Here is a 71,992-nt window from a genome sequence, read left to right as displayed (position 1 = left end):
TCGCTCAGCAAGCAGTTAAACACGGTGTAGAGTCGGGACTTGGGACCACAGTTTCGATGTCAGACAAAGAGGTTGCGGAGGTGTTTCTCTGGGGCTGAGACGGGATTTATGGGAATGAGCTCTGGCCAAGATTGGCCTTGCACACCCTGGTTTCTCGTATTGTGGCTGCGGCCAGGTGGGAAGGGCGGTGAGGGCGAGGGGGACTAACGCACTCATCTTTCCCCCTGTTCACTCAGCCAGTGCTCACCAAACTCCCCCATGCACGGCACCCCTTGATGGGATGAGAGACATAGCTATGAACTTGGCTGAGCCTGTGGGAACCTCGGGAGAGTGACCAGGCAACAGAGCTGAGACTACGGCGAGGGGTGAGGTCTCTAGGGTGCAGAACTTCACAGCTTCATGCCCCAGGCCTCTCACCCGCCTCCCGGTAATTCTGGTCCTGTCGGACGATGACAGTCCAGGCTGACCAGTGCTTCTAGAGAAGTGCAGGGGCTACCTTAGCCAGGGCAACACCTCCCATTCTAGTCTGGGGGGGGGGGGGGCGGGGGCTTGAACAGTTTCTCAAAGGAAGAGAGGAATTTGGACCAGGAGAATCCCTCAGTCCCCCTGACTGCTCACTTCTGTTCTGGCCACAAAGCCTTTGCCTGGAATGGCAAGGGCACGTGGGCTATCGCCACTATCGCAGCCTCCTCTGCCCCCTGTGCCAGAGCAGAGCTGGCTCACAGTTTGGGGGGGGGCACATGTGCCCCAAGGGCACAGCTAGAGAGGCGCCTGGGCCCATGCAACCAGTCCCAACTAGTCTCGGAGCGCCTCTGCCACCGCCCGGGCCTCCCCCAGAGGCAGTGTGCCCTGCCTGAGCTACCCAGCAGCCAGTGGGGCTCCGCGCCCACCCGGCCTCACCGGGAGGGAGGATATCGAGGAGAACGAAAGCAGGTGTCCACGTCCAGCCGCGCCCTGCCTCTGAGTCGGTCTGCTGTCCACAAGTCTGTTTTGCGCGTGTCTCTGTTCACAGGTCTGTAACCGTTTCTTTGCCCGTCAGTCTTTCTGTGACCCTGTTTTTCCTCCCTCCCTCTCTCTGTGTGTCCCTCTGGCCGTAAGTGATGTGAGGCCGGGCCGGGGCAGTCGCAGCGTGTCCCCTCTCGCCCTCATTGGTTGGCAGCCGCTCCCCGGGGGCAGCCGCTGTCAGTCCCGCCCCCCCCCTCCCGTCCCCCGCCCGGGACCTGAGCGCGCTCAGAGCCGCCTCGGAGCGCAGTCTCCTGCTGAAGACAGGAGCGAAGCAGCCAAAGCGAGTGGGGACAGACTCGCCGCACACCGGGCATCTGAACAGGGACTCGCGGCTGCAGGACCGCCTGCTCCGAGACGCAGCAGCCGCGGCGGCGCCGGAGGACTCCCGCCACCCGCCCTCGGTGCACCTGGCGTCCCGGCGCCGAGCAGGCACCCGAGCTGTGGCCGCACTCCCCGGGCGCCTCCCGCCGCCGCTGCAGCCTGGGGGAGCCCAGAGCCCGGAGCTCAGCAGAGCTGGGGGCCGGAGCCGAGAGCGCGGCTGCAAAACCGCAAGCCGGGTGATTGGGCACCGCGGGTGGCGACGGCAGGACACAGGGAAAGCCCGAGGGTCGCGCACTTGGGGCCGCCCGGCTGCGACCTGCAGGGACGGCCGCTGAGCGCGGAGGCGAGGGAGCGGCGCGGCCCCGGCTGACCTGAAGGCACCGGCTCCCGGTCAGGTGCGCGCAGCAGGGCGGGAGGGGCGCGCCATGGAGGCGCCCGGAGGCGCTGGTCCGCGCGACACCAAGTGAGGCGGCCCGGCCGGGGTCGGCGGCCTCGCGGGTCATGTACGGCGACGTGTTCAACGCCACGGCCGGCCCGGAGGCGGCTGGAGGCGGCGCGCTGGCCCTGGCGGCCACGGTCAAGGCAGAGGGCGCTTTGCCGCTGGAGCTGGCCACGGCGCGCGGCATGCGGGACGGCGCGGCCACAAAGCCCGACCTGCCCACCTACCTGCTGCTCTTCTTCTTGCTGCTGCTGTCTGTGGCGCTCGTCGTCCTCTTCATAGGCTGCCAGCTGCGCCACTCGGCCTTCGCCGCGCTGCCCCACGACCGTTCGCTGCGCGACGCCCGCGCGCCCTGGAAGTCGCGGCCGGTGTAGCTGCGGGGTGAGCCAGAGCCGGCCGGCGCAGTGTCCCGGTCTCACCCCCGGCCGCCGGTAGGAGCGGGGCAGGGCTAGCCCGACGCCGGGGGTCGCTGGCCCCTGGGCACGCCGCGCCCTGATCCAAAGACCCTTTACGACCTCGAGCGGCAAGGCGGGCGTAAAGGGAGTCGGAGGCTTCGCGGGCTGCGTAGGGTCCCGATCCCAGCAGCCGCGGGCTTCCAAGGTTCTGATCCCCTGGAGGAGTCTCCTCCCCCTCCCCGGACAGCGGGTCTAGCCGGGGTGCCTTCCTGGAAGACGGCGCGCCAGCCCAGACGCAGGAGCCTTCCCCACCGCCTGCTGACTCCCTTACTTTGCGCAACGGAGGGGCAGGCATGGCTCGGCGAGAGCGTAACTAGCCAGGGGGGCTGCCTAATCCAGACTCCCTGGCCGGGTGGCTGTCTTCCCGCGGCTGCTACCGCCTCTTCCACCCCTCGCCACCGAGGACCCCAGTCCCCCGAGAATCCGAGAGTGAACCCAGCCGGACTTGCAAATGATGGCCTTTGGGGGCTGCGTCCCCTCGGGGAAGTGAGGGGATGCTGACTTTAAGTAGGTCTCGCTCAGGGCCAAGGGTTCAGTTTTCTTTGTGGGCACGGGAGGGGAAGCTAGTCTAGAGGCACAGGGTCGCACCTGCAGCACCCTGTGGTCGGAGATCCGCGTCCCGCATCTCTAGGGACCACGTTTGTACAATAAAACCTCACCGAATTGGACCCAGTGCTGAGTACGCTCTGGTCATTGGTCGCGCCACTTTGGAAAGAGGGTTAAGGGCAGAGCTAGCGGGCAACACTCAAGCTCAATCTGCCTCCTACTTCGCCGTGAGCCAGATCAGTTTTAATGATACTTTCTCCTCTCTAGCTTTTACTCGGGGTCAATCAGGTAGTTGCTCTGTGAAGTGTTTTCTCAGAGCCCCTCTCAAAAAAAAAAAAGGAATTGCTGCCTTATCTGCAGAAAAAAATCCCTGTAAAGGCTCCATGGAGACCTTCTCCACAGGGCAGTTGCTTCCACCTGGCCCTCTCTTTTGCTCTCAGAGCCTTTTGGACCTGAACCCTTCTAAGAGCCAGTTGTAGACCAGCACCATGTGGTGATGGAAGGGCCTAAGGGTCCAGCAATGGGATCAGCTGCTCACGGCTTCTTCCCACAGTAGGCAGGGGCCAGCGCTGGAGAACATGGGGTTGGGGGGGGGGGGGTGGTGCAAGGAGCAGTGGATGAATAGAGCCAGCTGTGAGGAGCTGATTAGAAAGACCCTGAGAGGGAATTGAAAGATTTGTGATAACCTTGGCCATTTTCAAAGTTAACCTAATTCTAGGGAGTCTACTTTATGGGGGTTTAAAATAGTTTCAGGAGGTACCTGGCTCAGTAGGGGCACTAGAGCTTAGAGAATGTTTCACTAAAAATAGATTTGGTAGGTTATCTGATTCAGTAGGGCTAAACCATTGGGGGGGGGGGTCACTCGGGTTTTGAGAACCTGAAGAACGCTAGGATGTTGCATCAGGCAAAATGCAGACAGGCACACAATTCCGCACACCGTTTGTGACTGATGTCTAAGGACCCAAGCTGGGGGGGATGAGGGGGTAGGGGAGATTTGCGAGGGCCAGAGTCCTAGGCCAGTGAGCGCCCAAGATTCCCTCCTGGCCCCTATCCAGGAAGCAGGACACACGAGCTGTAGACAGGGTCTCACCTGGATTAACCACGTCTTGGAATGCTAACCCCAACCACCCCCTGATGGTGTTAATTCTGTGAAAACCTCACAGAACATTTTAGTGAGGTCTTTGGAAATGTAGCCAAACCTCTCCAGCCTACAGTAATGGTAACCCGGCTAATCTGCATGACCCTTGGTTGCAGAGAAGATTAAATGGAATAAATGTAAGGAAATATGAGGGCCCCTGACTGGCATCCTGAAGTGGTGCCCAGCTGATAAGAGGAACCCCTTTTTTAGCTGTGATGTGGGGGACTGGGAGGGGGAGGAGACTGTAAAGAGACAGAGTACTCCTTCTCCACATCTCCCAATGGGTACATCTAAAGGCAGTATGCAAAGTAGTCAGAGCACAAGCTCTGGAGTCTGAGCGGCTTGAAATCCCAGCTCCTCTGTTCGCTGGCCCTGGGACTCCACGCACATCATTTAATCCATTTCGGCCTGTTTCCTCATGTGTGAAATGGGTGCTCTTTCACCTAGCTCTGCAGGGTTGAAAATGAAATGTGCTAACAAACGTGAACACGCCAGCTAGCATCCAGACGTTAGCTCGTCCTCTGAGCCTCAGGCTTGAGGCGGCAGTGCCGAAAGATGAAGCTGAACCCAAAACAGGATGTGCTCTCACTAGGGCTCACTGTCTACTGTGACCACACCAGTGCAAAGGCTGGTCCCTGCAAGGGAAAATAGGAGTGGATGACTGGCTTAGAGGCTGCCTAAGCTTCCCGGGCCAGCATCGGCTACAGTCAGAGAGATCCCACGAGGCGCTTGGGATCCCTTGATACAATACAGGCCCAAGGCCTCCAGAGGTTAAAGCTGAGAAGTGCTAACGAAGACGGAGACAGCTGGCAAAGTATCTCTGTCTGCTGCCTTGCACTGGTTTCGCCACCTAAATCAATGGCCTGGCCACTTCAACTACACAGGCACTTTTTTTTTTAATGTTTATTTATTTTTGAGAGAGAGAGAGAGAGAGAGAGAGCACAATTAGGGGAGGGGCAGAGAGACAGGGAGACTCAGAACCTGAGACAGGCTCCAGGCTCTGAGCTGTCAGCAGAGGCCCACGCGGGGCTCAAACCCACAGATTGAGCCCCACAGAGTTCACGACCCGAGCCAAAGTCAGGCACTTGATGGACTGAGCCACCCAGGCGCCCCTACACAGATACTTTTGAAATAAACTCTTAGGTAACTGGGCCTATGTAGAGATCGAATCTAGAAACCAGGCAGGGTTGGTGAGAGGGACTGGACTGGGGCTCTGCTTTTGCCAGCACTGTGACCCTGAATAATTTCATTCGCTTCTCTAGGCTAGAGATAGACTGGTTGAGCAGTAATGGGCCTAGCCCCACATTCTCCCCTGGAAAGCAGGGATGTGGCTGAGTTCATGTCTGCCCTCTATTGATACGCAGGGTTAAGTGCACTACAATGCGGCAATTGGACATTTAGATGGATAGCAGGGCGGTAAGTCTGTATGCACACATCCTTCTGCCCTTTGCTCTTCCATCAGTCCCGTGAAGTCTTGGAGCCACCTCTGGAGAGCTGGACCTGGCAGGCTAGAAATATGAACGGACCCATGGCATAGGCATTTGGGCCGCTCTGCCCATAACCAGCCACTGGGAGCAGACAAGAGGGCTGAGCACAGGTTTCTGATGGGGGCTTAGGGGGCGGTAGGGTGGAAATTAGGGAAGGTGCCTGCAGATGCCAGGGACCAGGGAGAAGCAGCATAGGGCAGTGACTAAGAGCTTTAGCCCTGGCATTAGGTAACCTGACCGTGGCCATCCATGCTACGCCTGGATCGTGTTTCTGGATTTCCGGGAGCCTCGCTTTCCTCACCTGTAAGATGGAGATAATAACAGGACCTGCCGCACAGGATTTTCAACATCGCGTGAGACATCCCGAGGTCATGTTTGACATGCAGGAAGTGCTCTGAAGGCGAGCTGTTCTGATCATTAACCAGGATGACCATTTCAGAAGTGTTCGCAGCAGCACTAACAGCAACTGCTCTTCCTCGGTGACTTGAAGTTCTTCAAATGGGACATGCTATTGCCAGCTGGTAAAGGAGCCTGCCCCTTTCCAGCAGGTGTGCCCAGAGCCAGAAGGCAGCTGTCCCTGGTCTTCTCTCTCTCTGCACATTCTCACTAAACTAGCTCCTCCACTCTGATGGCTTCAGGTGCTTTTCAAATGACTCGATCCAGACCTGTCCCTGAGCCCCTTCGATTATCTTCATTTGGACAGCTCACAGGGAACCTCAAGCTCTGAGACTCGTCATCTTTCTATAAACATTAGATCTTCCTTCAGTCTTCTCCATCTCAGCAAATTGCACCAGCACCTGGCTGCCCAAAGCGAAAGCCACAGTGGTCCTTCTTGACCCCAAACTCTTCATCTTCCCACATGCAGTCTACCACCTTCCGCAAACCAGCCCACTCCATCTATCCCCTCCATCTCCACCATCGCCACCCAAATTTGAAGCCCAACGTTCATTTTTTTCCTCTCTCTCCGATCAGAGCAACATCTGAGCCCAATGTCTGCCTCGGGCCCCAGCTTATACTCCAGTGGCTTCTCTTTGCCCTCAGGATTTGCCACAAAGCCCTAATCTTGGCCTACAAGACCCAGCACCATCTGCCCGTCCCCCCACCCCCCCTGCCCAACCACTGCAGCCTCATTTCCTCATACTCTTTTGTACTTTTAACCCCTAGGGTCTCCCTGCCTGAGCTATTTGTCTCCCCTCCCTCATCTGGCAAATGCCTTCTTATCCTCCAGGAGTAACTTAAACATCTCTCCTTCAAAAGGACTTGCCTGAGTTCTCAGAGAAGATCAGTTCCCTTCATTCATAGGCCCCAGCCAGCTCCCTTATCAGTCAGCTCCCTTATCATAGCTAGTAAATAACTGTGTAATTTGGAGCCTAATGCCTCTCTCCCTGCTACCAACTAAGTTGTATGAGGTCAGGGACAACATCCACCGTGTTCACTGCTGCCTTCCCAATGCCTAGCATAGTGTTAAACACAAAACGGACGATGAGTCTTTGTTGAATGAATTACAGTGGAAAGACAGAGCTAGCAGGTAAATTTGCCTGTGGGCTCTTCACCTGAACCCTTTGCCTTTCATTTTCAGCCTTAAACTAAACTTGTACGAGATACAATATTGAGTTGAACTCTCCTTATTGATTGGCCCTTCAAGTGGCCAGTTTCCTGGAGGTGGTAATCCACAAAATTGTGAGCAACTGACATCTCCTGTCTCCATCTATGTAACACCACAGTTATTACTGGGTCTCCCGCAGAGACTAAAGAACATGCAATTTAAGTTTGTACCCTTAGCTATTTCTACTTGAATCACTCCTTTGCCTGCAGGGAAGCGGAGAGCTACTTTGTAGGATCATTCATGCTTTCTGGATTGTCTTGACTAAGAATCAATTAAATCGCTGCTTCACACATTGAGTTCCTCACCTCTTCGTGAACTTTATCAAAGATTTCCTTCGCAATGAGACCGTCCCCGGATCCTTGATCTGAAACCTGAGCTACCTTGCCCAACCCTAGATGTTTCAAAGCTCCCTTTCCTCCATTTTCTCCTTAGAACTTCCCACTGCTCTATATATTTCATTGTTCTTGTTTTATGTCTCCATCGACCAGAATGAAGATCCTTGAAGGAAAGAACTTTGGTTTTATTCAGTTTACCCTACACCTGACATCTAATGTTACTCAAATGAATGAGCAAACCACCTGGTGAAATGCTCAAAGCCAGAACAAAAATAGAGACATTAAAAAAAAAAAAATAGGAGCAGTCTTTTTCGTAAAGTCTCCTTCATTCTTCGTTTCTGCTTCTTCTCCACCTTCCAAACTGATCCGATAACCCTAACCAGATAGGGGTCAAAAACACTCAACTATGTTATAGCTTTGCCTCCCATGCAACAGCGGACTCTCTTGCCACAGCTCTACCGCACTGCCTGGCGTAAAGCTCGACTTGTAGTAAGCACTCGGGGAGGATCTGGTGAGAGTAAGTGAATGAGCAAGCAGTATGTACCGTCTGAACTGTCATAACAAAGGACAATCCCCACCCCTAAGTTTTTCACGTAACTTTCCAGGAGAACAATTGTGTCATCCTCACCCCTTGGCTTCCGTGTCCATCTCAAGGTGGCTTCTCTAGCTCCTGCCACCATATCTGCATCCTAGCCATTGGGAACGGGAAAGGGCCAAGGAGAACATTCCCCTTGGGAGCACGGCACTGAATGGCACCCATTTCTGCACCTATCCTTAGTCACGTGACCATCAGCTAGCTGAAAGGGAGGCTGGGAAGTGTGGTTTGCAGTTGGACACAGTGCTCCATAATTGAGGATGGGGAGGATGGGTATTGGTTAACTTCCGGAAGTTTATTAAAGAGACAATAAAAGGAAAATACCTTTGTTTTCGTATGAAGATCTTTGCAGTCTGCAGATCTTTACGTATACCATTTAAACGTAACTAGCTGGTTTGTATTCACCATCTTCCCCCTCACTGCTCTACTTTGGCTGAAGCCAACTCTGTAAAATTTAAAGAATTTCATGTGAAGAAAATGCAATTGGGGAGTGTTTATCATTAATCTTACTAACGGATGATGGGACAGCCCTTTGAACTCCTCTGTGCTTTTTTACTGCCTACAATCCCACATACACCCTTCAGCAAAATTAATCTTGTATTCGGAAGTACAAATATGGTCACTATGCGCTGTCTCTCAAAGGTGTTACTTGTGGTACCCGACCCAAATGCAGTTAAAGGCCTGTCCCTCATGCACAACAACTGGGGGTGCTATTATGAGATCTAAACGAGGGTGCTAAAATCAAGCTACAGGGTTCGTAACACTGCCACCCTCACAAGCCACGAAACATAAAAGCACTTCTTGGTTATTTCTCTGGTCAAACACATCAAGTAAACTGTGCCCTTCGACTTTCTGTGGGAAATACTAAGTGCCAACAGGGTAAAGCTCCAATAACAGCGTTAGTTTTGTAGTTTCTCTAACCAACGATTCCGGGAACCTGTTAACTTTGGGGCAAAGATCTCAAAGTTCAAGGAGAAAGAAGAGATATTGGTCTTAAAATTTCTGAGTCTCCAATGAGGCCTGCAAATAAGAGATCTGATATTTAGGGGCGCCTGGGTGGCTCGGTTAATAGTTTGACTTAAGCTCAGGTCATGATCTCCCAGTTTTTGAGTCTGAGCCCCCATGAGGCTCTCTGCTGTCAGCACAGAGCCCATTTCAGATCCTCTGTCCCCTTCTCTCTGCCCCTCCCCCACTTGGGTGTTCTCTTTCTCTCCCCGCCCTCAAAAATAAATAAAACACTTAAAAATGTTTAATTACAATTAAAATACTTAGTGCTGAGCTATAAACCATTCAACTGAGATCACATTACATAATTGAAAAGATGAATTCTACTATGAGAAATCATAGCTTACGCTGTATTCTCATTCATTCCACAAATACTGGAGGCTTAGAATTTGTCAAGAACTGCCCTAACAGTGGGGACACAGGCCTGGCCTCAGACAGCTTCTATTTCCATGAGATGAGACAGTCTCTAAACAGGGTAAAGAGATAAAATCGGCAGTATGTTAGATGGTGACAAATGCAATGAATGAAAAACTTGTTCTTTCTCCCAAACTCCCAAGGTCTTATCTTCCTTCTTTCTGACAGGCTGTTTCGAATCCCAATTGGCCTGGTCAGCTCAGCAATCTCATTAAAATACCTGGATAGCTAGGCTTGATGTTGTACGTTTTGCAAAAAGTCTGCCATTCAACAAAAGAAGACAGTGAAGAGAGGACAATATTCTCTCGGGCATATCAACTCCAAGAAACACTCTCGAACCAACTTCTGAGAATTCTTTCAAAAAAGGAAGTACAGCTCTGTTCACAATCAGCTCAATTTTTGCCAAAGAAAGGAGAAGACGAAATGGAGGGCGTCTACCCCAACAGGTTAGAAGGGTACACGTGCTACAACACGTATATGTGTACCAATTAGCTACTGGTTTGTGGTTTTTTTAGTTTATCCTTTTCTATACTGTTAAAACCCTCGGCATGGGGCACAGACAAAAATAGTATTTAAAATGAAGTAACATTTGAGGCGCCTGGGTGGCTCAGTTGGTTAGGCGTCCGACTTCAGCTCAGGTCATTATCTCACGGTCAGGGAGTTCAAGCCCTGCATTGCATTCCGTGCTGACAGCTCAGAGCCTGGAGCCTGCTTCGGATTCTGTGTCTCCCTCTCTCTCTGCCCCTCCCCCACCCCCCCCCCCCCCCCCGCTCACACCCTCTCTCTCTCAAAAATAAACATTAAAAATTTTTTAAAAATAAAATGAAATAAAATAAAATGAAGAAACATTAGGTGAGATTTTTATTGGATAGGGAAAGGGGTAAGAGATAAAAACAAAAGTATGAGGAGCTTTCAAAACAGATCCCCGAATATCCAAAAACTGGCTCAGGAACCGCCTCTCACAGAAATTTTACACACATCCAGGTGACACCATACAGATAATGAGCCTTGGCCACCAACCTGCATGCCCCCTCCACCTCCCGTCCCACATACCCTAATACGGAGATGGTTACAAAAGCGACCAACAACTCTCCCTTTTGATACCTTCCCTGTAGTCCCACCCTCCTTTCTTTAAACTACAACCACAGAGTGACTTAGATCAAGGGAACACACCACCTTTTAAAACAATCAAATCTTTATTAATAATAGGCTTACCAATTCAACAAATATACAGCAGTAGTTAACATGTTAAATTGAGGAACTTTAAACAAAAATGCTTCCTTCTTTGAACCATATGTACTCCAGAGCTCTAAGTACTTTCTTATAAGCTTGCCCTAGCCTACTGACAGCCTCCTTATAAATATGTATAAAATCGGAACTGCATCGCAACGGCTGTAAATGTGGAACAGCATTAGCTATTGAGTGTCATATCTGAAAGAAAAATGAAGCAGTTGTCACGGCTGATCCCCTCATCACCTTAACTGTTTGGGCTGCAGCAATTTGAAAACTAATTATCTTAAATCAGAGAGAAGCCAACACCTCTCACTGTTCAGTGAAAGCGTATGCCAGAACAAATGCTTTTGAAAATGCTTTAAAAAAATGTTTCCAACACAGCCACTGAAGTCACTACTAAATACCTTATACTTAAAGTAAAAGGGCATAGGGAACTGATTTGCAGAAATGGATTCTTTTGATGAAGGCTTTTCTCCAAAAAGAAAAATAAGAGCTTTTGGATTTACTCTTTAGGGTTGAAATATTTAGTGTGAGTTTTTCTCCTGTTCTAGTGGGGAGCACAAAGATTTACACCATCCTCTTCTAATTGAATGAGGTTGCACTTCTATATACAACACAGTGGTGGTAAAAGCATGTACTCGGTGGGGCTAATAAAACCTGTGATTTAAAAAAAAATTTTTTTAAAGGAGAAAATAATAACAAAGTCACCTGGCAAGGTGGCTAATCAAGGGTTGATCTACTCAAGTCAAGCAGCATCAGAAATAATTCCCGTCAATTAAAGAAGAAATACAAGAGATAACAAGAATAAAAATATGAGTTCTTATGTGCCAGGCACTGCTCTAAGTACTTTATTTGTATTTTCTTTAATCTTTCCCAAAATACTATACAGTAGACTTTCACTTTACAGATCAGGAAACTGAGGTACAGAGTGGTTAATCAACTTGCCTAAAGGCACAAAGCGAACAGAACTATGAGGCCCAGGACTCCCACGGAGGCAGGCAGAACCTACAGCTACTACTCTACCTCCCAATCATGCAGTCAAGACCGCTCATTTACAGATAGATCTACAGAAGGGAAATTAGCGGTTAAATGAAAATACCCCAGACTCTAGATCTAAATACCTTTTCAAAATCCAACTAAACTACACTAAGCTAAACAAAGAAAAACACATCAACTCTCTTACAAACAGAATGAAGAAACACTACATTCTGAGCCAATCTCCCACCGAGGAAGGAGGCATGGTATATCCATTTCCTATTGTTAGCGCACACAAACAGGTAACACAGCCAGTCACAGCGACTGGTCAACTCACCCTTTTTACAAGTCCATTCAGTCAAAGACGTTAGGTCAAAAGAAAGTACCGAAAGAAACCCCCTTCCCCCCCAACACACACACACACACAAAAAGACCCAACAGACACATAAGCAGGTTTTGAGATTTATTAAAATAAAGTATTAGCAAACAATATGCAAAAACAAAGTTCTTAAGAGTTATGGCTTTGAAAAAGCACAGTATAGTAAAACCTAATACATTTTTATAAGTATCAAAAAGGTAACAGAATTGAAGCATATTGCTAGAATTTCATTTTCTACCACAGAAACAGAAGCAGAACAAGAAGCGGACCTATACTGCAGCCACTGGTTTGGTCTTTATCATCTGCATATGAGTATCTTTTTAAGAGAAGATGGGCAGGTACACACATACATCCAGTTCTCATGATTACAATCCGATCCAATTTTAAAATAAGTGATCCTTAAAATGCACTTTTAACCAAACAGATTAAGAAGACAATAGCTTGCCCAACTATTATCTTCAAGAGTCCCTACATATAAAATACTTCATGAATAAATCAAAGCAACATTATCTCCAATGATATTAGAAAGGAATATCTGACTCTAAAAATGTCTTCTTTATACAGAAAGTAGGATTGTTTGGCCTCACTGTAGTTTTATTATAGTTAATACCAGCTAGTATCAAGAAGGCACTACTTATTAATGGGGGGCAAGAATCTACCTGTACACAAAATTCTGAACTTTTTAATAACAGTATCTTCAAATAAATCCTTAGAGGACAATGGTTTATAATGATTGCTAACAATTTCAAGAATTGAATTATTTGGATGAAAACCATGCACACCTTTTTCACTCTGCCATGAATGACAGAAGAAACCTACTCTATGGCTGGATGTTTTCACCCAAACATCCCATCATTTGTTTAACAGCAATTGCTACCAGCAAATATTGTATCACACGCTCTTACTTTAAAAAAAATTGCTATGTAAAATACCTCTCATTGGTTTTTACAAACCATCCAATTTTAGGGTAACACTTCAGTTGTAACACAGTTGTATTTTAGAAGTTAAGTTTCTACTGTGAATAATCCAATAAAACAAAGGCTTGATAAACACTGTTACCTCTCATAATTAGGAAATGCTGAACTATAACCCAGTGAATTCCAAAGAACTGTCCAAGCTTCTGTCCAGCAGGCAAGTCTTTATGCAGAAGAAATGCCTTGAATTCTCACTTTCCATACATGCATCTTCTGTGAGAAGAAAACCTCTCCCAAATCCCATCTCTATCAAAGAGGAAAATGCTGCTGCTCTGGAGGAAATGGGTCTCAAATAAGAGCCTGCCCCCCAGAAAGCTGCCCTAGTTAGTATCTCGAGAGACCACCCACAAACCAATGTATAGGAAAACTACCTCCCAGAAAAATCACCAAACATGCCTGAAACCACCATGCTAACTACTATCTTAGAAGATCCTTGCTTATCTAGCTGATGGGTATGAAGAGAACACATATTTATATTCCTACCTGAGAGAGTGAACAAGGATTTAAGTAATACAACAAAGAAGGGCTCTGATCCTCTTAAAGGTTAACAGATCCAAAACTGAAGTCATCGTCGGAAGCTCAATTATCAAGTCTTCCTTCTTCAGTAAGTATAAAAGACATTAACACAGTTTAAGTGGGGAAGTGATAACGATTCAAAGGAACACTGAGCAAACAACCATAAAGAGAATAAAGAAATGGATCCAAGCTGGCATATCAGATGTTTTCTAGAACAGAAATAGAGTACTTGGACAGGTACCATCAGACTTTCTGGAGGTTCTCTGATACTGGCAGGAGTTCATATTCTCTACAAATCTTCTCCTTCAACAGAACACTGTGACAGAACTGTTTCCCACAGGTTCCCTGTGAGCCCCAGTTCTCATCTTGACAAGAGATTTCAGATGGGACCACGTCTTGATCATTTTACATCTTAAAAGGATATCTTACTCTCAAATGTTATGAAAAGTATCAAGTAGCTACATCCTCTTTCTATACTATTAGGTATAGCTCACTGAACTACCTAGGAATCTTACTGTGGATTTCAACTAAGAAACCCAGCCAATTCTATTACCATAGGTTCCTTACATAATAATAAAATGTGAAAAATGATTTATATTCTGATGTATATACTTGACATTTTGATTGATGTCTTAATCTCTAAAGAAAAAGTGTTAGCTTCAGAAGATCAATAACATGCCTAATAGTTTACATTCTAAAATATAAGCCAGGCAATACCAAACAGACCATAATACTTCATTATACAAACACGCTGGTCCAAATGCAACTCTTAAATTGTTTTTCCAAATATCTTTTTCTTGGGTTAATTCATTACTCAGAAGAATTTTCATTCTATTTCTCTTTTTGCATTTACCAACCTGGTTGTAATTTTATTATTCCCAGGCTCTACTCTTTTCAGCTTGCAAGTATTAATATGAAATGTCTGATTGTTCTACTGGTGATATTTTCATAAATTTGACCATGAAACATTCCAAAGTCTAAATAAAAATTTTAAACTGTAATTTTCTGAAATGGTTTCTTTCAGAAGTGTCTTCATTGGTCAGAATTTTAGTTTTTAAAATCTCACTGGCAATTTTTACTTCCCATCCATAGATTTTGGACACACCCGGGAATTACAGAAGCAACTGCATAAAATTTTCAGTTAAAATCCAGGGGTATATAGTTAATGTCTTTTAGTTAAGACCACAGGCCTCTACTCTTCCATGGAACTCTGAACGGTCAATAGCTTCAGTAATGACCTTCATGAGACACAACTCCTTAAGGAAAAGACAGAAAAGACCAATCGCATAAAATCTCAACAACTCTAAAGACCATAACATGAATAAAAACAATTTTTAATTAAATCAACTGAAAACATCAATAAAACAATTCAACAGTTTCCACCAGTTCAAGTCCATGGAAGTTGATTACACGTATCCATCATTCAACCTGGGTGGTTTCTTCCTACACATTTGTTCCAAAGATTATGCCATAAGCCTGGTAAGTAAAAGAACGACGTAAATAGCTAGGTTCTAACACTAGGCAAATAATTCTCTTTCATGTGGCTGACACAAGTGTGGAAGATTAAGAATGCAGGTCACGTAAAACTTACTTATGTTGAAGGCTCAGGTGACTGTCAGAAAGTCTCCTTTGACCCAGCAAAGGACTGTGAGCTGAAACATATATGGCACTTCATCTGACAGAACTAAAGCCATCCACTGGCTGCACTTCGTAAAAGCAATAAATAATGTCACAGAAAAAAGGAACTGTATTCTCCTTTCCTCAAAAAATGCAGAAAGGGCAAAGGAGAGAAAGTCAAACCAAACTAGCACTTTAAATAGAAGACTGACATGGCTCCATATACTTTCAAAAGGCACCAGAAAATAGCTTTCTCTGAGAGGTAAATTAGGTCACTTTTTTTCAAAATACATCTTTGTTCTCATGCCATAACCAAGTGTCCATTTGGCTGCTCTCTAGAAAGAGAGGTTAAAAGTCCTTCCTTCAAGCATGACTGAACGAACAGGTATTTTAGAGTTTTCGTGTCTTTCCTCTCCGAGGACTAGTGTTCTGGGACATTAGCATCCATGGAAGTGCTAATAAATGGGAAAAAACAGCATTCGTGGGAACTGAGAGAATAGTCTGCATTCTCTGATACGTGACTACTTCAAAATCAACTATCTCAACAACCACTGCTTACTCGTTTAAGTACCAGACCAGCAGCCCCAACCCAGGGTCAGACCGAAGAGGTTCTTACGGGCTACCGCACACAGGTCCTTTCCTTACTAGGGGCAATTGACACCAGTAACAGCAATGGGAGGAGTCTGTGACTTTCCAACACGAGTGACACCCAGAGAGTGGTAGGTAATTAGAAAGGCACCTTACATTGGAACTACAGAATAACAGTCTTATAAACTAGGTCGAAAATACAAAAAAGGTAGAAAAAGTCTAACTTCCTACAACTGTAATCTATAAACCGCAGTGTTTGTTAATACAAAAGGGGTACCAAGTAAGTAAGGATGAGCATCGAAGTCCAAGTCACTTGAGTGTGTTACACAAAAGGTTACACTAAAAACTGTCACCCATCAAAGTGCAAAACAGAAGATTAATGCATGTCAAAGTTAGAGTTCTTGCAACAGTGGCCAAAAGTAGCCAAGCTGAACAAGGCCGCGCATGCACTAGCTATAAAGTAGTACTCGGGACAGACTCGGAGTAAATGACATACATATACTGGAGATCTGGTGTTTACAATAATTTTTCTTAAAAAAAGGAAATGTTTTACAAAAGATATACTGAATGAAGCCACAACAGACTGACAAACACTTAGCTGTAGTAAATGTACATTTTATGACATCATCTAGAAAACTATCACTTTGCTTTTACTGAACACTACTTGTGAGAGCAGTGCATAGTGTTCCTTCAAATAGAAGATTTTTTTTTTATAGTTTCTTTTCAGCTCCTACCACATGCTTTCAGAAAACAACGAACTACACTTTCTTAACACTGGTAGGACAAAGAAACTGGAAAAAGTACATTTCCTGTAGGGTTAAAAGGAGAAGGGAAGAATTTTCACCACATACTTTCTTTTTCTATTATAATTTTTCATCACGTGACGCATTATATTTTTCCAAGAAACTGAACAAGTAACAGGTTGTTGGGACAATAAGGCAAAATTATGTTCCAGTTTAAGATCAACGCCAAACCTGTGAATTTGGGGTACAATACTTCTACTTTACATTTTTCACAACACTTTTGAGAGTTAATCACATGAACACGAATAACAAACAAATGTAGATTCGTCACAAAATACAAATGTATTGGTCACAATTATATAGAAAAAAAAAAAGCTGTAATATCTGTTTTCCATGTAAGCTCACAGTATCTGTACTGAAAAGTTTCCCTAAAATTAAAACGAGTCCACGAATAATATAATTGAAAAGACTACTTCTGCACTATGAGACGGAAGATATGGGGTTCAGAGGGGAACCCATCTGAGTAAGGACTTTATCCAGCCACTGAAGAGGCCCATGAAGATGAATCTCAATCCAACACGGGGTGCTGGTAACATCCTGCCGGTGATATTCTGCTCCCCAGCCCTAAGAAAATGAAAAGATATCACAGCAAAGCCCTCTTTAAACTGTAAACCAGTCTAAACCAATTTTAACATACTAACAAAAAGATACTTTAACAATAGAGATCACCAAACCAATCTTAGGATTCACCATGGAATTCAAAGCAACAGAGTTGCAGAACTTTTGGAAAGAGATAGGAGTCCCTTAATAGAAATCCTTGGAACAAGATAGGTTTTAGAATTCTTTTTTTTTTTAGTTTAGAAAGTTAATACAGTACAATATCTCATAATTAAAACATAAGTATTTCTGCAGTGAGATACATTCCCAATGAGATAAACAAAACTTACAGTCTCATGTACATTCACATCAGATTTTGTTAGGAAAAAGCTTTTAGTTTTTAGGTTTGGGGGTTTTTTTTGTTTTTTTTTTAACTATCAGTTAAGGAAGGCACTGTAGATCTCATCAATGCATGCAAATGTAATTAATGTAGCTGGGATGAAGGAAGCTGGAATATTTTAACCTAAAACTCTAGATAAAGATTAAAATATATTTTTTCACTTTTATTTGCCTGGATTTACCAAATCCTCTGCTTTACTGCTTAAAGTAGTGCTGGCATGGATAAATTAGGCTTAGGGGTGGTGGAGTAGAAATTAAATATACAAAAGTTAGGTTTCTATGGAGAGGGGCATGCCTTCGGGACTGCTGATAAAGTGATGCATAAAACAGACCTATAGCAAAACAGTAAGGAAACACTGGACTATTCTTCTGAATGTCAAAAAAAAAAGTCCACATGCAGCATTTCACAGATGCTCTTCTTTGGCTAAATCCGTAAGGACCAAGTGGATGTAGTACAGGATGCTTAAATGTATCAACTAAAACTCTTCCCTAATTTTACTCATGAACCATCATCTTTGGAATGCCAATGAAATCAGGCCAAGAGCAAATGATAAATTTGAAACATTCAACTTTGCAAATCCTTAATAACAGAGGTTAAATACCTGGAAGATAATATTAGTATTCTGAAGAATTTTTTAAGTCACTCCAGTGGGATCTAATAACAACTCAAATTGCAGAGGTTAAGGAACTTGAAAAGCAATTTTAATGTGAAATGCTTTCTAGCAATTTAGTCTTTAATTGAAATTCTTTATAAATTCAGCCCCTATTCATATCAAAATCATTGTCAGTACTATGCATTTTATAATGTCTGGATTATAAAATTACTACTTAGACCTATTGAGTGGTTAAAGCCTTAAATTCAACAACATCATTTAAAAACCTATTAAGTCAAGTCAAAAGTAAATCCCACCTTGCATTTTAAGAATTACTTTTTAGAATCATAACCTATAGAAATATGAACTACATATTTACAGTGACTCAAATTAAGCTACAGCTTACAACCCACTCACCTTGACAAAACTCATTCGAATGGTACACATTTTGGTGAGCTCATACACCGCCTCAAACCCATGGTTGACAGACTGAGCCAGAAGCTGAGCAAACTCTTGATTGTTAAAAATTTTGAGGCTGCAACTGCTGGGAATCTTACAGACAGTGGTAGGATGAAAGCCGTGATGAAAGTTGCAGTTCCTACTCTGTACAAATATGCTGCTGTCACTGAGGCACTCCGCATACACCTCGCCACCAACGTAGTACAGATGAACACCTTAAAAAGACGAGCATTCCAAGACTCACCTTAATAAATCAGTATAATGAAATCAAAGACGCTGTATGGGGTGCAACCAAGAACACCCACTAATCCACAGCAACCGCGCAAAGTCTGGAGGTAGAAGCTACCACTAGAGGGCCTATGGTGCCGAAGATAAGGAAGAGGTTAATGTCTGCCTGAATTCTACAGTGGTCCTCAAGTAACCAAGACTTAACCCTCAGGCTGGCAGATTATTACGTTCATCAGTTCTTAGGTTGTCTTCTCTTTGCCAACAATCACTTGTTAGCTCTATGAGAGAAAGCGAAGGCAAAAAGACAAAAAAGGCACCTATGATGAGTCCTTTCAAAGGAAAGCTGGCGCTCTTAACTATCATAGAGTCAGTTGGCAGAGTGTTTTGCACTCTTTTTACTAATGGAGGGTACAGCAGCATTCAAAGACCCTAAATCCTCTCTGCTGTCAGCACAGAACCCCCCTGGGATCCTCTGTCCCACCTCGGGATCCTCTGTCCCCCCTCGGGATCCTCTGTCCCCCTTCTCTCTCGGCCCCCCCTTGTTCGTTCTCTCCCTTTCAAAATAAATATATAAACTTAAAAAAAAAAAAAAAAAAGAGACCCTAAACCACATATGTAATTTCAGTTCACAGGAAGGGGTTCTAAACAGATTTATTTCACTTCCCCTAAAAAGAATGGTTTTTCTATTTAAAAAATATATATGTAAATAATATATAAATGTAATTTCAATATTAAAACTTCAAATTATGTAGTTAAGGTTTAGGTTATTTCCAACTTTTCACTACCCAAACAGTGCTAATAAGACCATCTTTATAACACATACCCCGTACACATTTGAGTCACAGACTTGTATCAGGCTGTGATACGAAAAGCTGTGTTTTGTTTCTGAGCAAATAAAAATGGCACACAGAAGAAGGGATCCTAGAACTGGGTACTAGAAAAAAAGGGAAAACAGATGCCAGAACTAAGAATTCACCAAGTAGATTTCTCTTAAATTACCCTACTGTAGTGCGAAAATCAATGCATAGAAGTGAGGCATTTCACCTACAAAATTGCACCAAGATGGCAAGAGTCAAAAAAGAATGGAAACTTTCTTTTCAACTTATTTTTGGCCATAGTATTTTGCTGAATCTCTTCTACAAGAAATCACTTTACAACGATAATTATGTACATCTTCTCCTAACTTGGACTAAGACTTTCTCAAGTCAAAGAAGCCAAAAACAGCCAGTGGTAAAAACTACACTTCTTAGGAGACAGGTAATACACTCCACCTGGGATAGGTTTCCTTCCTGGCCACTTGATGCATGGGACTCTGCCCTTTCACTGAGGTGTGGAAAGTTCCTTGTTTGTTGTGGCAACTGTCTTGCAGGATGAAATATAAATAAAACCTTGTTACCTGAATTTAAAAGGCAGGAGGAATAGTGGTGAAGCCACTGAAAACTTGTATCATTCAAATTGGATTCCCTACCTGTAACCCAGCTCCTCCAACATAAGAGAAATTCTTACAAGGCACTTCAACTCAAAATACTCCACAAATACCTCAATTAATAAATTCTACTCTTCCACCAGCACTCCTATATTTCACAAATATTTGCTGTGTATTTACTATGAGCCAGGCACTGCTGAAAATACTGCTATGAACAATGCGTATTTCTGTAAAGCTTACATTCCAATCAGGAAGATACTCAAAAAATAAACACAGAAATAATATAATTTCAGATCCTAAGTACTAAGAAGTAAAACTAAGCAGGATAAGGAAAAGAGGACTGATTAGGTCTTAATACATTCACCAGCAGAACTGGAGAGCAGCACCCATGCTCTAGGCTCATCTTCTGCACCAGCACCTTCCATGATACATGGTAAACGGCAAGTACAGCAAAGGACTCATTTCAACTGAACGCAGGGAAATGACAAAATTACCTTTTCCAATATGTCGCCTAGTGTTTTCAATTGTTGAATTACGATTAACGTTTGACAACAGCCCCAAGCAGAATCTACTTTTGTTATTTGAAGGGTCTGTGAATCCATCCACTAACACGCTAGTAGAAGATGCATGAAAAGCCTCCCCAACACGATTGTTTAATTCATAGTACACAATTGAACACCAATGTTTGGGCTCCTCATAGGCAACAGGCTGAACATCTGTAAACAAACCAGACAAAAATACAAAAAACAGAACATTTAATGAGTGAATTAGAAACCCCAGATTCTTTGTTTCCCTTTAACCAAACCCAAGCACTCTATGAAAAATACTTTCAGATATTCCACTTAAATCTCATTGTTCCTCCCTGACTTTGAGTCTGTATCAAAAAAAAAAAAAAAAAATGCCTTGAATATGATGATTTGAAAAATTATCAAATACAAATACAAGGATAGGCAACATCACATTTATTTTTTTTCTTTAAAATTTTTATTACTGATGTATAGTTGACATACAACATCACTTTAGTTCCAGGCATACAATGCAGTGATTAGATAATCCCTATACATTACTCACCGCTCACCACAATACGAGCAGTTACCACCAGTCACCACACAACATTATACAACACATGTGTAAAATCATATGGTATTTGTCTTTGTGACAAATTTGTATTTGTGACTTATGTCACTTAGCAGAGTAGCCAGCCTCTAGATCCATCTATGTTGATGCAAAATGGCAAGATCTCATTTTTATGGCTGAGTAATATTCCACTGTGTATAAATCTCCTTTATCTACTTATGTACCAATGGACACTTAGGTTGCTCCCATATCTTGGCTATTGTAAATAATGCTGCAACAAACACAGAGGTGCAGATATCTTTTCAAATTAGTGTTTTCAAAAAAAAAATAGTGTTTTCACTTTCTTTGGATAAATAACCAGAAGTGGAATTACTAGAAAATACAGTGTTTCTATTTTTAAATTTTTGAGGAATCTGCGTATTGTTTTCCACAGTAGCTGCCCCAATCTACACTCCCACAAATAGTGTACCAGGTTCTCTTTTCTCCACATCCTCGTCAATCCTTATTTCTTGTCTTTTTGATACTAGCTGCTCAGCCTGGTGTGGGGTGGTGTCTCACTGTGATTTGATTTGCATTTCCCTGATGATTAATGACACTGAGCATCTTTTCGTATGTCTGTTGCCATCTTTATGCCTTCTTTGGAAAAATGTCTATTCAGATCCTCTGTCCATACATGCAAAAGACATATCTGGTACAGGACTATTATCCAAAATATACAAAGAACTCTTAAAATCCAACAAGAAAATAAATAACCCAATTAAAAAAATGGATTAAATACATAAACAGCCACCTCATTCAAAGAAGACAGACACATAACAAATAAGCATATGAAAAGAGGCCCCACATTGTATGCCATCAGTAAATACAAATTAAAATAGCAGTAAAATACCACTATAGATGGCAGTGACATTATAGGGACATATAGGGACATTAGAATGGCCAAAATCCAAAAGAGGGCCAACACCAAATGCTGGTGAGTATGTGGAGCCGTAAGAATTCTGATTCACTGCTAGTGGGAACGTAAAATGGTACAGCCACTTTGGAAGACAGTTTGGCAGTTTCTTACAAAACTTAACATACTCTTACCATATAACCATATACCAGCAAACACGCTCAGTATCTACCCAAAGGAGCTAAAAATTTATTCCATATAAAAACCTACGCAGAGATGTGTACAGCAGCCTTATTCATATTTGCCAAAACTTAAAAGCAAGCAAGATGTCCTTCAATAGGTGAGTGGAAAACAAACTCTGGTACATCCAGATGACAGAATATTATTCAGCTCAACAGAGACATGAGCTATCAAACCATGAAAAGAGATGAAACTTAAATGCATGTTACTCTGTGAAAGAAACCAATGTGATGAGGCTGCATACTATATGATTCTAATTAGATGACATTTTGGAAAAGGCAAAACTATGGAGACAGAAAAATTACCAGGAGTCAGAGGGAATGAGGGATGAATGAGGGATGAATGAGGGATGAGCAGGCAAAGCATAGAGGATTTTTAGGGCCGTGAAACTATTCTGTATACCACAGGTATACTTCCATATACTTCGCTACTACATTCATTTGTTACAATCCACAAAACACACACCAAAAACGGCCTCTAATGTAAATTATCAATTTGGGATGATAATGATGGTAAAGGCAGGTTCATCGATTGTAAGAAATGGACCACTCCAGTGTAGGGTTTTGGTAGCTGGCCAGGCTGTGCATGTGTGGAGGCGGGGGTGGGGGTGGGAGGTGAGAATGACCTGTACTTTTATACTCTTATTTGCTGTGAACCTAAAACTCATATAAAAAATAAAGTCTGTTGAAAACACACACACACACTCACACACACACAACTAAGTGAGCATTAACTTTGGTAAAAGGTGGTATACATACTAATGTTAAAGGCCAGAACTGCCTATGGAAAAAGATTTATACATCAACTATCGGCCAAAATCTTATTGTTGTGAAAGTCAACAATTCCTAATGGATGGAATGGACAGGAGGGACACATGAAACTCTTCTTCCAACGCTCACAGGGTTTCTTTCTTGAGGCTGAAATGAGGAAGATAAGTGATGAACCCTCAAGTTTTCTTTCAAAAAAGACAGACATAAAAAAATGTCCAAAAACCCCTAAGAGTGGCTATGTGGCCGAGGCAGACCATGCAAAAGAATTGGTTAACTTTTATAAACTCAGCACTGGTTATTCAACTGCAAAGAATTCACATAAGCAGGACCAGAGAAAAATAAACCAATGTGGACCCATAAAGAGAAGTCCTAAGAGGTCAGAATTTAAAGTTTATACAAAAGATGGAACAGGGAGGGGCCCATAACCAGACGCAGACAAATGAGTTTCAGGCAGTTTTAAGAATAGTATCAGGAAAGCCAGAGCCAAGCAGAAGCTTGCAGAGAAAAAATGCTAAGCACAACTAAAAAGACAATTTTGGTTTGGAAAAAAAGAAGAGAATGAAGAGCTTTGTCTCTGCTCAAGGCAAGGGACACACTGTCAACTGGCAATTCAAGGTGCTACAGTTTAACTCTGAGTTCCCTTCTGTCACCTATCTGTCAAAGAAAACAGAGAGAAAAAACACAAAATAGGACTGAAATGACAGGAAACTTCAGTGAAAAAAGATATCTAAGGAGGGCAAGAAGACTTGAGTGCCAAGTTCCTCTAAAGGGACTAAGCTGTTAGGCCGAGACAAACAGTACAGCAAGGAGTGTCTCACACACAACAGCAGGAAACTGCACTCCGCCCTCTGCACAGTCAGGAGAAAGAGGAAAAGGAAGATGACAGGTGAAGTAAATCCTCTCCATATTTTCAAGGAGGATGAGAACACCATTCACTGGGTATTTCCTGACGCGGTATGCCATGGTCATTACACAGAGCATCTAATCCAATCAACAACTAACAATTCCTGTGCAGACATTCTCTCTGTTTAATTACAAATGGAGAAAGGGAAGCTGAGAGATTTAAAAAGCCATCTTAGGCTGCGAAGTGAATAAGGGGAGGTGCAAGAATTCACATCCAGAAATTCATGTCTGAGACATTTTGATCCAAATGAAGGGAGATTCTATGAATTACAAGAAAATTAGTATGACAAAATTCCTAGATAAATTCTAGACCTTGAAAAAGCAAAGATATTATTCACACATTAACAAAACTACTAGGGAGGCCTGAAATTTAACTATTTTGAGAAATGCGGGGGTCCTGGGAAAACACATGTGACATACACTCATACGGTATCATCACAAACACATGCAAAGTACACAAAAACACCATCCTTTTAAGAAATGTGTAAAATGGCAGTACCTTACTTCTTCTAACTGGTCATATACTAAGGAGTTTAAGGTCTCAAAACACAGTGACTTTAGACAGACAATGAGATACCACTTCACACCCATTAGGATAGCCATTATATAAAAAAACAAAAATGAAACAAAACAAGAAACACGGAAAATAACAAGAGTTGGCAAGAATGTAGAGAAATGAGAACTCTAATGCCTTGCTAGGGGAAATGTAAATGGTACAGCCGCTGTGGAAAAAAAGTTTGGCAGTTCCTCAAAAAGTTAAACAGAATCACCACAAAATCCAGTCATTCTACTCCCAGGGATAGGATCCAAATGAATTAAAAGCAGAGAGTCGAATAAATACCTAGACAACAATATTCATAGTGGCATTATTCACTATTCTACCAAAAGGTAGAAACAACCCAAATGTCCATCAACCGATAAATGGATTAACAAAATGTGGCACAGAAGTGCATATAATAACGTGCATACGAGAGAACACGTTCAGTCTTTAAAGACATGAGATTCTGACACATGCTATAACATGGATAAACCTTGAAAAGATTAGGCTAAGTGAAAGAAGTCAGCCACAAAAAGACAAATATTGTATGATTCCACTTAGATAGGCAAATTCAGAGACAGAAAGTAGAATGGTAGCTACCAAGGAGCTAAGTGGAGGGGGGATGGGCAGTTACTGTTTAATGGGAAGAGTTCTGTTTGAGATGATGGAAAGTTCTGGAAATGGATAGTAGTGATGGTTGCACAACACTGTGCATATATTTAAGGATATCAAATTGCTCACTTTACCAACAGAGCCCTCAAAGTATATGAAGCAAAAACCAACAGGAATGGAAGTAGAAATAAAGGATTCAACAGCAATAGTTGGAGATGCCCCAACCTGCAATCTCACACTCTCAATCACTGATAGAACAATTAGAAAGAAAATAAGCAAGGATACAGAGGACCTGAACAACACTACTAACTTGATGTAACTAAAATCCACAGATCTTAAGACATCCTACGGTATCAAAATAAACAGTTTTTTTCCCACAAACACATGGAATTAGTCTCTAAAATAGACCACTGCTCTGCCAGAAGCTGGCAAACCTTTTCTGCCCGCTAAATCCAGCAAGACACAAGAAGGATTAAATTCCATGACCAAGTGAGATGCAAATATTTTAGATTTTGAAAGCTACAGTCTATCTTTGTCACGTATTCATCTTTAACAACTTTTTTTTTCATTTTTTTTTAATGTTTATTTATTTTTGAGAGAGAGACAGAGTACAAGCTAGGTAGGGGCAGAGAGAGAGGGAGACACAGAATCTGAAGCAGGCTCCAGGCTCTGAGCTGTCAGCACAGAGCCCGACGCAGGGCTTGAACTCACGAACCGTGAGATCATGACCTGAGCCGAAATCGGACGTGTAACCGACTGAGCCATCCAGGCACCTCAACGACTCTTTAATAATCTAAAAACCATTCTTAGGTCCCAGGCTGTACAAAAACATGCATAAAAAAATTCTCAGTAAGTTTTAAAAAGAACGGAACTCATACAATTTAGGTTCAATGCTTTATATTCCCACAATGGAATTAAATTAGGAACCAACAGAAAATACCGAGGAAATCCTGAAATATATGGAAACTGATGAACATGTTGCTAAATAAACAAAGGGTCAAAGTAAGAAATCACAAGGGAAATTTAAAAATATTGTGAACTGAATAAATCCGAAAACAAAACGTATCAGAAGTTATGGGTTTGAACTCCTATGCTAAAAAAGAAACAACTCAAACCAATAACGTAAGATTTCACCTTAAGAAACTATAGAAAGAGGGGCGCCTGGGTGGCGCAGTCGGTTAAGCGTCCGACTTCAGCCAGGTCACGATCTCACGGTCTGTGGGTTCGAGCAGCGCGTCAGGCTCTGGGCTGATGGCTCAGAGCCTGGAGCCTGTTTCTGATTCTGTGTCTCCCTCTCTCTCTGCCCCTCCCCCGTTCATGCTCTGTCTCTCTGTCCCAAAAATAAATAAAAAACGTTGAAAAAAAAATTAAAAAAAAAAAAAAGAAACTATAGAAAGAGAAGCAAACTAAGGCTAGAGTAAGCAGAATAAAGAAAATAAGACAGACTGGACTGGAAATCCGTGAAAAAGAGAAAAGCTGGTTCTTTCAAAAGATCAACAAAATTAACAACCCTTTAGCTAAAAACCAACCAAAAAAAAGAACAAGACGCAAATTACCAAAATCAGAAATGAAGACATCACCACTAACCCCCACAGAAATGAGAAATACTAAAAAGTGTACCACAAAAAACTTTATGTCAACAATTAGACAATCTAGACAAAGTAGACAAACTCCTAGCAAGATACAAATTACCAAAACTGACTCAAACAAACAAACAAACAAACAAAAAACCCAGAGACTCTGAATAGAATGACAGAATCAAGGAAACTGAACAGGAATTAAATTTCCCCACAAAGAAAAGTCCAAGCCCAAATATCTTCACTGGTAAATTCTATCAAATATTTAAAGAAGAAATAATACAAACAAACTCTTCCAAAAATAGGAGGGAACAGTTACCAACTCATTCCATGATGTCATTATTACCCTGATATCAATGCTGAATAAAGACAACCCAACACAACTACATACCACTATCCCTTCCTCATGAATACACAAGTAAAAACACTCAACAAAATATCAGTAAATCTAATCTAGAAATATGTAAAAAAAAAATTATACACCATATGGAAATATCCCAGGAATAAAAGATTGGTTTCGAGTTCATGTAATACACCTTACTGTTAGAAAAAAGAACAAAACCTCATCTGATTATCTCGACAGATGCGGAAAAAGCTTCCAACAAAATCCACCATCCATTCATGGTAAAAATTCTCAGAAAACTAGGAATAGAAGAGACCTAGTAGTTTACGGCCAGAACAGTGGTAAGTACAAGTGGTGAGAGCAGGCATCCTTGTCTTTTTTTTTCTTTTTTAATTTTAGTTAGATAACATGCAGTGCAATATTGATTTCAGAAGAATTCAGTGACTCACCATTTACATACAACACCCAGGGCTCATCACAAGCGCCGTCCTTAATACCTGTCACCCACACAGCCCATCTCCCACTCACCTCCCTCCATCAACCCTGTTTGTTCTCTATCGTTGAGTCTCTTGTGCTTGGTTTTCCTTTTTTCTCCCCCCGCCACCTTCCCGTATGTTCATCTGTTTTGTTTCTTAAATTCCACATGAGTGACCTCATATGATATTTGTCTCTCTCTGCTTATTTCGCTTAGCATAATACATTCTAGCTTCATCCACATTGTTGGAAACGGCAAATTTTCATTCTTTTTGATGGCTAATAGATTCATAAATATATTCATAAACATAAATGTGTGTGTGTGTGTGTGTGTGCCACACACACACACACACCCCACATCTTCAATTGTATGGGGAAAGTAATCTAGTGTTTTACCATTAAAGATGGTGACAGCTGTAGGTTTTCATATATGCCCTCTAATAATACTAATAAGAGAGAGATTAAAAAGCATCCACATTGGATAGGAAAAATATAATGCTGTTTTTTATTTACCTGTTCCTGTATTCATAAGACCCTAAGGAATTCGCATACACACAAAAAAACCCTACTAGAATAAATGTGTTCAGCAAGGTTGCAGGTTGTAAGATGAATATATGAAAATCAATTGTATTTCAATGTATTTAATTAAGAAGAAACCAAATATGAAGTTCTAAAGAAATTCCATTCCCTCAGGAATGCATCTATAAAGAAAAGCAAAAGTAAAACAATACTGAAAACTGGAAGATGTAAATAAATGGGAAGACATATCACATCTGTGCACTGGAAGACGATGGCAAACCTCTCAAACTGATTCAGAGATTCAACGTGATCTCTATCAAAATCCAAGGAAGGAATTTTGGGGAGGCAGAAATTTACACACTGATACCAAAATGATACGGAAATGCAAAGAATGCAGAAGTGCTAAACGATTTTGAAAAAGAAAAAATTCTTCTCACTTTCAAATTTCAAAAAAACACTTCTCGCTTTCAAAATTTACTATGAAGCTTTAGTAAGTATCCTAGACTATGAGGTATAGATATACAAATCAATGAATGAGTTGAGAGTCCTGTAACAAACTCTTACATATATGGTCAAGTGGTTTCTGAAAAACATGCCAAGGCAATTTGTTGGAGAAATCGTAGATACCTTTCAACAAAATAGTGCTATACCCAACTGGATATCTACATGCACAGAGAGGAATTAGGTCTTTACCATACAAAAAGTTTACCTCAAAATGAATCACAGACCTAAATGTAAAAGTTAAGGCTATAAAATTTCTAGAAAAAGATGAAACAGAAACTATTTTCACAACTTTGGGATAGACAAAGATTTTCTAAATGCAGCACCACAAGCATGATCAAGAAAGAAAGAACTGACAAACTGGACTGCGTCAAAATTAAAAACCTGCAACTCCTTCTGCCATCTTGCAGCCTGTGGAGGCCTGCTGGGAACAGGACTCCTAAAATGACAAATATGTCTGAAGGCTGTGGTCCAAGGCCATTTTTGCTGGCTCTAAGCGGGGTCTCCAGGACCAGAGGGAGCACAAAGCTCTTCTTAAAACTGAAAGTGTTCATGCTCGAGATGAAACTGAACTCTACCCTGGAGAGAGATGTGCTGATGTGTACAAGGCATAGGTCACAGTGACTCCTGGTGGCAAAGTGAACGAAACCAGAGTAATCTGGGGAAAAGTAACTCATGCTCATGGAAACAATGGCATGGTTTGTGCCAAATTCCAAAGCAATCTTCCTGCTAAAGCCACTGGTCACAGAATCCATGTGATACCGTACCCCTCAAGGATTCAAACTTACTGAAAAGTAAATAAATAAAGGTATAGAAAAAAAATCAAAAATTTTCATGCCTCAAAAGAAAATCCAAAAACAAGCATTAAGAAAATGCAAAAATAACCCACAGACTGACAGGAAATGCCTCCAAATCATACATCTAACAAAGGAATTCTATCCAGAATATATAAAGAACTCTTACAAGTGAACAGTAAAACAAACAACCCAAATAAAAAATGGGCAAAAGATTTAAGTATTTCATGAAAAAAGATGTATGAATGGCTAATAAGGACATAAAGAATGTTCAACAATCATTACTCATTATGGAAATGCAAATTAAAACAAGGAGACACCACTTCACGTGCACTAAAATCGATAGAGTGGTGATAAAAAGATAAAGAGACTGACAATAACAAGTATCAAGAGCATGTGGAGAAACTGGAACCTCCTATGTTACTGGTAGGAATATGAAACAATACTGCCACTTTGGAGAAATTGGCAGTTTTCTTAAATAGTTAAATTTATCATATTGAGTCAGAAATTCCATTCTTAGGCATTTATCCAAGAAAAATAAAAACAAAGCCCATACAAAGACTTATATGCAAACGTTCCAAACAGTATTGTTCATATGAGCCAAAAACTAGAAATAATTCAAATGTCCATCAACTGATGAATGGATAAAAAAAATGTGGTACATCCGTACCATGGAATATCATTCAGCAATAAAAAGGAACAAACTACTGATACGTGGTTCAACGTGAAAGAACCTTGAAAACATTATGCTAAATCAAAGAAGCCAAGATGCACAAGACTACACATTATGTGATTCAACATACACGAACTGTTCAGAAAAGGTAAATCTATATAGACAGAAAACAGTCTAGAGGGTCTCTGGAGCTGACAAAAGGAACAGGGATAGACTGCAAATAGGCACAGGGGATCTTCTAAAAAGCTTATGAATACGTTCTACAAGCAGATTGTGATGATGGTGCCAAACTTTATGCATATTACTAAAAATCACTGCATCGTATACTTCTAATGGATAAATGTTAGGGTATATAAATTATGCTTCAATAAAGTTGGTTTCTTAAAAGTGCCTAAAAAATTAAAAACAAACAAAATAGCAACAACAACAAAACATGGTATTTTTCTCTTACCTCTGCTGGAGATACTAGGCATAATCTGAGGAATCATGTTATTGCTTGTATCCATGGGCTGGGAATTATCTTGACCCATTTGATCGTCTGGTGGCATATAGGCAGGAGGAGGAGTATCAGCTAAGAAGAAGAAAATGAGCCAAGTTAAAATCCCAAAAGAATAGTTAAAGCCTTCATTCTGCTTACATGTATTCTTCAAGCATTGGGAAGTTCCTAAGATGACCAGCAGAATTTTTAGTCAACATTACAGACAAACAAAAATGTAGGACGCTATCTTAGGGCATGAGAAAATGAGAAAAGACAATACACCCATTAGCTACTGAAAACTGTTACAAGTTCATATGTATTTGGTCCAATCCAAGACAGTAAGATCAGTGCTAAAATTCCCTAAAATAGAATTCAAGATCAAGAATTTTGTCCTTATGTGCTCAGAATTGTATGCTTGGAGAAACTACAACTATTACAAACCAATCTGAAGGATGCAGATTATCCTAGTTTGAGTACATACCCACAGAGACACTTTTATTTTTTATTTTTCTTAAAATGTTTATTTATTTTGAGAGTGTAAGAGAGAGTGTGTGCGAGCAGGGAAGGGCCGGGAGGGGGGGAAGAGAGAGAGAGAGAGAGACAGAGAGACAGAGGAGAGAGAGAGAGGCAGAGAGAGAGGTGCAGAGAGAGAGAGAGAGAGAGAGAGAGAGAGAGAGAGAGAGAGAGAGAATCCCAAGCAGGATCCACGTTCAGCATAGAGCCTGATACGGAGCTCCATCTCACAACTGTGACATCATGACCTGAACTGAATCAAGAGTCAGACACTTACCCAACTCAGCCACCCAAGCACCCCTAGAGAGACACTTTTAAATTATCAAGATCATCACATACTGTGTATTGCTAATGAACACTGGAAAATACAGTGGTCATACAAAATGTACCAACACAAACAGCAGCAAAACACCTAATTCTTTTGCAACATCCTAAAATGGCTGTCATGTCTTACTAAATGACTAGGTAATTCTCTTAGGAAACTGAATGTTAACTAGAAAATCTTTTGAGTTCCAACACTCACAGTTGACAATCATTGCAAAAACTAGTTATATCTTTGTCTCGGTAGCTATAAATACTGAATATAATTTGTCTCTCACCCGAAGGTTTGTACAAAATATATTTTGAGAAAGAACTGCAATCAGACTGAATTTAGAACAAAGTACGAAAATTAGTTTTTAAACAAATACCTAACAGCAAGTTAAACAGCTGACACTTAATTCCTTTTAGAAAGACAAAAAATAAATAACTGCATCAACTGATATTTCACTGCAGTAGAGAAGCCAGAAATAATATACTTCCCTATGGCTCCATCTGCAAGAGTAGGCATTCAAAGTGAGAAAACAATGCGTCCATATGGGACACGCCATTAACAAAATTTGGGAACTTTATAAAATCTACTTATGATCTTTCTCCAGGCAAACCAGTTCATCAGACCTAATTAAAGATAACTGGAGTGCATTTTAACCTTCCAAAGTCTATGATGACGTGACAATCAATAAAGTTAAAAAAGCAAAGACTTCAGAGTCAGAGAAACCTAGGTCTTAAACCTTAGGCAAGGTCCTTAAACTCTTAGAGCGAATATCAACTTCTTTCTCCACCTATAATAACAGGAACACTATCTCACATTGTTGTTCTGAATTAAATGTAATACACTATCTTTCATCATAGTACCAGTTACACAAAAGGCACTCAATAAATGGCACTTCATATCATAAATTACATGAAAATATTTAAGTCAAATATGGCTACTTCCATATTTTGGTAGAACTTTTATTATTTTTTAATGTTTCTTTCAGAGAGAGTGAGAGAGAGAGAGGACAGAGAGAGAGGGAGACACAGAACTCGAAGCAGGATCCAGGCTCTGAGCTGTCAGCACAGAGCCCAATCTGGGGCTCGAACTCATGAACCGCAAGATCACGACCTGAGCCGAAGCTGGTCACTTAACCACCTGAGCCACCCAGGCGCCCCTAGAACTTCTATTTTTAATTCCTGGTAATACAGAATTTAGTTGTTTGATCCAATAAATGATCCAGTGATAATTAAACAACATTTCTATTTTTCCAGATTACCTACTTTACTTCACAGTCATCGAACACAGTCTTTGTCTGTCTTCAGAACGTTGATAACCTATTAGAATACTCTGCCTTTAACGTGTATAGGACCCCCTATGAAACCTTTCAACTTAGCAGCATTTGGCTTCACTCTGAAGTCACAGTGGCAGCCACTCAGTGTAGTTAGTTGTACATATATACTTCTATAATTTCATCCATTCATTTAATAAATATTTACTGAGGGTCTATCATATACCAGGCTCTGATGCAGGCTCTGGGGATGAAGCAGTAAACAAAAGAGGCTAATTACCCCCTTTTCATGGAGTTTGTAGTCAAGATAGGGAGAGGAGGGAAGGGCAGAATATAAGATCATCTATATTATGTTGGACTGTGATACACACTATATACAAAAATCAAGCAGTGAGAGACAGAATGTAGGATGAAAGGAGAAAGTGATTTTTGTTTCATTATTCTTTTTTTAATCTTTTTTAATGTTTTATTCATTTTTGAGACAGAGAGAGACAGAGCATGAGCAGGGGAGGGGCAGAGAGAGAGGGAGACACAGAATCCGAAGCAATTCCAGGCTCCGAGCTGTCAGCACAGAGCCTGACGCGGGGCTCGAACTCAAGAACCATGAGATCATGACCCGAGCCGAAGTCGGACGCTTAACCGACTGAGCCACCAGGTGCCCCTTGTTTCATTATTCTTAAAGGATCATCTCCCCAAAACTGTGTTTGCTTTTTTTAAAAACATTCAATTTATTCAAACTAAAAAAAAACAAAACCAGTTCATCCATTTCTCCTACCCCTTGTCTCTGGCAACTACCAACCTGTTCTTAGTATCTATGATCTTGGTGTTTTGTTATTGTTGTTTTTCAGATTGCACATATAAGAAAAATCTTATGATATTTGTCTTTCCCTAACTTACTTTACTTAGCGTAATAGCCTCAAAGTCCAGCCATGTTGTCATAAATGACAAGATTTCATTCTTTTATGGCTGAATACACCACCAGTTCTTTATCCATTCATCCCTCAGTGGACACACAGATTGCTTTCATGTCTCGACTATCATAAATAATGCTACAATGAACACAGGGGTGCGTGTTTTCAAGCTGGTGTTTTTGTTTCCTGCAGGTAAGTACTGAGAAATGGAATTAACAGATTATCTGGCACTTCTATTTTTAATTTGTTGAGGAAACTCCATACTGTTTCTCACAGTGACTGCACCAATCTGCACCAACAGTGCATGAAGATTCCCTTTCCTCCACATCCTCGCCAACACTTGTTATTTCTAGTCTTTTTGATAGTAGCCACTCTAACAGGTATAAGGTGATAGATGACGCATTTTGGTTTTGTATTTCCCTGAAGATTAATGATGTAGAGCATATGTGGTGGTGGTCACGTACATGTCTTCTCGGGAAGAATGTCTATTCAGGTCCACTGCCCATTTACTAATTGGAATGTTTGTTTCTGTGCTATTGATTTGTAGGAATTCTTTACATATTGTGGAAATTAGTTCCTCATCAGATAGATGATTTGCAAATATTTTCTCTCACTCGGTTGGCTGCCTTTTCATTTTATTAATGGTTTGCTTTGCTGTGCAGAAGCTTTTTTGTTTGATGTCATCCCACTGTTTCTTTTTGCTTTTATTGCCTTTGCTTTTGGTGTCAGTCCAAAAGCCAGCACTAACCACTGTCAAGGAGCTTCCTGCCTATGTTTTCTTCTAGGAGTTTTATGGATTAAGGTCTTAGGTTCAAGTCTTTAATTCACTTTGAGTTAGTTTTTGTGTATCGTATCAGTTAGTGGTCCAGCTTCATTCTTTCGCATGTGGCTGTCCAGTTTTCCCAACATCATTAGTTGAAGAGACTGTCCTTTCCCCACTGTACATTCTTACCTTCTTTGTCGTAAACTAACCCCCCACCTAAGTGTGGGTTTATGTCCAGGCTCTCTCTCCTGCTCCAGTAATCTATGTGTCTGTTTTTATACCAACACCACACTGCTTTAATTATGATATCTTTAAAACTGTATGTTAATTATACTTCAATTTTTCAAAAATTGTTTAAAATATTACTGTAGCTCTTTGAAATCAGGGAGTGTGATGCCTCCAACTTTAGTCATTCTCAAGATTGCATTGGTTATTCTAGGGTCTTTTATGGTTCTATACAAATTCTAAATTTGTTCTATTACTATGAAAAATACAGCAACTCTCCTTTTTAAAAAACATATGGTCCATGGCAAAATAAAATCTAAAACTCTTCTGGATATCAATTACCAAAGGATATAGTCAAAAATAGCTACCTCTTAGCATGCAACAGTTCACCCAGAGGGCCAGTAGTATAAAACAACTGTTGATTCTCGAGGAGTAATTTTTTTGTATCAATAAAATAAATTCTTACCTGGGAGCTGAAATGGACTTCCTGGTCCAGAACTTGCTGGGGAATTGGGATATGTGCTGCTAGCGGGGGAAGGCGGATAAGGGCTATTTGGAGATAAGGGGAAAGGAGTGTTGTTGGGCTGGTGGAAAGAATCTGGAAACGTTGCATTTTGTGGCATGTGCGGCTCGTTGTGGCTCAGGTTTCTAAACTGAACCAAAAGGCTGTGTTGTGGATTGAATTCATTGTGACGAGGCACTAATACTGGAGGTAAGACTGAAAGACAAAAATCAAAAGTCATCTATCAGCAATAACTAAAGCAAACATCCCATACACATTAAAGGGTAGATAGAAAGGATTCAGTACAATTAGAAGCCTATTAAAACAATTCACTTTCAGGAAGGGCTGCTCTGTAAAACCTTGAATGTGTATTTACATAATAACTAAACCAAAAACTCTTTAAGGATTTAGGCCTGTATAAAGAACTCTGGAAAACAGAAAACACAGAGAAGACACCACTCCTGTTCAATAGGAGAGAAGGCATGTTTAAAAACAATAATAATAGAGAGAATTTAATGCAGTGAGAATTCAAAGAGGTGAGCACTTCCAGCTAGCAAGGGATCAAACAACACACTATGGGAAAGACAATACCTGATGGGACCTTACAGAATGAGGGGTGTCAGGGGCAGAGATAGTAGAGGAGGAGATGGGGAGACTCCAAGAGGGAGACAGGAAGGCACAGACAGGTGCCCCAAACACTGAACTAGGAGCTGAGATTAGAGAAAGACGTTGAGGTCAACTATGAAGATGCCTTGAAAGGCTCTATGTTTTCAATTTTGAACATTTCATTTTTCTTAGTTTGAGAGAGAACACATTTTAGGTTCTTCAGTAAAGTTCTCCCTAGTGAAAACAGTCACATTTCCTAGGCAGAAATCTTCCATTCAAAATCAGTTTTCTAAACATAATCATAATGAAAATACATCCAACAAAGCCTAAGTATTTTAAGAGACGTATTTTTAAAGAGATGAACTTTATTCAAACATTCACTTTCTTTAGAGACCCAAATGACCAATCACGTAGAAATGTCTACCTTTCCCTATAGGAAATCAAAACAAACCTCATTTCTTTAAACTCCTACTGGAAGTACCAGTTTATCTCTTTTACAACTTTCCCATATTTGTCAGCGCAATTTTACTTCCAACAATCTCACTTTGACTCTGACATTATTCAGCAGCAATAAAATCAATCTGTTTTTAAGTTAACTAGGTCACAGTAGAGATGTACCTGAGGAATCAGAGGCTATATAAGTCAGCATTTGTACTGTTTTTTTGTCTCTTTTCTTTGTACTGAATCAGTGTTGTAATTACATAGTTAACATCTGATTACAACTGTTTTGCTCGACAGTGTATTACCAACTGCTGTTCCCTCACAGAATGATGGGACAGCTGCCACGGGAGAGCAGGGCATTAGACAGTAAGAATTTCTATGTTTAGCTGGCTAGCAATCTGAAAGACTTAGTGAAATAACTATTTAAGAATTCAATCTAGTAAGGATTCCTTTCCTTCTTTTTTTTAGAGGCAGAGTTAAAATCAGTGACTTCTCTCTATATTATTTTTACACACTACTTATTTAGAAATTAGTTTATTTTCATGCAAAATACATGGATAGTTTAAAAAGAAGCTACAAGAGATAAACACAGCAATTTCTAAGCCTTCTATACTGCTTTCAGAGACAACAAATTTAAACTCTTACCCATTTCTTCTAACATTTACTTTGTGCATTGCTAAATAGTATGCTTATATTGCTCTTATTAATTTGTGAAGACACTGCAGATTTGCTCTTGTGGCAAAGGAAGTAGCTTTCTTCTATCATTCTACCCCACTCCCATTCCCCTTCCCCACAATAAAGTTCCAAAAAAACTTTTGGTTAAATGTACAAATATTCAATCCTGAACCAGATATGTAGTATGATTATATGTTTTCTTGAACAGTGCTTTTAATAAAGCTGATTATTGACCTGTTCCTTCATTTGTTTAATCTTAAGTATGTACCACTGATATTTCCAGGGTCTAAGAGTTTTGTCAAATTCCAGTCAATACTATTTTCCAGATGCTACAAATAAACAATCTACTAACTCATTTCTTCCCCTGGACCCTTCGCCCTTCATTCTTCTACAATCTACACTGGTTGCTATGTTAAGTCTCCTAGAGCTCTCAAGTCTTTAGATGCCCCTTCTCTTTTCCCCTGCTGGATCCCATTTCCTAGATCTCATCCTCTATTAGTTTCCTAAAGAAGGGTAAGAGGAAGGTGAATTTTCAGTCCTTGCATACATGAAAATACCTTGTCTTTTGTTCATCGGCTGACAGATTCCAGAATAAACAACTTTTTCTCTCTTAATTTTGGGGGCACTGCTTCACTGCCTTCCAGAATCCAGAACTGCTTTGAGAAACCTAACAGTCTCACTTCCAGTCCTTTGTATATGTCCTTTCTTTTCTCTGTGGGAGCTTTTAGAATCTTCTTTTTTAACCGTGATATACCAGAATTTCACGTGTGGGTCTTTTTTTTTTTTTTATCTCTGACAGCACCATCACTGCCATTGTTTTTGCATTTTCCAGAGACTTTTTTTTTTTTTTTTTAACCATTCTGGGCTTATATTATCTCCATGTGAAATCCAGACAGCCTCTAAGGTGGCCACCGTGGTTCCCAACTCTCAGTATTCACCCCTGCATAATCCTCTCCCTTTGAGTGTGAGTATTGTATCCGTGACTTGCCGCTAATAGAATGTGGCAAAGGTGACAGGATGTATGTGATGACACAGTATAAGCATGTAATGCCCTTCCATCAAGAAGACCCTCTCTCTCTTCTTGTCTCTGAAGTGGGCTGCCATGAATGTGAGCCACCTATGAAAAAGTGGCAAGCACATGAAGGCAGCCTCTAGTCAACAACCAGCAAGAAGAGCCCAAGAGCCCACAAGGAACTAAACCCTGCCAATAATCACACGAGCTAGGAAGCAGATCCTTCCCCAGCTGAGCCTCACATGAAACCCACGCCCTGACCAACATTTTAAATAGAGTCTTGCAAAGGACCCAAATTAAGCCATGCCTGGACTCCTGGCTCATAGAAACCGAGACAGTAAACGTGTATTAAGCCCCTTAGCTTGTGTTAATTTGTTATACAGCAAAAGATAACAAATGTACCAAACTAGTATCTCAATTTATACAATTCATTCATTAAAACAAAACAAAACACAGAACTTACTGTGCATCATCTACTGAGTGCAAGGTAATACTAGTATTCTAAGCACTGCTGATGCAGTATAGAATGAGACAGAGGAAGTTCCGGCTTACATCAGTCAATAAATAAATGAAAAAGCTAATTCGGCATCAAGTAGTGATGGGGGTATTTGAGCAAGGGCTGAATAAAGTAAGAAAATGTGCCATGAGAAGATGGTAGGGGAGAAGAAGTAGAAGAAATAGGAAAAAAAAAAAAAAAAAAAGTCTAGCTGCAGGGGTAGGGCAAGTCCATGGAAGAGAGGAAGTCTGAAGAGAGGTTATGTAGAAATCTGTTCTAAGTGTGATAAAAGTCTCTTAAGTGTTTTGAGCAGGCACTGACATGATTTGGCATCCTCTAAAGGTCACTCTGGCTGCTGTGCAGAAAACAGAATGGGTTGGAGGGAAAGAAAAGAGGCAGAGAGACCTATCAGGCACTACTTAAGATGAAAGATGAATGTGGTCTACACTAGAAGAGTGGTATGAGAGATGGTAAGAAGTGACATTATCAAGATATATTCTGAAGGCAGGCAAAGAGCATTTGCTCATGGCTCAAATTCAGGACTTCGGAGAGGTAAGTAAAAGACGACGTCAGTAGTGATTACATGAATGCTTGGTGCCATTTGCTTCAATAGGGAAAACTGGAGGAAGAAAGCACTTGGTGAGGGAAAAAATCAAAAGTCCTACTGAGATACAGTAAATAGGATATGTTTATGAGAGGGATCAAGTGGAGGTGTCAAGTGGGCAACTGGATACAAAAGTCTAGAACTCAAAGGAGAAGTTCACTCTGGAGTTCAGCTTTCAGACAGTTTTATGACAAGTGACAGCTAACAGAGCCCAAAGAGGAAAAATATGGATGTAGAAAATGTCTAGGAACTGAGTCATGTGAAAACAGGAAAATAAGCCAATGAAGAGACTAAACAAAAACAGCCAGTGAGGTAGGAGAATGAGAAAAGGGTAGGGTTCCAGAAGCCAAGAAAGAAACAGTTGTGAGCGGGAAGGAAAGAGATCAACCATCAAATGATGTTGAGAAGGAAAGGAAGAGGAGGACTGGGAATAAGCCCTCTATCCAGAAGAAGGCATCACAAGCGATCTTCACAAGTCAAATGGTAGGGAAGAGAGACCAACTAGGGAGGGGTGTCCAGAAAGAAGGGGAGGGCTAAAGTCCTGTGGAGGTAATAAAAATGGAGACTCCTATAAGAGGACTAGGGGAAAGAGTGCAGGAGACTGGGGGTGAGGCGATGTAAATGAGGTCAAGACCAGCATTCTTTCTGAACTTTTATTTTAGGATGGGCAGTATCAGGACATGCTTGTGTGCTGACAGAAATAGTCTAGTAGGGAGGGGAAATATAATGCTGGGGAGAGGGGGGTACCTGGAGGAACAAAGTTCTTGAATACACAAAAAGGAGTGGGATGCAGTACACACACGGAGCTCAGGTTTTAGATAAAATAGAAACATGTCACCCACAGGAAAGGCAGCTATCTCTGCCTGATTCACACACACATGACTGACTGCTTAAGGTGGACATGAATTAGAATTAGCCACTTGGGAGATATATTATCTACATATAAAAAGCTAAATTCAAAAGCCACTATTCCTTCCGAGATTAAAATCTTTAAGAAGGAAACACAAGGCTAATATAGTCTTTTAACTACTAAATCACTGAAATGTAAATCAGCAAGAGACACGTTTGTTCAATTCTTCTTAGAGTAAAACCTACCTGGACTCTCCACTCTCTTATAGTGGTATGGGTTGATACAAACTTCCTTTTGCTTAGATCCAAAAGGAAATTCACAAATATCCAACGGCTTTAGCTCGTGATGACTCTGCAAATCAGGCCAGCGCCAAACACGACAATATATAACATGGGGTAAGCCTTTTCTGTGAGAAACCTGCAGGCGTCCATCTAAAGATCTGGGAATAGTGACACATTTGCTTGGCTGTCCTGGACTGCTCAAGGCTTTCTCCAGTTCTTCCATGGCACCCTTTTTCTTTTTTAACTTTTTCACCAAAGCATCGACTGCCTTTTCTGCCCATTTCTCCTCTTCATCACCTTGCTTCCAGCCCAACAATCGCTTTACTGCTGGACTAGTAAAGGAGAACAAGCTGGCCATTGACGTCATTTGATATAAATCTTCAGAGACCTTCCTGCAACTCAAAGTCAGTGGCTACTCAAAGAACAGCTCACAGATGAAAAGTCATATACAGGTTCTAAGCAGAAGTTCCCATTAAAAAGGGAGGAGTGACATTTATCTTCATAAGTGCCATAAAATTCTTTCATTGGTTCAAGTCCTGAAAGAGAGAGAGGAAAAAGGGTAAGATCCCTAACTTAAATGAACACAATTAACACACATCTAAATCAATATAAGCGAAAGGTATATTGTTTTTAAATGAGAACAGAAAACCATTACAAAGCAAACAAACAAACAAAAACCTAAGTCTAGAGAAAGAAATTTTCTCTAAAGTCCTGTGACCACTCACTTCCTTTCTTCATACGTGAACAAATAATTCACTGGCAATGCCAAACGATAACCAAAAGCAAAAACAGACTGCTTGCTCTACTTCCTATGTATTATCCAAAAAATAGCCTCTAAACGTTTCCTTTCCTCAGGCCAGTAAGCCCCCAAATGCCCTTCAAAACTTTTGATTCTGAAGTACTTCTCTTCACTGAAAGTCATGTCACGTTATGTCAATTTTGAACATGACATGTCCTAATCTGAACAAAAGTCTTCACATAAATCTAGCTTTTCCCTAAGGTCATTATTGTCCATAAAATGTCTCCCAGACTTTTAAGGTTTGGGCAAAAGCCATAGTACTACTTAAGTCCCATTATTAGAAACAAATTTTATCAAATTCTAGCTTAGTTTTTTTCTTAAGAGATAACAAGCCCTCAAATAAATCATAACACACATAATTGTCAGAAAAGTGGGAAGTATCTATTTTTAAAGCTAAGAATGCTGAGCAGATTTAAAGGGAATAAATGCAAAGTTTAACCCAGAAAAGGGCAGTTTATAATTTTATAATGCCCATTGCCTTCTGTGATTATTTTCAGCATATTAAGTTAAAGAACCTGCGCTAGGCAGACCGCCCCTCTGCACCCTTAAGAAGCTCTTGGCAATGATGACAAGAGGAAGTGATGTGCAGTGGCACGGCACTGATAAGAAGAATGGGTATAATTCCCTGTGGTCAATACACAGCCAAGTGCAGACAATGAGTAGCTGGTGAAACAGCACGAGTAATGTTTGGAAAAAGGATGTCAGTAACCAAAGATGCTTCCTTTCTTGTGCCCAACATTGCAAATAATGCCGCAGCTCTGCCTTTGACAAATTCTAGTCAACCCTACTGTCAAGACCATCCTGGATCGGGATACATCTTCCCAGAAAAGAATATGTGCGTTCAGTTAAAACCCAGGTAAATATAAATTAAAACGGAGTTAAATTCAACAAATAATTACTGACTGCTTGTTACGTGCCATGTACAGTGAACTGCCATGATGGTGCTTAAAGAAGTCACTTCAAGTATGGCTTCATCTTAAGAGCCAACATGTACTTACTGAGAACCTACTAAGTGCCAAGCATTGTTCTGGATGCTGATCAACCAGCAGTGGCTATCCAGACTCCTATGAACCAAGGTTAGGACCTGGAACCATGCGGGGAAAGGTGTACAGAAGTAGAGGGAAACTCCTGTGTGGATGAACTTCCCCAGCCCAACACAGGATCATTTTAGCCAGGTAAGCAAAACTGGCTATATTAAACTAAAGAAATAAAACGAGAGACTGAAAGTGTATTTGTCGGTAACAGTTCACAGACTATAAAGTGTTATGTGCTAAACATAAAGAAGGGCTGAGCTCAGGTGTAGCTACCTCAAGGAAATAGGATAAAAGCCATTTGGGCCAGAGAGTAAACGTAAGAAAGTAAACCAAAATATGGTTTGCTTGTCAAGACAAGAGAAATTTCAAAGGCATAGGGGACACAAACAACAAACAAAAATATGTGGGCAGACAAGAATAGAGCATTTGCTAAAATAGAGTAGACAGGTCTGGCTGGATTGAGATCTTTATTGAGTAACAGTGGAACATAATGATGAAGGCTAGACAGGGTAGTGCATGCGTGTAGAAGACAGAATATATGAGCAATGGAGAGGTTAAGCTCAGAAGGGGAAGACAAATGGAGAGAAACTTAAAGACCAGATACCAGATTAGTAGTGAACCACCAGAAAATGCCTAATAAATTTTAACTACTCATCTAATAGCACTATCATCATCATCATCAAGTACTAACCATATTGCATATTTTAAAAAAGGAAAAGTTATTTATGCATGTAAATACAGAACAAAGTCTACAAGGCCACATAATTAATCACTGCATGGAATGGAGGAAAGGAAATAGAAAGGGGTCCAGTGTGATTTGTTTTATATACTTCTGCATTGTTTTAACCTTTTAACAAAGGGAATCTATTGACGCATTACTTGCATGATATTAAAATAAAAACAGTAAACTAAAATTATGGTGAACAGAACTGAGTTACGAGTGCTGGCACTACAAGGAGGTAAAACTAATGCATACTGTGCTACAAGTGAGGGAAGGACAGTGGTTTCCCTTTCAAAGGAAGGATATTAATTAGAAGGGAATCAGAGTTTCTGCCATCCTGGTGAAGTTTTACTTCTCACTATGGGTGATTATATGGAAGAGCTCAGTTGGTGAAAATACAGCTGGTGAGATACTTAAGATGTGTACTGTGCACTCTTCTGTATGATTTAAAAATATTTTCTGGACAGACAAAAAGGATTAAGTGCTTAGTTTCCTTCACATTTTTCTTCCCATCATCAATCAATTCCCCTTCTCAGAGATCATCCTTTTATTTTGTCCTTCATGGCCTTCCAGAGAAAATTAACACACACACACACACACACACACACACACACACACACACACCCCTTCATTGACATGAACTGTGGTATTCTAAAAAGAAAAAAGGTACAGAAAAACATATGAATGATATATCCTCCAGATCTTCCCAGAGCAATATAGAAAGAGCTCCCACATTCTTTCTTTTGTCAGTAACAGTTCACAGACTATAAAGTGTCTACAGAATTCTACACAGAATTCTAATATAAAAGTAACCTTCAAAGTATGTCAAACTCTGTCATACCTCTGCTCAAAAATTATTCTGTGGCTTCCCATCACACTTGGTATCCAAATTCCTTAACATCACTTTAAAGGGCCTACATGAGCTAGCCTTTGGCTTCTCCTCCAAATTCATTTCTTTTTTGTTGTTGTTATTTTTAATTTTTTTTATTTTACACCCAAATTAGTTAGCATACAGTGTAACAATGATTTCAGGAGTCGATTCCTTAGTGACCCTTACCTATTTAGCCCATCCCCCCTCCCACAACCCCTCCAGTTGCAGATTCATTTCTTACCATTGTTCTAGCTAACTTAATCACCCTTGACTTCTTTCCATTTCTCAAGTGTTCCAAGATCATTTCTACCTCAGGGCCTTTGCACTCGATGTTTTCTCCCCTGGAATTCTCCCTGATCTTATTTAACACGCTTACTCTTTCAATTAATTCAGCTACTCAAATGTCACCTCGTGAAAAAGGACTTCCCTGGCCACTTTATCTAAAATAGTATACATCACACTCCCACATCATTCCCTAGTCCCTGATTCTGCTAAATTTTCATGGTATTTATTCTAACCTGACCAAGATAACAATTTTATTACTTTTTAGATATTTTCCCCACTGAAATGTTACTAGGCAGGTAGCTTTATCTTCCTTATCCACCATCATAATCCCCTGGACCTAGAACAGTACCTACTTATTCAGTGAGTGAGCAAGCAAGTAGTGAGTGAATGAGCTAAAGAAAAGCAACTTGGAAAAAAAGACATTCCTTTATAAGAGCAACTATATAAAAGTTAAAACATGGTATTTATGGATATGCACACATATGATAAGAGAATATAAGTATGAATGAAAATGATACATAACCAATCTCAGGACACTGAGTACTGGGTACCACTGGTGAAAGAAGGATGAAGAATGGAAAAGCTTCAGCTGTGTTCTTTTAAAATGAGGTTTAAAAAAAACCTGGCAAGTAACCAGATATGTTATTTTCTCTCCTGTTTTCTATGTTTAAATATGTCATAACTCAAAACATTAACTATTTTTATTATTTTTTTTTAAATTTTTTTTTTCAACGTTTATTTATTTTTGGGACAGAGAGAGACAGAGCATGAACAGGGGAGGGGCAGAGAGAGAGGGAGACACAGAATCGGAAACAGGCTCCAGGCTCCGAGCCATCAGCCCAGAGCCCGACACAGGGCTCGAACTCAAGGACCGCGAGATCGTGACCTGGCTGAAGTCGGACGCTTAACCGACTGCGCCACCCAGACGCCCCAACATTAACTATTTTTAATTTTTAAAAAGTAGTATGATGAAAACTGAAAATGACCAGATTCAGTTCTTTATAAGACAGAAGACCATGAGCAAGTATCATTCTTTCCAAGTCTACTAACTTATCTGTACAAAAAGGTAGATGGTTCCTAAGTCACTGAAATGTTTAAGTAAAAAAATGTGTGCACATATGTGTACACACAGCACACATACAATAAATGCTTTATAAACTCCAAAGTGCTATTTAAACATGAATTATGGTCATTAGTATTCAAAGGAAGAGTCAAGACTTAAAAAAACCTAATGTACCCACCACTGTACCACTATACACACTTTCTGATCCAGCACAAATTCCTGTACTTTTGCCCATCAGTGTCCAAGAGAAATCTCTGTCATCCTTAGTGATAAGCTCAAGTCCACCCCCCTTTGTGAAGAATTCCTTCACCAGCCTATTCTAAAAAGGCTATGGTCATTGAATATTTATCATAAAAACTAATTAATAAGACAGTGACAAGGGGGCTCCTGGGTGGCTGAGTCGGGTGAGCGTCTTGATCTCAAGTTTCGTGAGTTTGAGCCCCGTGTCAGGCTCTGAGCTGAAGGTGAGGACCCTGCCTGTTTGGGATTCTCTCTCTCCCTCTCTATCTGCCTCTCTCCAACTTGCACCCACCCTCTCAAGATCAGTAAGTTTAAAAAAAAAAAAAAGTGACAAGAACTATCTTAACTTCCCAAATGGAGTACAAAATCCTTCCAGGAGGAAGTCTTCAGGACCTGGCACCATTCCGTGCATCGTATCACATACTAAGGGAGTATTTAATGAATGGTCATTGATTTTTCTATCAACTATACCTTGAAATCAAAGATAACTTCAAATAATGATAACCCCATTAGCAGAATCAAGGACACTCAGAAGGTAGTTTAGTTAGTAGAGAAGAACGTGAACTCTATCAGAAAAAAGTCATAACTGGACATATAGGTTAAGCAAGGAAAAGATGAGAAAGAGATTTAAGATTTTCTACAAAGAACTGAAACAGTAATATAAAATAGGTTTTCAACAGAGTGAAAAGAGCAACACATTAACACGGGCATATTAGGGAACATTCACTGGTAGGGAAGAGGAAAAAGTTACCAATGAAGTATTGTTAAAAGGAGGAGATTAAAATTACATACAACAGGACTGCAGAATATCAAACACAAGGCAAAATTTAAAGAGAATATGAACAAAGAAAAGGCCAATGACTGGATATCATTAGTTCAACTTCAGGAGACTGATTTCAGGAAAAAAAAAAAAGGTGTCAGATTCCAAAAACTTAAGACTCAGTATTAGTGTTTTCTTAAAACGAGAAATGGGAAAGGAGTACGGACAAATCATGTATTCAACTCTAAAAATGGAATGACTAAAAATTTCAGAAACCTTTCGTGCTATTCTTTCTAAAAATATTTTGTAACTTTGCAACCTGCAGAAGTGATATGTGCAACTAATTCAAGTACTCATTATCTAAGTCTCACCTTACAAAGTCATCATAAGAATTTACTGGTGTTTAAACAAAAGAACTGATCAGGCATTTCACATAATACCACAATGGCCATTAGATGGTAAAATGGACTCAACATTGTTATCAGAAACAAATTTTTTTTAAAGAAAACAGTGAAATATCACTTCACATTACACATAAATCCCGATGACCCAGCAATTCCATCCCTAGATATATATAACTAACAGAAACAAGTGCTAGCGCCACCAAAAGGCAAATACATGTTCACAACAATTTTATCTGTAATAGTCCCAAATTGGAAATAACCCAAATATCCATCAACAGTGGACTGGGTCAATAAACCATACTAACAAATTCATAAAACAGAATACTGTACAGCAACGACAAAGAGCTAACACATGAAAAACCTGCATAAGTCACACAGATAAAATATTGAAGAAGTCAGATACAAGAGATTACACATTTTATCATTCCTTCTCAGAAAAAGGCAAAACTAACCTACGTCACCAGAGGCAAGAAGGGTTAACTAAGTGGGGACAAGACAGTCTTCTGGGGAGACAGAAATATTCTACATCTTGATGTGGGTGATGATGACATAGATGTACACATATGTAAATGTTCAGTAAGTTATATACCTGAGATTTATAAAATAATCTTTAAAAAAATTTGTTTGTGAACTGATCACTTACAAAATTAGTTCCCATTCACTAACATTTCCCTCACCATAATGGCTTACAAGCCACCAGTGAAAGTACAAAGTTTGCAAAACACTCTAAAATTTTACAAAGTTTATTAAAATAACGGCCAACAATGTAGGGTCGGGGATTTAATTTTACCCTACCATTCCCCACCCCCAAGCAAGTAAGTTAATCTGTTAACTGTTTCACGGATGCTGACGAAGGACATGGGACTCCAGATTCAGAGACAAATGACTTTAACACTCATGGACAGACAGCAAGCAGCATAAGCATCAGATTTGCAGTTCCCTTCGCCTCCAAGAGACCCGCAGGAGTGATGTGATATTGCCAAGATGGATGGTACTTCTGCAGTGGGTTTACACTGATAGGGAACAATGAGCTGAAAGAATTCACCATGTTTACACTTACAGTAAGCAAGTCTATCTTAGTGGAGAGAGACAGCTTCACTGACAAAGGATTAAGAGTGGTCCTCAGTAAAATCAGTATGTATTTTTTATGGATATTTTCACAAAAAACACAAAAAAGCTCTTCATGTTCGTAGCACGCATGACAAACATAAGGGATGCCCTATCATGCTAAATTATCTTGTGAGAAAAATTAAGCCTATCCATCAAACTCGATCCATTCTTTGTTCATCATAAGAATACATGTTTACAACTGTAACTTAATGTTTTTCCCAAGTTTTAATTTTTGAAGATGAAGTCCCAATCAGACTTTTTATTCACAATTTAGTATAAAATACAGATCGAATTTTAAATGGTTTCATTTTAAATGGGTTTCTTTAGAGCCAATTATCGTTAGTTCAGGAAGACCTAAATGTAGCATGAGCTTTTCTTAATGACTTAGTTATCCTTACGAAGCTCTCCGTTGCTGTGCTGTGCTGGAAATTCTCTGTACAAAGCATGGAACATGGGCTGCAATGTTAATGACTGAAGACACAACAGGGCATGAATGATCTTAAGAAGTTACCTACAGAGGTAGACTTTTGTGGGACATTCGGCTTTCTTAAAAAGAATATAGCTATTTCAAGGAATCCAACAGCTTCCTTTCTACAAAATCAATTGCTAAAGCAAAAACATTAATATTCCTTTGATGATGATGATGATAATAATAATAAAAAACCACTAACATTTATCGAACACTATGTTAACACTGTTCAGGACCTTACTCTGAGAGACAAAAAAATCATTAAAATCTCGCAACAGCCATATCAGGTAAATTCCACTATTCTCATTTTACAGATGAGAGAACAAGGAAAGAGAAATTAAAAGTAACTTGCTTATTTATATAGATTAGAAATAGAGCCAAGAATTGAAACTTGGCAGGCCGGCTCCAGAACTCACACTCCTGAACACTGTACACATGGTACCCTAAAAAGAAAAGTCTCCTACCAAAGAATATTCTTTGCTTAAAGACCTTCTCTACTGTTCTCCCTATCTCTGACTTCTCCAAAATACTCAAAGTGTTGTTATCACAACATTATATAGTTTCAGAGACCAAGGATAATCCTGTTCAATATGCTCACTTTCAAAGTGATTCTTTATACCACTTAACATACTTCATTAACCTCTTTATCTACTTCAACCCATTCTTCTCTCAATTGAACAAAATGAGTCAATATGTATGAAAGACTAGTGTTTATTACTATTATAATAAAATTATAAAAATAAAATTTATATTTTATTAAAATTTAATTAAAAATTTATATTCATTATGGTAGCCTTACTCCAAAGCCTTTTTATCTCATTTGGACACTTTTGCCACACTAATCACTAGAACACATAATTTTAACAGCCTAAATCTCACTCATTCACTTCATTAATATTTAACATTTAGGTTTCTAAATAAAACTGTTTTACTGGGATCAAAATTGCTGTACTGTACCCGTATGATAAATTTTCTCCTGTAAACTATTCTGTAAAATCTATCAGATTCGAGACAATACCTTGATCCTCACAAATAAAACTATCACAGTGCTTTGGATACAGCAATAGATTTATTTTACTATCTTAAGTCCTTGGTTATGAAAAGAATTTCTCACTACATACACAAAAAACAAAATAAATTTTTTTTCAACGTTTATTTATTTTTTTTGGGACAGAGAAAGACAGAGCATGAACGGGGGAGGGGTAGAGAGAGAGGGAGACACAGAATCGGAAACAGGCTCCAGGCTCTAAGCCATCAGCCCAGAGCCTGACGCGGGGCTCGAACTCACAGACCGTGAGATCGTGACCTGGCTGAAGTCGGACGCTTAACCGACTGCGCCACCCAGGCGCCCCGCAAAAAACAAAATAAGATATTATACTTTTTTCTAGTATGCATATATTAGCATCTGTAATATGAACCCCAAGTAAACATTCAATCCTTTGAAAATCAGGGTATGACTAGGTTTTCTAGTAATCAAAATGCAGAATTTTGAATCTATTCATGAAAAGTTGGTTCAATTTTTCACACCTCTTTTGCTTTTCACGAAGTAAAATGAATTCACAAACACTGAGAACACCAATTTTCAGCTCCGTCAGCTGTGTGCATAACCATCCATAATACCTTCCTACAGTATCTCTAAACTTATCCTAGTAATAGAGGAAAGTCCCCAAAGCTATACTGAATAACTTCAGTCTTCAGAGGTTACATATTGCTGGGCAATTAATCTGGTTCTCTGTGCTCCCATTCCACAATGCCTTCAGAGTCTACTGAGGCACAGACAGACATAACCAGTGCTAATCTTGATCTCAGACTCACGGTCTTATTTATACAACACACATTCACTGAGAGCACCTAAAAAGGGCAAACCACTAAGCAAGAAACTAAAAGGCTAAAAAAAAAAGATAAATCAAGTCCAGACTAAAACTTTAAAGAATTACAAATTGATAAGCTATGAAAATATGCCCATACCTCCGTGCAATACACAATGGAGAATGGCAGAGGCCCTAAGGGTGTAGAAGGTGCTACAATAAATTAAGGGGATGGCCCTTTGGGGACAGGGGAAGGGAGACAAGAACCACCAAGTAGCTTTATCAGAGGCATAAAAATAATTGTGAGTAAAGACACAAAATCTGAGTTTTCATCCACCAGGATGAGAAAATGATTCAGTTTGCTAGAAATGAGGTGGTAGAACTAAAGAACTGGCTAGAAATATACAATAAAATAAGGCTAATCTACACACAGATAACAATATACGCTTTGTAACACATAAAAACACCAGATCTAAAAAGTCTAATAAACTTGGGTTCAAATTCTGGATTTAACATTTACACCTAAACCTCTATTCTTCCCTATTTTGTATAATAAATATCAGTTCTGAGAATTAAATGAGATACCCACTTAACTCAGTGCCTGGCATGGCACATTCTCAGTGACGGAGAACTGCAGTTACCACTGTTGCAATTATCATGAACATTTCTGAGATCAGGCTGAGGATTTCAAATATATAGCTGAGCTACTTTATTTCAAAGAATATACAAAGCCATCTACTTAAGATGTACCATTATGTTATTAACCTTGAAGGAAGAACAGGTTGCAAATTAAACTATCACACAGTGCTTTCTTATCACTTAAAATTTTTCTTCACAGTATCAATCTCTGCCCTCAGACTGCAGGTCTGAAAAGTGTTCCCGTATTACCCCAGTATTGTCATTCAAGCTATGGACATCCCTCCTGCAAGTTCTGATACTTGCCTGATCTTCCCAAAGGGTGTAAATGAAAGAAATGACAGCAACATAAACAGAAAGGCAGAGTTTATGCACCTGCAAGGACAACTGCAACACAAATGTCACCTAGCTAAAACCAATACTCAAATGCCATTGATTATAAGACACCTCCCAATTTCAGAGATGTTACAAGGTGAAAAAAATGTAAGTACACCTTATAAGAAATAGGGAAATAATGCAGCTTTTTCTTTTTTCCTCCCCCAAAGTCCCTTCTCCTGCTACCCACCCCCCCTCCATCACTTCCCACCAGTATCTGCTGTTCTCCTTTCTTTTGTTCTCATCCCTTTGACTCTTCTTTCCTGCCTACTCTCTATTCATTCCTCATAGCATCTCTCTCCCACATTCCTCGTTGCTTACCTCTGTGCTCTCCTCGAAGTAAAAAGGAAAATGCATTTCACAGCCCAGACATATGAGACAGTGTTCTACACGAAAACCTGGCTTCTAAGCAGATTCTATTTGTGCCTCTGCCATCTTCATCCTGGGCCAGTGATCACATTAAAGCTATCCTAATGTACACCAGTGGGAATAATACATATTTGCCACTATTTTTTAAAGGTGATATAATTAATTCCCAGGAAAACAAGGAGACTTCAAGGAACTGAAATCATGGAATTATTTTCTTTTGCAATAAACATTCATAAGAAGCTATTTCAAATTTGTAACATTTAATGTTTAACATCTTTTACATTTTAACCTTTATTTATAAATATCAAAGCCTTATTTCAATAGCCTAATCAGGGAGAGAAGACAAATTCTGTTTTCTCTTTTTTGCTCTGAGGTTGTACTATACCAAACTTTTACAATTTTAAGTGTCAAAATGAGCCTTTTCCTTAGAAGTCAAGTCTTATGACAGTAATGCATAGTGGGCTAACCAAGTAAAACAAACCAAAAAATACAAATTAAACTGAACAGTACCCAAAATATTCCTTTCAGGGATTTTCTATTTCTAGCTTTAAAGCCAGAGAATGTCCCCAAATCTAAAATCCTGTTAGGAAATACCTGTGACAACCTGTGTAAGTTGAGCCAGTTAATTCCCATCAATATTGCAGTTTGAGTAAATGTAACTAAATCTGGTGATCAAACACTGTGAAACTTAGATCTATTTAGGGGAATCATAAATAAAACAGAAAGAAAGAGGAATTATTCCAACATAACTGGAAAACAGGAGAGAAAGAAGGTAAAAAGATATATTTGTAAATAAGAATGAAGAAAAAATTAACTAGGCTGCAAATGGCTAGTGACAAAAAGTGGAAGGCTTCGCCAGTATATAAAACATCTTAGCTCTGCCTAGCTCTGGGTCCTTCCCCCACCACATACATTGCAGGGAAGTGGATAAAAGTCTTAAGGATGAGGCGAGGATAACAGCACATCATTTCTGCACATATTTTGGGAATGCTTATCACAAGCTCAAAAGAGGAAGATGACAATCTATAAACCACAATACAGTTGTTAATAAAGAACAAGAATAAGAAAAACCAAGCATTATTAAGCCAAATGAGGCAGGAAGAGGACAATTAGTTTGTGAAGCAAAAGGGAAAGGCCCCAGAATGAATGCCAAACAGGGAAAGAATGAATACAGGGCCAAAGCCCTGCTGCTAGAAGGAACCCTATGTGCAGTGTAGAGTTCTAAGCAGAAAGACACGTCCAAAGAGGAATTTCGAGAAGTCAAAAATGGCAACAGCACATGACTAAGAGACTTAATTCAGGAGGCAGAGGGTAGATGGAATATATGGTAGAAATCCAACTATGACAGGAGGACACTCCAGCACAGTGGTACACAGACCAGGACAGGGATGGCAGTAGAGACAAAAATGAAGTGATGTGATGGGCATTACAAATAAAACATCAACAGGATTTGGTAACTACCCAGAAGAGACCAAGGGCAAACAAGAAAGGTAACGGTTTAAAAGCTGAAAAATAAAGACATCACTTACCTAAAAAGGACAATTCTAGGTCTAGCCAAGAGGAGGCTGTGGAGGGCTGGGAGGAAGTAAGCACAGATGCACGTCCCGGCAATAGTGAAACTAAAGCTCAAGAGAAGAGGGATGTGTAGATTTGGAGGACTATAGCAACAGAAGGGAGAGCTGACTCTGAGAGGGCAGGTTTCCTTTACTCAAAACCGGCTGAGTATCTAATAAGCCAAAAAGTCAGGCTGAAAAGACACTATCTGTAGTATCAAAGATCTTAAAAAGTAATGGAAAGAAGAGAAGGTGTTGTGAACAGCTTCATATGCTGGTTAGTACACCACTTCATTTTCTTCTAGATTTACTTTTGTATGATAACCAAGAAAGATGAGCCATTAAAGTAAAATTAAAAATATGTACAGCAAGCAGAGAAGGCCAGTAACTGAGCAGGCAGGAATGTGTGTAGCTACTTCTTATACCAGAACTTGGTGGGACTTGAGAAAATAACTATGACCTATTACCTGCCATACCTTGGAAGTTTATAGTCTACCTCTGTTTATGAAGACCTGACTGGATGACTTTTTCATTACAGTGGGTTTTTTTTTTTATTTCTTAGAGAAACGACTGCTCCCCAGAGCTAAAAAACAAAAACAAACAGGTAACAGTAAGATTGAGAAATCCTTGTGTGTTAAGTTCCCTGAAATTCTTCTGCAAACTTTCAATTAATAATGCAGAGTACCTTGGAAATAACAAAGAAAAAGCAGTGGTACCTCAGAGATATATTGAGAACATTATACACATTATAAAATTAAGAAATATCATGCATTACAGAAGAATCTAGCATATTACAAAACACACACACACACACACACACATTAATTCTATTTCAGCTCAAGCATCCCTTTTTCAGGAAGCCTTCCCAGATGGTGATGCACAGACAAAACCCCCCTCTTAAACACTCTTACTGCATCACATAACTCTACTTTGTAGCACTTAACACACTATATTTTTACATTTATCTGTCCAACTCCGTAAGAGTACAAATTCTGCATGAATGTATATTAGAGGAACCATACCTATTTTCACTCATCACTGTAAGCCCGGTGATACACATGCTCAAGAAATATTTGTTTAATAAATGAAAGAGAATGAGCACAAAAAGCTTTTGAAAGGGTAGGGTACTTCTCACTTTCTGCTTCATACAATTCTTTACTTCTTAAAACAAACATACTTCCAATATAGTCAGGGGAAAAAACAAATTTTAAAACCAAAGTGCAGCTATACCTCACCCATATTAAAATCCTTACTAAAGAGAGAACTTTGTTGTATGGAAACCAATTTGACAATAAATTTCATATATAAATAAATCAATAAATCAATAAATAAATAAATAAATAAATAAATAAATAAATAAATAAAACAAAAAAAAAAGAAAGGACTTGTATGTCAAGAGACATTCATATTTCAAAAAAATTATCTCCAACAGATCTATCTAGGACTATTCAAATTTGGAAGCTGAAATTTAAGAAAAACCAATGAGAAACTAGGGGCAAACACTTTCTGCTCTCAAAAAATATTAGTAAGAATTCATCTTTCAAAGGAATTTATCTTCCTATCCTGGAATGTCTTTTGTACCTCCGAGATTTTTACAAAGGCCATTCTCTGCCCAAACCACTCTCCTCAAGCCCCAACCACTAATTTCCAAGCTCTCTTGGCATTCAGACTTCAGCTTCAGTGTCATCCCAGAGACCTTCCCTGATCACCTCATAATCCTATATAAAGTAGGTTTTCCCCAATCCCTCATCTAATACCATGTTCATTTCCTTCAGTGTATAAATCAATTTGTAAGTGTTTGCTGACTTACATGATTTTTATCTCTCTCACCAGAGAATAATCTTTAAGAAACAATACTAAGCATATTCAGAGGACCTTTGAAATTTATTCAAGTAATTCATTCCGAAGGATATTTTCTGAGGTAGCATTCCAGGAGCTGGGAATATACACATGAATAAAGAGACCCAAAACGCTTGTCCTCAGTAGATTACACTCCAGAGGAGGGAGACAGACAAAGGCAATAAATAAGCAATACTGTAGTTTGTTCGGGGAAAAGTGCTAGGGAGAAAAATAGAGCAGAGGAAGGTGAATGGGAAGTGTGGTGGGAGAGGTGTGATTTTAAATAGGGCAGCTGAGGTGGGCCTCACTTAAGCAGACACCAAGGGAATCAAAACATGAAGGAAACAGGAGCAAGACAGGCAGACATCTGCGGGAAATCATGGCAGGCAAATGCAACAGGCAACGCAAAGATCTCAAGGTGGGAGCACGTCCGGCACATTCTGAGAACTGCCAAGACCAAGGTAGCATGAGAATAAAGTGAACGAGGAAGGGAAAATAATGAATGGGGTTCAGTAGGTGAGAGACCCAGATTGGACATCCTGCATATAAGGGCAATGGCTTTTACTGTAACTCAAATGAGGACCCATTTGAGAGCTCTGAGTGGAGACAGGACATTTTCTGACAAACACTAAAGAACTAACTACTCTGGCTGATGTGTTGAGAATAAACAGCAAGGGTAAAAGTGGGAGACCCATTCAGAGTTGCAGTAAGCTAGGTGAGAGATGATAATGGCCTAGATCAGAGTGATGGCAGTTCAGTGGGGAGTAGACAACTTCACATGCATTTTACGGAATAGTAAGTTTCCTGATAGAAGAGATACGGGGAATGTGAGAACACAGGCGTCAACAATGATTCCAAGGTGTCAAGCCCTGACAACTGGAAGAACAGGATTTGTCATCAACTCATTTGGGGGAAAACTGATAACAAAGCTAAAGGAAGATCAGGAGTTACATTTTACATACATCAAATGTATAAATAAAATGTTATTAAGCTTCACCAGGCTTCCATTTCAAATGAAATCATATTAATACAAAAACCCAAAGATCCTGTTCTTACCTCAAGATACCTAAGTAGGACCTCCTGACTAACTCCCAGAAGATATACACAAACCACCCTCCAAACTCATCCCTAGACACACACACACACACACACACACACGCACGGTTCGTGCCCAGACTTGACAAAACAATTCACAGAAACAGCTCCTTCACTTTCTGCTCCAACACCTCTCCAACTGCTTCAATCCAAAGTAAAAGGCAAGCGACCAATCCAAAAATTCATCCAACACTGTTAGTCAAAACAAAATCTCCTGAGCACATCAACCCATGCAAATAAATGTCCATACGGTTGGGTCACAACCCACCATGATCTCAGCCAAGCCTGTACAAAAGAATTACAGATGGGGGTCCTAAGGAAACGCATTTCTCATAACCATCCCACAAAATTCAGATTCATGAGGTTTGAGATTAGAATCCTACCTCCCACCATGAAAACAAGAGTCTTAGGGTTTACAGCAGGTCTGAGAAACAAGGTCCTTAGAAACATGTAAAGAAGTCACTTGCAAAGGTAACTGTTTTTGTGGCTGGTGAGGGTAAAGCTCTAAAAATATCTTACCCTTATGGCTCTAACATCAATAGTAGTCACCATGTATCAGCACCACCAGTGTCAAACCAATCCTAGATCCAGACATACAATTACTAAAACACGTAAGCCACATCCCTGGCTGCAGGCAGAGAAGAGAAACAAACCAGGACCAAGTTTGCCCACAAGCTTGCTTGCTTTCTTTCTTTTTTCAAATTTTTTTTAGTGTTTATTTATTTTTGAGAGAGAGAGAGAGGGAGACAGAGCATGAGCGGGGGAGGAGCAGAGAGAGAGGGAGACAGAATCCAAAGCAAACTCCAGGCTCCGAGCTGTCAGCACAGAGACCGACGTGGGGCTCAAACTCATGGACCATGAGATCATGACCCAAGCCGAAGTTGGACTCTTAAACGACTGAGCCACCCAGGCACCCCTCCCACAAACTTTCTTGATTCAGAAATCCTACTATTCTTTATGGGAACCTCTATGAGGAAGAGGGGATACAACATGGGCACCAAAATAACTTTCCTAGAGAAACATTTAAATCACTACTTTTCCAAATCATGGCTCTCAATTTCCAAAGATATCAAAAATTCTCACAGTGGATTTCAAAGCCAGTCAGGAGCTGAACTCATGTTCCCTGACACTTCTCACAGATTATCTTGCATAGTCTCTCTTTGTGCCCACACAAGTCTCTACGTTTTTATCTCCCACATCCACACTTTTGTTTCCCAGTTTTTAATCACTCTTTAAACTTCACCTGCTCCTCTAAGTCCTCTAATTAAGCAGAGCCTGATCTAGATGTATACTCACCCCCACAGAGCCTGCAAGATTTCCTCTATTACTACCAGATGTGTTTGAGTATACTTGTACAGGCCTGTAGGCACAGGAATAGACACAGAGCTGGTCAATCATTATGGTGCTTTCCTTTAAATTATAAAATCGTCAAGGGATACCAAATCATTACATTACCAAATGTGTCTCTGGAGCACCAAGCACTAACCTGAGTACACAACACTTTAGGAAGATGGTCTCCACATACCTCATGTGCACCCCAGAGTTCAAGTCACCTACTCAGAAGAAAAGGGAGCAAATATGGCTCTGGATACCTTTTCAGCTGTTGTCATCATTCATTTAATGTACACTCAGCTCCAAAGAGTGGAAATGGAAATGGTCAGTGAGTTAAGTAGGTACTCACTTAAGTGGGCAGAAAGAGGTGAATAAGGGGGAAAAAAACCAAAAGACTAGCTTTGAAATATTTCCACAGTACCCCCTTTTCCTGGGAACACAGAAACCAGAATAACTAGATCTCAAGTTATACAGCCCACCAGATAGGATGCAAGGCAGATCCTGACACATCATGAAAACAAAAGTGAACAAAACAAAACTTGCCTTGAAAGCACCAGCCATATTCTGAGATCATAGTTAAATGGGCAAAGCATAAGGCACGTCTCAGGACTCCAGGTGCTAAGCTCAGAGAAAAGTGCGATGGTGACACTAGCTTCTTTTCTTACTGTTATTTTCAGCAGTAACAAAGTAACACATATATACAGAAATCAAAAGGGGAAATCCAGTTCAAATCAGACAACAGATCAAACCATTGTCAGATTTTCAGAGTATACTCCTCTGTAAATTGATGAACACTACAGAGACTAGTACACCAGAGAATTCAAAAGCAAAACCTGTTCACAAAATGTACTTTAACAACTAGCTTCCAAAAGTGAATTTCAATTTTAGTCTTGCCCATACAGAACTGTCTGATAAATAATTCTTTCTTCTAAAATACTGTCACAATCAAGTCAGGAATATCACAGTAAAAGCAGGAAGAAAAGTCACTGAAACCACCTCCCTCCTAAGATGGGGCCAAAAATGTCTCCAGCTAGCTGCCCAAGACAAACACAAACAAACAAACAAACAAACAAACAAAAAACACTGAAGAGCTGGAAACTAGGCGATTATTTATGAAAAACCTACTAACTCTGTAATTACCCCCTCTTTCAAACAATAAAAATATTAGAATGTAAACGTGATGTACGAAAATGGGAAATTGGCTGGTCCTAACAACAATCAATTCTTCAAAACGAACTGTGTATCTTAACCTTCCAACTAGTACACATACTTCTCGGATTCAGAGTTCTAGATAACGACAATAAACTAGATAATCTAACACTAAAAATTTCAATTACTGTTATTCTATTAGGTTTGGAAGTGGAAAAACAAGGTGTGAAAAGACATGTATAGGCTTCCTGGGGTCGTGCACCATCTTCTTTGGTGGGAAAGCACCCTATCTCCCTGCAGCCTTCCTGGGTCATAGCCTTCCAGATAACTCTCCTCTCCAGAATAATCAGACTGGTGGAGTTACAAATCATCTCTCAGGCTGCAACTGTCCTTTATAAAAGGAAATCTTCAATGTCTTTGACCTTGAGTCAAGCGGCACACCCATCAGATATAAGGCACTGGTAACATGTGAAGAAATAAACTATTTTGGCTTCTTCTTTGTGATTAGTATGGAACATACACACACAAAGAGAGAGACACGTGGGGTGCCTGGGTGGCTCAGTAGCTTGGGCATCCGACTTGGGCTCACGTTATGATCTTGTGTTTTGCGGGTTTGAGCCCCACGTCGGGCTCTGTGCTGACAGCTCAGAGCCTGGAGTCCACTTCGGATTCTGTGTCTCCCTCTCTCTCTGCCCCTCCCCAACTCACTTTCTTCTCTCTCTAAATAAACATTAAAAAAAAAAGAAAGAAAAATTTAAAAAAAGAGAAATGAACACAGACCCTCCAGAAGTAAAGAGAACAGGGAAAAATGATAAACCAAAGGAATAAAGGCGGCTATATCCTAAAGTACACTCAAGCACACTCTGAAATTTATCCAAATGTGTGGCTCACTGCCTAAACCAACATATACATCTGGTAATAATAAACACTGATAAGTCATAAACAAAAAGGGCTTTCTTAATTCACACACTCTACAAACTACTGGTAACATTAAAATTTACATAAAGCACTATCAAACAATATGTGTAAAATAGATTTTTTAAGATAGCATTAGTATTTCAATTTACATTATTAAAAAGTGAAAAACTGGTATTTTACTGTTTGGTCTTCAAAAACAGAGAATCCAGTATCTTTGATTTGACCAAGTTACAAATCTGTTTTCAGTAGACAGAGAAAACATATTGCCTCTGTTTAACGCAAAGGACAAAAAAGATCATCACTGCAAATCATAATGTTTGGGTTCATGATGAAAACAGGAAACAGACAGGCTGCCCAGGTATAATTATGGTTATAGTGTAATGTGCCTTCAGGTTCAGCCAAGAATTAAAACTCAGTGAAGAGTAAGCAGAATTTACTTGCCTCTACCTTGCTACAGAAGGCAACTTTTAATAATACTTCCAGCAACATGTTACATAACTAACAGTAAACAACATCTGATTCAAACCTCATTAGTAACAACATTCTGCCACTGTCTCCCACTGAAATTAATAGCTGACTTTGCCAGAGGGGAAAGAAATGCAGCATATATCAATCTACCCATTTCTGTGGCGCCTACCGAGGTGAACCAGACGAGTAGATAATACCAGCAAATCTGCACATATTCTACAAAAATATTTTATTCTTTTTTCAGTCCACTGCTGACTTTCCTTTTTACCACACTGTATCATATGGATGCATTTAAAATCTAAGAGGAAAGTCAGTTGAGAATGTTCACCTAACTTTTGTTGCCGATCTCAGCTATTTCAAACCTGAAAGGAATGGAAGGATAAATAATGAATGAAATTTTGTAACAAAGATACAGGGTAACAGTCATACGATAAAAACACCCATGTAAAAAAGAAAGGCACACTGACCAAGGGATCTGCAGTAGAGAGGGAATATAGATCTACAAACAAACAAAACAAAAATTAAAATTTAAAACTCTAAAACGTATTATGCACTACTTTTGTGAAGGTTATATTTTGGTAAATTGTCTCTTATGACGTGTGCATTCTTGTCATCTTGGGGTTCCCCACAGAGGGAAAAAATAGTTACCAAAGAAGGAGTAAAAGAAAAAAAAAGAAAGTTGTACAAATCTGTAAAATAATCCCTTACTTACTGACTCTGGAACACACTAATTTCACAACAGTATCCTGATCAATACCAAACTGTCACACTGTGTCTAAGAACTGTTTTGCCTACAACGGCCACTTCCACATTGACACCTTACAGAAATCTTAGAACTCCTTTCAATTAAAATTGAAAACTAACTCGCTCCGGGCAATTCGGGTCCTCTTAAGGAAATTCAAGCGCTCTATTTAAAAAGAACTTAAATAATTTTTAAAACAACAACCCAAGCATCCTTTACTCTCGACTTCTGTGAGGCCAAGCCACGACCTCCACCTACCCAGCCTGTTGCTAGATAAGAGCACTTTAGGCAGTGCTAGGCAACAGGCATGATGTGACAAACCCAACCAGACTTCAAAACTTTTTCCACAGAAAGATAAGGTAAACAAGATATACTTAGCACCACACCCATTTAAACTCACAAGCAGCCAGGAATGTTCCCCCCTCCCCGCCCCCCCCCCCCCCCCAACAACTCTAGACCTCCAGCTGGTCAGGAAACAATGTCTCTGCAATCAAGATAGCGATCTGGCCCAGGGTGTTCAGGCATTCCTCACCTCCAGGCTGGCCTACAGCTCCATTCTCCAATGCCATCAAAACCAGAATTGGAACATTTTGTTAGGAATCGGGCAAACGTCCAAATACCCGGACTATCCTCGCCCCAGTTCTTTTTTGCAACCAAAATCTGTTTTGGCTACTGAGCATGCTCCGACTTAAGACAGGCGCCACATGGGAGTTTTCAAAGCTTAGGCTCCAAACTCCACGTAATAACAGCAGCTGAAAGGGGAAGAGAGGAAAACGGGCGGGGGAGGAGGAGAGCCCGGAATATGAATTTGAGTACTGATATTAAAGTGAAAGACCGGGCAGAGGCTGAATGTGCAAACAGGAACGGCTTGGCGTTCTCCTTGCAGCAATGCAGAAGTTAACACGAAGGGGAAGGAATCTTTTTGCAATGGTGAAAACTGGCACGGCAACGGGCAGAAACCAGGTCTAACTACCAGCTGAGTGCAGTAGCAGGTCACAAGTGCCCAGAGTGTAATTCCCACCGATAAGCGTGGATCCTTATCTTTGAAACACAAAGCGACGGCGGCACGGATTCATCAAGCCATTGGACAGCTTTGCAGTATAGCAAGTAGACCGGACGGCTCGACCGAGCACGGCGATCCTACCAGGGGTGTGACTGAGGGTGGTGCTTAGATGAGGTAGAACAAACCGCTCCTCTGGACACAAGCAGCGCCGGGATTTCCCCCCAACCCCCACCGCTCCTCCTCCGCCTCGAGGGCGTCCCGAGCGCCTCCCTCCACAGTCCGGGCGGCTACGGCGGCGCAGGAACAAGGCCAGCCACGGGACGCCCCCGGCCGCTGCACGGCCTCCGCAGCGGGACGGGCCGCCCCATCCCCGGCCGCCCGAACCTCTGCAGGCCGGGAGTCGGCCTACCTCTCCCGCCCCGCAGGCCCGGGCGGTTTCCGTTCCGCCCGCGGCCCAGCGCCCCCACCTCGGCCGGAGTCCAGCCACTCGGGCCTGAGGGCGAGCTGCGTCGCGGAAGAAGCTGCAGCCCCCGGCCCGGCTCGCCCGCTCGCCCGCCCCGGGCCCCACACTCACTCACCCGCCGGCTGGACGCACTCCCCCGGCGCCGTCGCTGCGCTTTCCCTCAGTGCAACTTTATTAGCAGCTCGGCCGCGAGACACGCGCACGGCGCCCGCTCGCCCAGGACCCGGATGAGGGAGGGAAGGAGCCGGGGAGGACGCCGCTGGGGTCTGCGCATGCGCGTCAGGGGTCGAGTGACCGCTGCGGTGCCCGAGGGAAGGAAACCTCCGCGCCTGGCTCCGCGCGGCCAACTCCAGCTTCCGATCCGCCGGAGGCTCTTGCGGCAATGGCCAGCCCCCGAGTGGGAGTCGGTCAGCTCCCACCGCCACAACGGCCAGTAGTAGTCTCCACTCACCAAAGCAGCCCAGAAGATAACAAAATAAAACTATTGCCCTCGATAGGGACAATTGCGGATTTTCTCAACTGCAAAAACTGTTAAAAAAAAAAAAATCTTCCGACACAAGTTTGCTGCTTTCATTGATTTTTAAAGTAACTATATAAATCTAGGTGAAGAGAGTCCTCTTCACTTAGATCTTTCTATGAAAACTAGCTTCAAAACAAACTTGAGAACAGTTTCTTACTCAAGGCAGCCCTGAATCACCTCCCATTTGGAAATCTTGGAGCCTCTACTTTCCCAACCCCTGTTGAGTGCCTGAACTTGGAGCTCCCCGAAGTAGGACCGTCCATGTTGGGAGATCAACCCCAGTAGTTCGGCATACACACGCCCTTCTGGACAGGTGAGGCCAGTGAGGTGCACAGAAGTCACCAGTAGGCTGGCATCTCTCCAATCCGCCTCCTGGGACAAGAATCTAAGTCTCTTTCTTAGTCATTGGGGCTCTTCTCATTGTTCTTTCCCTCAAAATTCCCCAAAGCGGCAGCATTTACCAGACTATGATGATGGCACTACCTAGGGCACCCATGTGGAAGAGTACTAGTGAAGAAAGACTTTTAAATGTTCTTATTTTAAGAGGTCAATACTGGTTTTCCAATACTCCACCATAGGTTTACTTTTTAAAGAAATTAATCTAAGTAAAAATCAAAATTGGAGTCCTTTCCAAATCCTCTCCCTCATAGCCTAATCCAATCCATCATGAAATCTTATTGACTCTACCTTCAAAATACATGCCAAATCTGACCATTTCTCACTGCCTCTATTATCACCTCTGTGGCCTGAGCCAGCATCATCTCACACAAATGAGCAGCTGCTATTTTGCTCAGGGCCCCAGCAGTTTGTTTCCACGGTGAGAAGACAAAGTAAATGTTGCCGAAGTCTCTGCATGAGGGGTGGCCAATCTCGAATGGGACAGAGGCCTGGTGAGGAAGTGTAGTGGGCCAGGGTGGGGACCCAGAGAGTGCCTGTTCTGATCAAAGGGACAGCTGCTGTTCCACTCCAGCCAACCACCACTGTAGGGAAACAGAATAAGGGCCAGTGTTGGCAGATCGTCGGATTTTTCAAAAACAGTTGGAAATCTGGATTTTAATGCAAAAAAAAAAAAATCTCTGTTATCTAAAAGCTTAGCCACTTCTCTCACTCTTTCTCACTTTTTCTCCCTTTCTTAGACACGCTGGAGGCCAATTCTCTCCAAGCCAAGCAAAACAAATCCATGGTCCTGATTTAGTCCTATTGACCATTGGTTTGCAGTCTCGGGTCTACATCTTAAACCTCTTTACTACACCATAAATTTTGTGAAAGTAACGTCTGTGTACTTTAACTCTTTGTCACACTCACTGATTATTTGTTGGCAATTCAGAAGTTTCCAGCCCTTGGAAGGCACATATTTCTGGAGACTGCATGGGTTTACAACTCCCAGAAGTGCCTATAACCCTGCCTTGGAGGGTGCCTTTTTTTTCCCTCAGAACTGATGTTTGCAGAGTGTTTTGTTGAACATTGTAAGACATAACAATTTGGTTTAAACATTTTGTACACTAGAGCCATTCCTCACTTCAAACAGCTAGTAAAATCCTCCCCCAAGCTGTTGGCCATCTTACAGTCACTGCATATTATATAAGGAACAATTTGTGATTGCAGGATTCCTTTTAATGCTCACATTTGTAATCTTAAAGCCAACAGTTGTGTTTCCTGAACCATGTACACACCTCCTGATCACAGCAACCAGACTCCAACCTCTCCACGTTGCTATGTGAGCTCAGCTTAGGTCTGAAGTGGGAAGAGATGATACCATAGAAGAGGAATGGATGGGGCGCCTGGGTGGCTCAGTCGGTTAAGTGTCCGACTTCAGCTCAGGTCACGATCTCGCGGTCTGCGAGTTTGAGCCCCGCGTCAGGCTCTGGGCTGATGGCTCAGAGCCTAGAGCCTGCTTCCGATTCTGTGCCTCCCTCTCTCTCTGCCCCTCCCCCGTTCATGCTCTGTCTCTCTCTGTCTCAAAAATAAATAAATGTTAAAAAAAAAATTAAAAAAAAAAAGAAGGAATGGAAACTTGAACGGCACAAAAATGCCTCCCAAAGGACTGAGAAATTACCTAGGCTCAAAGGGTATAGAAAATCAGACAGATCGCTAAATATCTAGATAGTTGAAAAGATTATCAAACGGGGAATGAACAGGCACACCAGAGCCATAGGAATGGAATAAGGAAGTTCCTGTTTTTAACTATCAAATGGATTCTAAAAACAAATGTAGAATGGGATGATCTGAACAAATAGACGTAGTCTCAATGGGGCATCACAATAGATAAACTGATTTAGCATTCCCCCATGAGAGCAGATAAAAGCAGCTTCAAACTTCAATCTTACTATACTTGCAGAGAAAGCTATTTGTGGATAATTTAGTCTAGTGCTTCTCAACCAGAGGCGACTGTCCCATCCCAGGGGAATATTTGACAATATTTGAAAACAACCATGACTGTCACATACAGGAGGGTGGTGCTAATGGCATCTACAGGGTAGAGGCCAGGGAAGCTGCTGATTTCTCTGCGATATACAGGACAGCCTCCTTCTACCAAGAGTTATCCCGTCCAAAATGTCACTACATACAAAAAGGTTTTGTGTGTTATTTTTTTTAATGTTTTAAAGTTTATTTATTTATTTACTTTGAGAGAGAAAGAGAGAGCACACGAGTTAGGTAGAGTCAGAGAGAGAGAGAGACAGAGGGAGAGAGAATTCCAAGCAGTCTCCACTCTATCAGCACAGAGCCTGACAGGGGCTTCAACTCACAAACCGTGAGACGATGACCTAAGCCAAGAGTCTGATGCATAACCGACTAAGCTACCCAGGCGCGGCTGTATGTATTGTTTTAAGCCCCAGATAGGTTTTCTTTAATTGGGGTTGATGGGGAGAAAATGGGCCCTTTGCTTGAATTTTTCTAATAAATAAAAAAAAATAATTGCTTTAATTATTCATTAGGTGAAAAGAATCAGCCAGAATGTTTAGTTCATGACCTACTCCCACCTTGAATTTTCCAGAACCAAAAAGGAAGTAATTTTCAGGAAATAGGGGACCACATATGGAACATGAAGAACTGGAATCATTAATTCAGTGTTTCCCTATTTTTAATTTTTAACTGAAGGGTAATTGAGACAAACTGATTTTGGTGCCAGTATCCTTAATAAATATGTCATTTCCATGCTTTGCTACAGCTCAGAAGATTCTCCCTAAATGCCCAACGCACACCCACTAGAATTGGAAGAACGTGATGGTGTTTCGAGGAGTCACCCGGCATAAAAGGATCAGTGAATGACCACAGAGATGCAAAGGGTCCCACCTCATAGCCACCTCCGAGACACTCACTTCCTCTGACAGTCATGGCAAGTGGACCTCAGAGGAAGAAATGCCTGAGTTTGAGTGACTCCTCTGGACAGTGTCCTGGAAATGATAAAGCTTCCTCTCCAAGTTCTGTATGTTCTTCAACGGACAGACTAGCCCCACCCCCAAGCCTTCATACTGGAAACGGTGCAGGAGGCAGAGCTAAGTGGAGAAAAGTGCCGAGAAGCATGAGATCTCGAAGAAACAGTGTGCAAAATTTCGAGAGAGAAAAAAATCATCACACAAAGTTTCCCAAATAAACTTCATGTTACAGAGCTAAGGTTCTGTGTGAACCAGAGAATACACTAAAGTGATTTTATTCAACATTTGAAAGGATTTTTTCCGGGGGTGCCAGGGTGGCTCAGTCAGTTAAGCAACTAGCTCTTGATTTCGGCTCAGGTCATGATCCACAGTCTTGAGATCAAGCCCCACATCTGTGTTGAGAAGGGATCCTGCTTGAAATTCTCTCTCTCTCTCTCTCTCTCTCTCTCTCTCTCTCTCTCTGTGTGTGTGTGTGTGTGTGTATGTGTGTCCCTCCCCTGTTTGTGCTCGTGCTCTTTCTCTCGCTCTCAAAATAAATCAATATTTTTTAAAAAGGACTTTTTTCCAGTAAAATTTGAGTGTTCTGTGGTGAAATGATCCCTTAATAGTCCACAGACCCTTTATTTTCACAACTCAGATGTTGAGAGTCTTCATATACTGAAAAAAGAAAAGTAAAATAAAAAAAAAAAAATGACAACTGCCTCACGGAAAGCCCAGGAATCTCCAGGTCATAGACCCCTTGAAGCTTCAGGGACCGGATGTGAGAAACTCTGTGACTACCCCATCCCCTGGAATGAATATGCACATTTTTGTGTATATACCTACCTACACATTTTCTGCAGAAAAAGTCCATAGTTTTCATCAGCTTCTCAGAAGCTTGCCTGATCCCCAAATGCTTGCAGATGCTTAAAGCACCGGTGACTTTACGTGCGGTGCAAATTTAATGTGTCCATTTTAAGTTCTCTTCTCTTCTCTTTTTCAGAGCAACATAATTGGGAGATTCCTCTCTAGGGAAGACCGCTTGATGCAGAGTGTAGGAACCTGGCTTGCCTGTCTCCAGCCATCTGCTACATTAAAGAAGGCCTCCTATGGCTGGAATCCAAAACACAAAATTAAAAGGGTTGCTTGCACCCAGCGTCGTAAAACAAAGAGGCTTTCTAAAGCAGGGCTTGGAGGGAACACTCATTTCTTCCTGACTTAAACAGCATCTGTTCCTCCTGACGGCAAACGCCCTCCAAGTTAACTCGATGGAACGCCACAGTTCTACGTTCTCAATTTTCATCTTCAGAGACGTAGTCTCAGATAAGCTAAACCACACGTGCATTCTGCCACAAATGCAGAGCAGCAGGTGAAAATCTGGGGATGCTATGAAATTGCAGGGACGGAAAGGAGACAGAAATTCACATTCCCTCCAATGCCTTTTAACTGCGTAAAATCTTAGGAGAACTCTGAAGCCACACTTCCGGGTTTGAACACCAGCTGTCTCCCTTACTCCCTATGTGACTCTGCACAGGTTCCTGAACCAATCTGTGCCTTAGTCTCCTCGTCTGTAATTCCCTAATGGGAATTGCAGTAGTATCAAGTTAATAGAATTATTATGAAGATTCAATAAATAGAAACTCCATAGGCACTTAGAACAGTAGTGCAATGGAAGGCATGTATTTTCACAGATACACCAGCAACCTCTAAAACAGTCCTAAATTCATTTGTTACATAAAATGTGCCTTCATCTTACCCAAGAGTAGACCCTCTTCTCTTCTCACCATGGTAGGTGATCTCATTCACCCTCAAGCCTACGGTACTCTCTTTTTGCAGACTATTCCCAAATTTCTGTTTCCATCTTGGACTTGGCTAATGAACTCCAGACCCTTGAACTCCCTTCTAATGTCTCTACTGCACTGCAGTAATTGTGGATTTTGTCTGCCTGCCATACTCCCCAAACCCCTTTCTCCTGCTTCCTTTGTGATACCATTCCTCTTCGATATTAAGCATGGTCCCAAACTCCCCACCCCAGAGATGGGCATATGACCTAGGAGGGTTATCCTAGTTTCCCACTAGCCAGTCCATCATGAATGGTTCATAGGTGGACATATGACCCAAGCAAAGTAACACGTATTAGCTCTCAGACTGATGTATGGATGTTGGGAGAGAGAAATCTTCCTTACTGTTGCTGCTAAGCTAAGGCTGAGTCTGAGGCTGCCAGAGGCCATCTAACCGCCAAGTAGAGGGAATTCACTTGGCGATGAATCCCAAAGAGTGAAGCACAGCTGAAATACAGAGAAGCCGTGACAAAAATCCCTTGATCTGGCTATGCCTGAAGCTCTAAAGATCTTTCTTTGACTTCCCGTTACATTAGCTTATATATTCTGCTTTTGTTTAGCTGGGTAGGCTTGTACTGCTTGTAACTTCTGCCCTTGGCAGTCTCACTGGATTTATCAGGTACACATTTGAACTCCTGATATTTGTCATCCTTCCTTCCCAGTCTGGTCCTGCTCCTATCTCCCCCACATCAATAAATGGCAACTCCATTTACACAGTTGCTAATATCAGGCAGCCTTCTGTAGTAGATTCGATTATTGTCCTAAATCTTCACCCCTTCCCTGTTGTGGAATTATATACCTGCACCTTTTCCCACAAAACTTTGCACTAACTTTCTCTAGAGAACGTGGAGTATACTTGCTTCTTTGTGCCTTTCATGTTGACTTTGGCCAGTAGATATGACATGAACATAATCTTTAGATGTGCTTGACAGTTTGACTTGGCATTCGGCACTTTTTCCATCTACCATTGGAAAAATAGGCCCCAGGTAGCCATCGGTCCAAGGATGATGAAAATACAGATAAACAAGAGCTGATCCCAAACCGTAGCCCAGAGCCTACCTCACCAGACCTGCATCCTGATACACAGCCATCCATGATGATTCAGGGACCCAAGAGTGAAAAGTTAGTGTTTGCTCTTGATCACCACTGAGATTCTGGGGTTGTTTCTTATGCAGCAATAGCCAGCTAAAGCATTCTTCACTTACCCCTACTTCTCATCCTCATTTATTTGTTCATTTATTACCTCTCTCATTCAACGATATGACAAATATTTATGGACCACGTACTACATATCAAGTGTATTTTGGGCACCAGGGAAAAGACATTAAATAACATAGACAAAAATCCCAGCCTTAATAGAATAAACAGGTAATTTTTTTAAAAATGAAAAGTACAATTTGGGGCGCCTGGGTGGCGCAGTCGGTTAAGCGTCCAACTTCAGCCAGGTCACGATCTCGCGGTCCTTGAGTTCGAGCCCCGCGTCAGACTCTGGGCGGATGGCTCGGAGCCTGGAGCCTGTTTCCGATTCTGTGTCTCCCTCTCTCTCTGCCCCTCCCCTGTTCATGCTCTGTCTCTCTCTGTCCCAAAAATAAATAAAAAACGTTGAAAAAATAAATAAATAAAAATGAAAAGTACAATTTAGCATGTCATCTGGTAAAAAGTACCTGGTAGAAAATTAAAATCATAAATGGGGGACAGAGTGGGTACCTGGATGAGGAAGGACAATGGCTGCCGTGTTGATGAAATAGTCAGGGTTAAATAGGATTGCCTCCCACTTCCAATCCAGTATAAAGTCGTATCATTCCTACCTTCAAACCAGATCTAAAACCTCTCCATGTCTCTCTGTGTCTACTATCTACAGACAGTCAGGTCCAGTCACTACCATTTCTCCCTGGACTCTCTTCTGCTCCCACCCAGCCTTGCTCCAGTCCCTTGACCACCCAACAGCTATTACATGGTGAAAATGTAAATCAGATTATGATCCCTGTGGAATTAAAGCTCTTCAAGGTCTTCAAAGTCTTCCCATTGCAACTAGGATAAAATTCAAGCTCTCTACTCTGACCTGATCAATATGGTCCCCGCCATCGCCAATATTCTTGCACATGTCTTGCACACACTGGCCTCATTTGTGTTTCTCACATGCCACAAGCTGTTCCCCAACTTAGGGCTTTGTACATATGGCTCCCTCTGCAAGCAGGAAGCCATTGCTCTTCACCTTGGAAAGTTCAGAAATGCTTTGCCAACCACGCTTCATCTGTCTCACTCCTTCTCATCAACCTTGGGTCTCAGCCTAAAGGTCAATTTCTTATCAAAGCCTTCCCTGCCACCTCTGCCCCACTCAACCCCTCTACCCTGTCAAGATTGGTTCCCCCCATTATATACTTTCAGACCATCCAGATCAAAGTCTATATTCCCCGCTGGAGTTAAGCTCCTCTTCACAACAAAATCCTCAATACTTAGATCAGTGCCTGGACTGCTATAGGCCCTCCATACAGAGCCATTGGATTTTCTGCTTCACTTTTGGTTTTAGTAAGAATCACTTTGTTTCCATTTAATTTTTTAAAGTTCTTAATCAAATTTGAATATGGAATAGGGTGTGACTCTCCTTGTCTCCCAGGCAGAAATTCAGCCCTTAGATGTAACATTTGTTCATTCTCTTATTCATTCAACTTAGATATTTGTGTGATACCTACCATGTGCCTGCCAGTGTGCCAAGTACTGGGCTACCAAGGTGACTTCACTGTTGAAGCTCACAGTCTCCTGGGGGATGTTCATGTGTTTTCTGTCTTCAAGATCCTTGAACACTTGATAAAAGAGTCAGAAACTAGAAAATCAAAATCGTCATTTCAAAGGTGTCAGCCAAAATATACTCAGGAGAGGGGACTCTTTATATCTTTGAGGAGCCCTTTGTTTTATAAAAAGCTCTCACAGGTAAGAGACCATTTGATTATGCAAATGTGAAACACCTTTTCTGAAAAGGTGTGTTTAGCACTAAAGGGTTAAACTATGCAGTACATTCATTGGAAAGGTTGTTACAGGAAGAGCTACATCCCTTGAGACTGTATGTCCTGAGATGTTTCATTCCTAAATATGAATTTTTTAAAAAATAGCCTTACAATTTTATAAAAATAATGCAGGTTTATTGGAAAAATTCAAATTATAGAGAAAAGACAAAAAACAGAGTAAAAGTTACTTGAAATCACACAAAGAGAGATAGCCGTGATAAATAAGTTGATAAGACATCTTGCCAGACACCTTTCCATGTGTATAATAAAGCTATTATTGATCAAGTGTGTACTTTGTCCTAAGTACAGAGCAATGTGCTTTACATTTTTTTTATTAAATGTCACAGTAACCTCACAATGGAGGTGCCATATAAAACAAATGATCTTTTTTTAAATGGAGAAATTAAGGCACAAGATTTTAAGGATCTGGCTGCTGTGAATGCATGTATTTCTACAGCCTGCTTGGGCTTACAACACCCAGAAATGTTTCTAACCTTGGAGGGTGTCTTTTTTTTTAAGAACTGGTGTTTGCAACTGCTTCGCTAATCATGGAAGGCTATCACAGAATTTGATTGAAATATTTTGTGCACTAGGTCCATTCCTCACTTTGTGCATCCTGTAAAATCTCACATTCTCTGTTTTCTATCCCCAGTCTCTTCCATCTTCTCACAGCACCCCCAATACGGCCCTCCTTTCCCCTGTCATTGAACTGGCCTCTTCGCTGTTCCTTCCTGCTCCCAACCCGCCATCACACTCCATCAATACACCTTTGCTCTTGCAGAACGTCCATAGGAATGTCCCCTTGTGCAGCCTGTCCCATCTTTCCTGACCCAGCCTGCCTGGACCTCAAGGATCTTTCTTGGATGCATGGCACCATGGGAGGAGCACCAGAAGGACAAGAGATACGCTAGGCAGAGATGGTGAGGGGTGAGGGGTTTCAAGGGCATTTGACAGATAAGGAAGTGGAGACTCCAGAGAAGTGAAATAGGCTCCTGAGTGTATACAAACAGTGGGTGATGGAACTAGAATTCAAATCCAGTAAGTCTGATCTGATGCCCAACCTCCTGCTCTAACCAACTATGCACACTGCCTTCTCTCTTGACTCACTCTCACTGAGATATTCTAAACGTCTGCACCCCAACAAAATGGTTCCTTTGAATCCTATGATAACAGTCGGGGAACCACAATACTAGGCAAACTGAGCTGGAAAAACAGTAGTTAGTAAGAGAACGAATGAGTGAACGAATGTTTCAGTGCGTACGGTTGCCATTTCTGAACTGAACTGAATGCGTGTGATTTGGTGATGGTGAAGTCACACAGAACAAGCAGGCCATAAAACTTTATATTTATTCTAACAGTCAGGTAAGGACCCTGAGCAAGCTCAAAAGGCCCTGGATGAATGGAGTTACTGTTCCAACATGTTGATCTTTAAGTGTAGTGAAACCTATTAATTCTATTTGTGTAATGACTAATGCCTCTGTGGATGTATCGTTTACAATATGATGGCATTATTAAGGTGCCACATTAAAGGTGATTTGAACTGATGAATCAAATCAGGTAAGTTCCTCTAAGTCAACCCTGGCTGCTCAAGTCATGTGGTATACCGTTCCCCCAGCAGAGACCCACCAGGGGTGCTGTTCTTATCTGTGTTGCTTCCACAAACCTGTTCCTGAAACAGCACTATCACACTATACACTAGAAACCAGAGTTCAAACATTTCAAAAACGAAGAAGTCAACAAAGTCGCCCGCGTCAAATGTGTCACAGACGGAGTGGGAGGAACCTCCAGCCAGACCGTGCTGTCAGAAATGAGAATTTATATGAGGTCTGACCTCCAGT

General features: G+C 41.1%; 3 protein-coding genes across 3 annotated transcripts; 2 read left to right on the top strand and 1 right to left on the bottom strand.

Moving 5' to 3' along the window:
* Window positions 1–935: 935 nt before the first annotated feature.
* SMIM32 (small integral membrane protein 32) lies at window positions 936–2,892 on the top strand. The gene has a single exon (XM_027076630.2). It carries the CDS (start codon window positions 1,828–1,830, stop codon window positions 2,137–2,139), a length of 312 nt encoding a protein of 103 aa, XP_026932431.1. The 5' UTR covers window positions 936–1,827; the 3' UTR covers window positions 2,140–2,892.
* A 9,112-nt stretch (window positions 2,893–12,004) lies between these two features.
* On the bottom strand, window positions 12,005–61,691 carry SMAD5 (SMAD family member 5). Its single transcript, XM_015087623.3, has 7 exons — window positions 61,548–61,691; window positions 39,891–40,462; window positions 34,926–35,177; window positions 30,438–30,557; window positions 20,568–20,789; window positions 18,378–18,634; window positions 12,005–16,995 (listed from the first exon to the last, which is right to left on the bottom strand). The coding sequence occupies exons 2-7, from the start codon at window positions 40,291–40,293 to the stop codon at window positions 16,852–16,854; spliced, it is 1,398 nt and encodes a 465-aa protein (XP_014943109.1). The 5' UTR covers window positions 40,294–40,462; window positions 61,548–61,691; the 3' UTR covers window positions 12,005–16,851.
* LOC113604479 (translation initiation factor IF-2-like) lies at window positions 60,769–65,778 on the top strand. The gene is made up of 3 exons (XM_053220892.1): window positions 60,769–60,778; window positions 61,127–62,265; window positions 65,122–65,778. The coding sequence occupies exons 1-2, from the start codon at window positions 60,769–60,771 to the stop codon at window positions 61,867–61,869; spliced, it is 753 nt and encodes a 250-aa protein (XP_053076867.1). The 3' UTR covers window positions 61,870–62,265; window positions 65,122–65,778.
* Window positions 65,779–71,992: the final 6,214 nt, after the last annotated feature.

Source organism: Acinonyx jubatus, chromosome A1, assembly GCF_027475565.1.
Source record: "Acinonyx jubatus isolate Ajub_Pintada_27869175 chromosome A1, VMU_Ajub_asm_v1.0, whole genome shotgun sequence".
Lineage (NCBI taxonomy): Eukaryota > Metazoa > Chordata > Mammalia > Carnivora > Felidae > Acinonyx > Acinonyx jubatus.
This window is presented reverse-complemented; position numbering and strand designations above follow the sequence as displayed.

What these genes read in the sequence shown, in the direction of transcription:
- SMIM32 (XM_027076630.2), top strand. Translation starts at nt 1,828, where the DNA reads ATGTACGGCGACGTGTTCAACGCCACGGCCGGCCCGGAGGCGGCTGGA.
- SMAD5 (XM_015087623.3), bottom strand. Translation starts at nt 40,293, where the DNA reads ATGACGTCAATGGCCAGCTTGTTCTCCTTTACTAGTCCAGCAGTAAAG. An exon ending in AAGTCCATTTCAGCTCCCAG is followed by an intron (nt 30,558 to 34,925) that starts GTAAGAATTTAT and finishes TCTTCTTCTTAG; the next exon opens with CTGATACTCCTCCTCCTGCC. An exon ending in TTCGAATGAGTTTTGTCAAG is followed by an intron (nt 16,996 to 18,377) that starts GTGAGTGGGTTG and finishes TCATTTTCTTAG; the next exon opens with GGCTGGGGAGCAGAATATCA.